The following is a 64,806-nucleotide window of genomic DNA, read 5'->3' on the forward strand; positions in this document are numbered from 1 at the left end:
CTCCCAGAGGCCTCATTTGTGGATATTTCCTGAGTTAGGAAGTTGGAGAGAGAAAAGTAAGATTTTGGAAAAGGTTATATGGGATATTTTACAGTGATAATTCTAACCCAGCTGGCATATAAATGCATATTCTCTCAAAGGTTTTATCATATATGTGAGGAAGGTGTCTCATCAAATAGAGAGACATGGCAGGGGATGGAGATGGAACATTCATTTTTTGATCTTAAGCTATATTATATATGCACTAACATAGTTTTTATTTGGTGGGTCCTTTCCTTCTCTAGACCTTACATATACCCTAATTTTGCCTATGGGATTCTTGTGTGGTAGTAAAATGAAGGACCTGATTTTCCTTTTTTTCTATTCTTTTCTTTTTTAAAAAGATTTATTTATTTATTTATACAAGCACTGGGTACAGTCAGAAGCGCGGGAGGGTGAGAGAATTCACCAGAGCCAGAGCGGGGAGCAGAACAGGCAGACACATGAAGTACACTGCAGAGGGGAGTGGGAGTGGCAGGAGAAGTCTGAGAGCCATGTGGGACTCTCCCTGGCGGCTGGGGATCGAACCAGTGCTGCAGAGGCTGTGGGAAGCTTCCCAGCCTAGCGCTCAACCACTGCGCCACTGGGGAGGCCCTCTTTTCTTTTTTTAAAGAATTATTTATTTATGCATACAAGAACAGGGGTATAGGCCAGAGATGTGGGGTTGAGAAGATTCACCAGAGACAGAGAGGGGAACACAACAGGCAGATGGGCTGAAATACACTGCTGAAGGGGAGCCAGGAGAGGTCTGCTGTTCCATGTGGGTTGCTCCCTGGCTGGCCAGGGATCAAATTCATGCTGCAGTAGCTGGTGATAGCTTCATAGCGCTGTCGTTAACCTCTGCACCACGAGGGAGGCCCAAGGATCTGATTTTCTTACAGGTGAAGGGTCAACATAAGAATGGGCTTGTGATTTTAAACAGCTTTCTGCACTCTGGTCTACTGGAATCTCACAACCCCACCAGAAAAAATCTTTAGTGTTTAACCAAACATAACCGTTTCTTACAAGCATTGTTTTGCGGAACTAGTGGATTTCCAAGGCTTCAACTCATCCAGAAAGTGAGCACAGCCAAACGCAAGCAAAAACTTTCCCAGAGAACTTGCATGGCAAACTAATTTCACATCCCCTGTCTTATCCGTTTTTCTCTATAGTGCTTATCACTACATGATATACTGTATATGGTACTTATTTATTTCATTTATTGTGTCTCCATTTGAACTTAAGTTGCATAAGTGCAGAATCTTGTCCATTTTGTTCACAAGTGCCCTAAAAAGCACCTGAATATAGAAACAATTCAATAGCTATCAATAAAAAGGAACAGAATCCATAGGGTTTCTTTGCAGAACAAACACATCACGCAAAACTTCAGGAATCAGGCTAATGCCTTCATGGGAAATGTTTCTCAACCCAGAAAAGGCAAAAAGGAGGGACCCGGTTACCCGGCAGGCCGCCGCCCCACAAATACCCGCAACAGGGCACCTTGAACATCTGGATTTCTAAGGCTGTAGATAAATGGGTTCAGCATAGGGTTGATAACTGTGTTGAAAACTCCAACCCCTTTATCCTTGTCCGAAGCCTCTTCTGAACCCAGACGCATGTAGTTGAAGATACCGGTCCCATAGAAGAGGCAAACCACAGTGAGGTGGGAGCCACATGTGGAGAAGGCCTTCTTCCGGCCCTCTGCTGAGCGGATTCGTAGAACCGCAGCTGCCACATGGGCATAGGAGGTGATGATGAGAACCACAGGTGAGCCTGCCATTATGAAACCCAGACCAAAGAGCAGCAGCTCATTGAGTTGGGTGCTGGAGCAGGACAGCGGGAAGAGCTGTGGGAGGTCACAGTAGAAGTGGTTGGATTCATTGGGACCACAGAAGTCAAGGGTAGTTAAGGCAATAGTGTGGGTCAGCGCATTGGAGAGGGCACAAGCCCAGGATGCAGCCACCAGTATCCTCTGAATTGTCAGGCTCATGTGGGTGCTGTAGGTGAGGGGCCGGCAGATAGCCAGGAATCGGTCATAGGCCATGGCTGTCAACAAGAAGCAGTCTACCCCAGCCAGAAGGTGGAAGAAGAAAAGTTGGGAGAGGCAGGCTCCATAGGAAATTGTACGTTTGTGGGACAGGAGACGACTCAACATTGCAGGAACAGTGACAGTGATGCATCCAATATCCAGAGCTGACAGGTTCCCCAGGAAGAAGTACATGGGGGTGTGGAGTTTGGGCTCTACCACAATGGCTGCTAGGATGCTGAGGTTGCCTCCAACTGTGACCAGATAAGCAAAAAGGAAGATGACAAACACCACAGACTGAAGCTTTTCTGTTTCCACAAGGCCCAGAAGAACAAATTCAGTCACAGTTGTCCTGTTGGTCTCAATGTCTGGATCCATGAGTTCTTGTAAGGAAATGTCCTAAAAGGGGGAGGTGTCAGTCCACTTAATTTATTTATTCAGCATAAATGTCTTAAAACACCCATGTTTAAGCCCCGTAGAAAGTTTCCCAGCTGTCAGGTGATGAGTTTTCCATTACCCAGGTCACACTTGATCACCAGCCCCCTCCATCATTGCAGCGCCTTTGCTCTCCTCTCTGTTGAGTTGCACAAAGCTATCAGCACTATATCCCTCCCATCCTATGCTAGCTTAAAAGGTCAGGATAGTTGGGAAAATAAATCAAGATAAGAGCAGACGTCCTTTCTAAATGTAATAAGGTCAAGCAGGCATGTCCCTATTTTACTTGAAGAATCAGCCCAAATAATGAACATATTTCAAAATATAAAAATCAATGACATTTCCAGAGAAACTAGAAATCATTTGAAAATATAACCTAAATTTTGAAGCTTCTAAAAATAATGAATTTCAAGCGAAGATATGTCAAGAATCAGGGAGAAGATACCCATGATAGGGTTATGAGATACTCCTGCCAGGTACATTTCTACAAGATGAGAGACATACTCTGAACTATAAGTTCCAAACCCATTGGTCAAAAAGTTGATAGTTTTCATGTTGCTAATTGAACCATTATGCTATACTTTGAACAACAGTTTAATTTAAAGTTATTTTTTCAATTTATAGTGTCTGATACCAACCTCTGAAAACAAAATGTAAGCATGACCCGAGGATTGGTTGCTGGTAGGAGCAGTTAGTTTAATGCATTGGCAGTCACTGGTCTTCCACTTGCCCTAGACTCAGTCATGATAGATTGACCAATGGTTCTGAGGAGATGTCCTCAAAGGAAGCAGGCAAATACATGACCAGATTGAGCTAAGTCTCTTGGATCGTATAATTAACTCCTGATCAAAAAATTATAAATGCCTCTGTACTGCCCATGTAAAAGCAGAGCTAGAACTCCACTAAAAGTAGGATTATTCTCAAGCATAGAATACTCTGAGTCAAGGCTGGGAAGTAGTCAGAGTCTGATAACTCTGAAAAAAAGTGTCAAGTGTGATGAGGACCTGACCAGGTATGGTGAGATTTAGGGCAAGAATGGTTAAGAACACCCCAGAAATCAGAGATACTATAACAGTGTAACTGATAGGATGACTGTCTAGGAACGTAGTCACTAAAAAAGGACTAAATCCTTTGTTCATAAAAGTGGAACTTGAGTGCATGATTGATGAAAGGATTATCTGGTCTCAGTGTGATCCAAGAAGACAAAATAGCTGAATGAGACGTAGCCCAGGTAAGCTAGAAAACACAATTTTAAAACTCTACATTAACAACAACAAAAAAAAACCCTTAAAAAAATAAACACAGGTAAATTCTTGTGGCATGAGGTTAAACAAGGGAAAGAGAAGATTAAGCTCTATTTTCTAAAAGTTGATCTCCATGTAATGACATACACTACCAAGATGTTATACTGGTTCTCATAGAGTCATAGTAATATAGAGGGTTTCTTTTTTTTCCTTGTGGTTTTTAAATTTACAAATTACTATATTATTTTATGTAATTAATATGGTGCTTATGAGTGGCTGAACTATTACCACTCTCTTCAGGACTATTTGTAAATCTCAGTGCTTCTTGCTATTGGGTGGGTCCTGGGTATTGTCAGACCTGCCCCAATCACTTTTATTTTCAACCATACTCCATTTCTTGTGACTAGCTGTCCTTTAACTAGGCAGCAAGAGCCCTTCTTCTGATAATCTGAGGTGATGTGGTCTTTTCTCCAGTCACCGAGGATATGGCCTAGCTCTAGTGAGCCTCTGATCCCACCGCTGCCTCGAAATAGCAACGAATGATTTTAAGGGTCTTAGTCATTAAAAACCCTGAAGTCATTTCTCAGACATGACCTTCCTTTTCTCTCCAACTGCTAAGAAATGACCCAGACAGTCATCCCTCTCTGGTGCTGTGTTACAATGTGTGACAGTTAAATCTCAATGCTGGCTTTATTTTAGAATGATGTAGAAGTTTCTGATATCCAGAGTCCAACCCAGGCCAATTAAGTCAGAATTCCTAGGGTGGGACCCGGATGACAATATATTTTTATTTTATTTTATATATGTTTTACATCATCTTCCTTTTTGTACAATACATGCTTTCTCTTTTCAGGTATAGTCCTGGCAAAATTCCCATCACCAATTCTCCCGTGCACCATCACTATTTAGCGCTCCCACATCATCACCTCTGTTTTTGAAAACCACTGAAGGAGCACTTCCAACTACCAGCTTATTCCTAGAGTTTTAACACATAGTCTTTTCTCATTTTACTTTTATTCATAATTCCAAAGGGAGAAGTGGCAATTTTGAAGAGACAGATTATAGGGGAGGGAAGAGCACAAGGGACTATGGTGATGGTTCACGGGTGACTTGGTGGTGGGAATTTTACCGGGACTACACCTGAGAGGAGAAAGCAAACATTGTACAAAAATGAACAATGATGTAAAATATAAATTAATTAATTAATAAAAGAGACAGATTAGAAGGTAATACACACAAAAGGCGGGGGGACACAAAATTTCAGCTAATCTCTTGTTTAGACTAGATTTTTGGAATCATTTGGGAATCTTTAGCAGACAGTGATCATGCCTGGGCCTTTCACCAAGAATTCTGATTCAGTTGGTTTAATGAGCGGTGTCTGGCTATGGCGTGCTATTGAAATTTCCTAGGGTGTTCCAATATCCAGACAGCAGAGGAACCTCTAATGTGAGAGGTTGGATAATGACTCATTGCTCTCTTCCTCATTGCTTTTATCCTTACACCAGGTCTTCCAGCTTCATAGACCCCCTTCTTCCACAAGACACCTCCACTCAGGCTTGTGGGCAAGGCAGTAACTACAGACTTACACACAATTTCAAGTGAGTAACATGCCTTTCAGTGGAGACTGTAGTATAGCAAGATGTTTCCAATTTTGAGTAATCTCAATGACCAGCCTCCCAAATAAGGTCTCTACTGTGTGTGTTCAGGTCATTGGTAAGGAGCAGAGAGATACTGTAGGAATGAAGTTAGACTTGGTGATTTCCAAATATCCTTAAAATTCTGAAATCTCATCAATAGTAATGTGTCTGGAGACTATAATCATCATATTTGATTGTCATTGATAAAGTTGATGATAAATGCTTTGCCAATTGGATGGATAACAACTTTTTAACCTATATTAACAAACAATTACATTTTCCCTTTTGGTTACATTTTAACAAGTATTAGATTGTGACCCTGCAGTTTTCTACCTCCTTGCTCATGCTATTTTCTCTACCTTAAAAAAATTTCTTTCCAAGAAAAGGGCATTCCTTATGCCCAAGTATTTCAAGATTTGACTCATATGCTGGCTGCTAAATTAATGCTTCCTAGAAACTTCCCTATCTCTAAAGGCACTTGGGCATTCCTTCTATCTCTCTCCCCACTTCTGCCGCCCCCCCATCCCTCTAAAGTCCCACTACTTATTTCATGGACCTCATAACTGCTTAGTTTCTAGCTAAATCATTTGTCTACAGAGAGTATCTACCCTGCTTTTCTATAAGCTACTTGAGAACAAATACAAACGATTCAGTTTTCCAATAGGAATAATTCTCCTAATACTTTTCACACTCTGGGCACTTGTTATTTCTTAAATAAATAACTGGTTCAAATTTCCATAATATTTTAGAAAAAAGAGAGCATAAGTATGATCTAGAGTCATCACAGAAGCCTTTCTGGACTATTAGAATTTAGGCCCAGCTTTTATGGATAGTATGATTTAGGGGAGTTGTAGGGGCAAGTGCAGGGTGCAAGGGAATATTACTACTTTCCTTAGTTTTGATGGAACGAGTGAGTGGGAATATAACAATTCACATACTGACATATTTCTGTTCATGTAAACCACATCAAAGAATACGGTAGTGAGGAGGGTAATCACTTACAGACAAATAAGTTATAGCCCAAGATAGAAGCACAACAAAACAACTTTGCCAAAGCTCAGATGGCCAGATATGCAGCTTGCTTGAGATAAGGGAACTCTGGGATGACCTCTGATAGTGCAGAGACACACAAGTGTCTCGCAGGGTCACTGTGACAACTGTCACTGAAGAACACACCTGCATTAACACTCTTGGAGCTTTGAAATAAGCCCCAGGTTCTCTATACAGCATTATTACAGCTCCCTCCTCTGGACGCAAACCAATCCCTCCATGGTCCCAACATGAAAAGGTTCAACAAGGTCTCCAACTGGACTGAAGTTTCTAAGTTGCCTGAGGTGGGTCCTGGACAGTGAACTGGACTCAGTGAATCCCCTCATACTCACTCTTAAGAGACACAGAGCCCAGACTTCATCCAAGAAAGACAGAATAGGCAAAGAGACCCAGAAAAAGAGCCAGGACCTCTGAAATCTTCTCCCAGATCTTCCCTTTTCAGGGACCTTGGCTGCACCCTGTTAAAGTGACGTTTGAGCTGATGACAATGGAAGGGCCGTCTGTTCTGTAAGAGCAGGAGGAGGACCACGCCAGTACTCAACCAGGCATGGGCACAAAGTCTGTGAGGCTTCTTCAGGCAAGAGAGTGCAGAGCCACACAGACCCAGTTATCCACTCAGAAAGCTAGTAAGGGGATATATAGGAAAACAAGCCAATAGCTTCTCTATCATAGAGCTGTCTTCATGATGGTGATATCTCCTGGAGGCCTCAGAAATTAGGAGGTCTAATTTCAGAAAATCTCCTCCCAGGAAGGAGGCAAGGATGAGCAGAGAAGTAAGTTGTTTTGTAACAACTCAAACCCTTCATAAGAATAGCAAATAGTATCTCATACCTCTTGGTATTTCCACTTTCTTCAAAAAAATAACACAAAAGGCTATTTCAAGCTCTGGTTTTATGGCAGGCAGTTACGGCAGTTGGTATAAATTTCCAGATAATGGTGGGGCCCCTGCGGCCTGCAGGACTTGTCCATATCCTAGAAGTCTCCCAGGAAGCTAGAGGTGTAATTGAGACTAGATACAGGTTTCCTAAGGAAACCAAGTAGGGCCTTCTGACAGAGAGCTAATTTCCAGACTTGCCTTGGACCTGAGGATGAGGCAAGGGGCAGAAGCTTTCTTCAAACCCTGTCTGCTATCAATGTACCCTCTGGAACACTGCGCTCTCCCTCGGGGCTTTGTTAGCAGGGTGAGACTCTGTCTTGGGGATACTGTAATGATTCCCAACATGGTGACAGAAGAGGCCTCCGGTGCTGGAGGGACCCCTGGGAAGCTCCTACCAACACGCTTGTGTGGACCAGGTGCTTAGACAGTTTTGTGGATTTGTTTCTGGACCTTTATTCTGTTCCTTCAGAGGCCTGGAGGAGCATGTTTCCCTCCAGGTCCCTTCATGGACAGGGCCACTCTTGGACTGAGACTGAGAGACTAGATTTTGCTTAGTATTAGAGCCTCATTAAGGCCCACAATCAGACCAAGTCTGGCAGCCCTATCTCTGAGAGTGTGTCTTTGTCCAGGTCCCCAGGTAGAAGAAAGGTTCTCAGCCTACCAATTCAAGGAGCAGGAGCTGGCTTGGGGCACCTTCAAGATCTGTGTCAGACTGAGGTCAACAGACCTGCCTGAGGGGGAACAGAAAAAGGTATCTATGTGGCCCCTGGACAGGTAGGAGTGTTTCTGGCCCATAACTACAAGGTGCTGAAGTCAAGATATAAGGCTGTTTCAGCATCTACGCTATGGTTGAGGTTGAATTCGTGTTTCAAGGTCATGGATGGTCTGTGTCTTGCCTCATCCCTGGGTGGGCAGGATTGGCAACAAAGAGCAGCTGGAGTTGGGTCACCAGTCACTTTCGCATCCACAGCCAAGACCAGGGTTGGCAAGCCTGCTAACAGGGTCTCAGCTAGGCATGATAGCTGCTGGGCCCCTTGGCAGTTGTTCCTGATGCCAGGAACAAGACCAATGGGGCTATCACCCAGTCCAAAAAGGGACAGGGATATGTCCAGGTCTCTTTCTGGGACTTCTGTCAGTGAGCCTGCAAAGGTACAGGCCAACCTTCTCAAAATAGCCCCCCTCAGGCTTGGGCTCCACCAGCATCTCACAACCTCTACTTACATCCCAAAGCTCCCAAAAGGCACTGATGTCTGAGGAAGGCTGCCAAAATATTGTTGCTGAAGGGGGGATATAAGTGGAGGAAACTCCTCTTCTGCCTACTTGCTGACAATTATTACATCGTGTGTGTGTGTGTGTGTGCGTTGGTGTGTGTAATATACTGTATGTATCACATATACTGTATATGTGATCAAACTGATCAAATTTGGAACATTTTATGACATTGTGGAAAGTTTTATCAACTGGTGCAAAAGTTACAACATACACAAAAATAAATTTTTTGTATATTAAATATTTGACTTAAAAAGAAATGAAAAGGCATTAAAAAATCATTGTTGACAAATATTTATACAGCATTTAGATGTAAAAGTCATTTCTATGCATGATACAAAACAAAGAAAATAAAATTCATAAAAATCTTAAACTTAATTTGGACAAGACACCCAAAAACAAAGCCAAAAACAACTGGGAAATTGAGGAGATATTTTCAGCATATATAATAGAGATAATATCCTAAAACATGAAGTGTTTCCACCAATCATTAAGATAAACTACCCTCAAAGGAACAAAAGCATGAGCAGACAATTTTGAAAGTAAATATAAATAACAAATAAATATGTTAAAAATCTATGACCTATACTCATAAACAAAGATGATCAAATTTTAAAATAATCTAAAATTTTATCTAATTATCAAAGACAAAATATTCAATTTATAGTACCCAGTGATGTCAACAAGTGAGGTAACAGGTCTTCTCATAAACTGTCCATGTAAAAGAGTATTCGTTTTTGGACGGAGAGAAAAGCAGATATTTATGAATTTTTATTCTTGCATTTCCTTAGTATGGTAGTGCACACACACACCCACATTATGTTCATGAATTTGACCTGTGGAAATAATTTGAATGTGTGGAAAGATAGATAAATAAGAATATTCATCCCAGTGTTATTAGAAATTTAAAAAAGAAAAAAATGAGTTGTATCAACAGAGGGATAGTCAAATAGATTATATTTTGTACATAAAATGAAATGTCGAGGTGCATTAAAATGAATAAAATAGATTGGAAAGCTGACACATGAAGAACTCTACTATGTAATGTGGCCAGGGAAAAGGCAGATTGCAAAGTAGTGAGTTTCCAAGAAATGTGTGCTCACACAACGGAACAGCTAAACACCAGCTGTTATAATATTTACTTTGAAAGAATGGGATTATTGTGGGGATGCTTTGAAAAGCTGTTGATGACATTCTGCATTGTTTCAACTTTTATAACATGATATATTACATACACGAAAGAATTTTAAAGTAGCAATGATTTCCACTTGGGAACAAAAAACAGGGGACAAATTCCAAATAAAGGGGAACTTCCAGATTGTTAAAGGAGCTCAATGATTCTGGTTGGGGGACAGAATACTGAGGATCAATGTCCTTGATCATTCTTTGTGAAACTGAACCAATCGGTCCCTCCAACCCCAGGGAGGATGCCACACAACATCCTCCCTTTATGTTTTAGATGAGTGTTCACGGGGCAGGTTAGGGTCACAGAAGTATTTGGAAGGAGACAATAAACTCTGTTTTGCAACAGTGTTAAATGCCAGTGGGTAGAGGTGATGGTAGAAGATGTGGTAACTCTCAGGGTAGACAGAGTGAGACAGTCTCTGTGTTCACTCAGACTAGTAGAAGCAGAACATCAGCGATGGAGAAACCTTGATGATTATCTTCTGCCTCTGCCAAGTACAAGCCCAGAGGAGGTACAGAAATCCATTCAAGAACACTGTGGACAAGGGTGACCCTGGTGGCATGAGGGGTTAAGACGCAGCCTATGAAGCTGTCCGCAGCCACTGCAGCACGAGTTCCATCCCCAGCCAGGGAGCCACCCACATGTCACAGCTGCAGACTTGCCCCCTGCTCCCCTCAGCAGTGTATTTCAGTATATTCAGTTTTTTTAAGATTTATTTATTTATGCATACAAGAACTGGGGTACAGACCAGGGGTGTGGGGGTTGAGAGGATCCACCAGAGACAGAGTGGGGAACAGAACAGGAAGATGGACTGAAATACACTGCTGAGGGGAGCAGCAGGCGAGTCAGGAGAGGTCTGCTGTGCCATATGGGTTGCTCCCTGGCGGGCCAGGGATCAAACTCTGCTGCAGGGCCTCCCCGGTGGCGCAGCGGTTGAGCTCTGGGTTGCGAAGCTGCCCTCGGCCTCTGCGGCGCCGGTTAGATCCCCGGCTGCTCCCCGGCCACAGGAGGAGGGTCCCACATGGCGCACAGACCTCTCCTGCTGCCCACTGCTCCCCTCAGCAGTGTACTTCGGTCCTTCTGCCTGCTCTGCTCCCCGCTCTAGCTCTGGTGAATTCTCTCACCCTCCTGCGCTTCTGACTGTACCCAGTGCATGTGTAAACAAAACAAACAAATAAATAAATAAATAAAAACATGCCTCTATTTAAAAAAAAAAAAAAACTCTGCTGCAGTGGCTTGTGACAGTTTGATAGTGCTGTCTTTAACCCCTACACCACAGGGAGGCCCAAGGACCTGATTTTCTTACAGGTGAAGGGTCAACATAAGAATGGGCTTGTGATTTTAAACAGCTTTCTGCACTCTGGTCTACTGGAATCTCACAACCCCACCAGAAAAAATCTTTAGTGTTTAACCAAACATAACCCTTTCTTACAAGCATTGTTTTGCGGAACTAGTGGATTTCCAAGGCTTCAACTCATCCAGAAAGTGAGCACAGCCAAACGCAAGCAAAACTTTCCCAGAGAACTTGCATGGCAAACTCTAATTTCACATCCCCTGTCTTATCCGTTTTTCTCTATAGTGCTTATCACTACATGATATACTGTATATGGTACTTATTTATTTCATTTATTGTGTCTCCATTTGAACTTAAGTTGCATAAGTGCAGAATCTTGTCCATTTTGTTCACAAGTGCCCTAAAAAGCACCTGAATATAGAAACAATTCAATAGCTATCAATAAAAAGGAACAGAATCCATAGGGTTTCTTTGCAGAACAAACACATCACGCAAAACTTCAGGAATCAGGCTAATGCCTTCATGGGAAATGTTTCTCAACCCAGAAAAGGCAAAAAGGAGGGACCCGGTTACCCGGCAGGCCGCCGCCCCACAAATACCCGCAACAGGGCACCTTGAACATCTGGATTTCTAAGGCTGTAGATAAATGGGTTCAGCATAGGGTTGATAACTGTGTTGAAAACTCCAACCCCTTTATCCTTGTCCGAAGCCTCTTCTGAACCCAGACGCATGTAGTTGAAGATACCGGTCCCATAGAAGAGGCAAACCACAGTGAGGTGGGAGCCACATGTGGAGAAGGCCTTCTTCCGGCCCTCTGCTGAGCGGATTCGTAGAACCGCAGCTGCCACATGGGCATAGGAGGTGATGATGAGAACCACAGGTGAGCCTGCCATTATGAAACCCAGACCAAAGAGCAGCAGCTCATTGAGTTGGGTGCTGGAGCAGGACAGCGGGAAGAGCTGTGGGAGGTCACAGTAGAAGTGGTTGGATTCATTGGGACCACAGAAGTCAAGGGTAGTTAAGGCAATAGTGTGGGTCAGCGCATTGGAGAGGGCACAAGCCCAGGATGCAGCCACCAGTATCCTCTGAATTGTCAGGCTCATGTGGGTGCTGTAGGTGAGGGGCCGGCAGATGGCCAGGAATCGGTCATAGGCCATGGCTGTCAATAGGAAGCAGTCCACCCCAACCAGAAGGTGGAAGAAGAAAAGTTGAGAGAGGCAGGCTCCATAGGAAATTGTACGTTTGTGGGACAGGAGACGACTCAACATTGCAGGAACAGTGACAGTGATGCATCCAATATCCAGAGCTGACAGGTTCCCCAGGAAGAAGTACATGGGGGTGTGGAGTTTGGGCTCTACCACAATGGCTGCTAGGATGCTGAGGTTGCCTCCAACTGTGACCAGATAAGCAAAAAGGAAGATGACAAACACCACAGACTGAAGCTTTTCTGTTTCCACAAGGCCCAGAAGAATAAATTCAGTCACAGTTGTCCTGTTGGTCTCAATGTCTGGATCCATGAGTCCTTGTAAGGAAATGTCCAAAAAGGGGAAGTGTCAGTCCACTTACTTAATTTATTCAACATAATGTCTTAAAACACCCACGTTCTAAGCCCCATAGAAAGTTTCCCAGCTGTCAGTTGATGAGTTTTCCACTACCCGGGTCACACTTGATCACCAGCCTCCTCCATCATTGCAGCGCCTTTGCTCTCCTCTCTGTTGAGTTGCACAAAGCTATCACCACTTTATCCCTCCCATCTTATGCTAGCTTAAAAGGGTCACAATAGTTGGGAAAATAAATCAAGATAAGAGCAGACGTCCTTTCTAAATGTAATGAGGTCAAGCAGGCATGTCCCTATTTTACTTGAAGAATCAGCCCAAATAATGAACATATTTCAAAATAGAAAAATTAATGTCATTTCCAGAGAAACTAGAAATTATTTGAAAATATAACCTACATTTTGAAGCTTCTAAAAATAATGAATTTCAAGCGAAGATATGTCAAGAATCAGGGAGAAGATACCCATGATAGGGTTATGAGATAGTCCAGTTAGGTACATTTCTGCAAGATGAGAGACATACTGTAAACTCTAAGTTCAAAACCCATTGGTCAAAAAGTTGACAGTTTTCATGTTGCTAAAATTGAACCCTTATGCTGGACTTTGAATAACAGCTTAATTTAAAGTTATTTTTTCAATTTACAGTGTCTGATACCAACCTCTGAAAACAAAATGTAAGCATGACCCGAGGATTGGTTGCTGGTAGGAGCAGTTAGTTTAGTGCACTGACAGTCACTGGTCTTCCAGTTGCCCTTGACTCAGTCATGATAGATTGACCAATGGTTCTGAGGAGATGTCCTCAAAGGAAGCAGGCAAATACATGACCAGATTGAGCTAAGTCTCTTGGATCGTATAATTAACTCCTGATCAAAAAATTATAAATGCCTCTGTACTGCCCATGTAAAAGCAGAGCTAGAACTCTACAAAAGGTAGGGTTATTCTCTTGCATAGAATACTCTGAGTCAAGGCTGGGAAGTAGTCAGTCTGATAACTCTGAAAAAAAGTGTCAAGTGTGATGAGGACCTGACCAGGTATGGTGAGATTTAGGGCAAGAGTGGTTAAGAACACCCCAGAAATCAGAGATACTATAACAGTGTAACTGATAGGATGACTGTCTAGGAATGTAGTCACTAAAAAAGGACTAAATCCTTTGTTCATAAAAGTGGAACTTGAGTGCATAGATTGATGAAAGGATTATCTGGTCTCAGTGTGATCCAAGCAGACAAAATAGCTGAATGAGACGTAGCCCAGGTAAGCTAGAAAACACAATTTAAAACTCTACATTAACAACAACAACAAAAAAACCTTAAAAAAATAAACACAGGTAAATTCTTGTGGCATGAGGTTAAACAAGGGAAAGAGAATAAACTCTACTTTCTAAAAGTTGATCTCCATATAATAACATACACTACCGATGTTATACTGGTTCTCATAGAGTCATAGTAATATAGAGGGTTTCTTTTTTTTCCCTTGTGGTTTTTAAATTTACAAATTACTATATTATTTTATGATAATTAATATGCTGCTTATGAATGGCTGAACTATTACCACTCTCTCCAGGACTATGTCTTTGTAAATCTCAGAGCCACTTGCCATTGGGTGGGTCCTGGGTGTTGTCAGACCTGCCCCAATCACTTTTATTTTCAACCATACTCCATTTCTTGTGACTAGCTGTCCTTTAACTAAGCAGCAAGAGCCTTTCTTCTGATAATCTGAGGTGATGTGTTCTTTTCTCCAGTCACCGAGGATATGGCCTCGCTCTAGTGAGCCTCTGATCCCACCACTGCCACGACTTTATGGGTCTTAAAATGATTTTATGGGTCTTAGTCATTAAAAACCATGAAGTCATTTCTCAGACATGACCTTCCTTTTCTCTCCAACCACTAAGAAATGACCCAGACAGTCATGCCACTCTGGTGCTGTGTTACAATGTGTGACAGTTAAATCTCAATGCTGGCTGTATATTAGAATGATGTAGAAGTTTCTGATATCCAGACTCCAACCCAGACCAATTAAGTCACAATTCCTAGGGTGGGACCGGATGACCATATATTTTTATTTTATTTTATTTTATTTTATATATATTTTACATCATTCTTCCTTTTTGTACAATACATGCTTTCTCTTTTCAGGTATAGTCCTGGCAAAATTCCCATCACCAATTCTCCCGTGCACCATCACTATTTAGCACTCACACATCATCACCTCTGTTTTTGAAAACCCCTGAAGGAGCACTTCCAACTACCAGCTTATTCCTTCAGATTTAACACATAGTCTTTTCTCATTTTACTTTTATTCATAATTCCAAAGGGAGAAGTGGGAATTTTGAAGAGACAGATTACAGGGGAGAGACGAGCACAAGGGACTATGGTGATGGTTCACGGGTGACTTGGTGGTGGAAATTTTACCGGGACTACACCTGAGAGGAGAAAGCAAACATTGTACAAAAATGAACAATGATGTAAAATATAAAATAATTAATATTAATTTATTAATATTATAATATTAATACATACAAAAGTGGGGGGGAACAGAAAATTTAAGATGTCTTACCAAGGTTTGGTGGTTCAAATTTTCAGCTAATCCCTTGTTTGGACTAGATTATTGGAATCACCTGGGAAGCTTTAGCAGACAGTGATCATGCCTGGGCCTTTCACCAAGATTCTGATTCAGTTGGTTTAATGGGCGGTGTCTGGCTATGGCGTGCTATTGAAATTTCCCAGGTTGTTCCAATATCCAGCCAGCAGAGGAACCTCTAATGTGAGAGGTTGGATAATGGCTCATTGCTCTCTTCCTCATTGCTTTTATCCTTCACCAGGTCTTCCAGCTTCATAGACCCCCTTCTTCCACAAGACACCTCCACTCAGGCTTGTGGGCAAGGCAGTAACTACAGACTGACCCACAATTTCAAGTGAGTAACATGCCTTTCAGTGGAGACTGTAGTACAGCAAGATGTTTCCAATTTGAGTGATCTCAATGACCAACCTCCCAAATAAGGTCTCCATTGTGTGTTCAGGTCATTGGTAAGGAGCAGAGGAGATACTGCAGGAATGAAAATTTAGACTTGGTGATTTCCAAATATCCTTAAAATAATGAAATCGTATCAATAGTAATGTGTCTGGAGACTGTAATCATCAGATTTGATTGTCATTGATAAAGTTGATGATAAACGCTTTGCCAATTGGATGGATAACAACTTTTTAACCTATATTATCAAACAATTACATTTTCCCTTTTGGGTACATTTTAACACAAGTATTAGATTGTGACCCTGTGATTTTCTACCTCCTTGCTCATGCTATTTTCTCTACCTGTAACAGTTTATTTCCAAAAAATGGGCATTCCTTATGCCCAAGTATTTCAAGACTTGACTCATATGCGGGTTGCTAAATTAATGCTTCCTAGAAACTTCCCTATCTCTAAAGTCAATTGCACATTCCTTCGCTCTATCTCCCCACTTCTGCCACCCCCCAACCCTCTAAAGTCCCACTACTTATTATTTCATGGACCTCATTACTGCTTAGTTTCTAGCTAAATCCTTTGTCTATAGAGCGTATCTACCCTGCTTTTCTATAAGCAGCTTGAGGACAAATACAAATGATTCAGTTTTCCAATAGGAATACTTCTCCTAATACTTTTCACACTCTGGGCACTTGTTATTTCTTAAACAAATAACTGGTTCAAATTTCCATAATATTTTAGAAAACAGAGAGCAAAAGTATGATCTAGAGTCATCACAGAAGCCTTTTTGGACTATTAGAATTTAGGCCCAGCTTTTATGGATGAATATGATTTAGGGGAGTTGTAGGGGCAAGTGCAGGGTGCAAGGGAATATTACTACTTTCCTTAGTTTTGATGGAACGAGTGAGTGGGAATATAACAATTCACATAGTGACAAGTTTCTGTTCATGTAAACCACATCAAAGATTACGGTACTGAGGAGGGTAATCACTTACAGACAAATAAGATATAGCCCAAGATAGAAGCACCACAAAACAAACTTTGCCAAAGCTCAGATGGCCAGATATGCAGCTTGCTTGAGATAAGGGAACTCTGGGATGACCTCTGATAGTGCAGAGACACACAAGTGTCTCCCAGGGTCACTGTGACAACTGTCACTGAAGAACACACCTGCATTAACACTCTTGGAGCTTTGAAGTAAGCCCCAGGTTCTCCTTACTGCACTATTACAGCTCCCTCCTCTGGACGCAAACCAATCCCTCCATGGTCCCAACATGAAAAAGCTCAACAAGGTCTCCAACTGGACTGACAGTTCTAAGTTGCCTGAGGTGGGTCCTGGACAGTGAACTGGACTCAGTGAATCCCCTCATACTCACTCTTAAGAGGCACAGAGCCCAGACTTCATCCGAGAAAGACAGAATAGGCAAAGAGACCCAGAAAAGGAGCCAGGACCTCTGAAATCTTCTCCCAGATCTCCCCTTTTCAGGGACCTTGGCTGCACCCTGTTAAAGTGACGTTTGAACTGATGACAGTGGAAGGACCGTCTGTGGAAGGGTCGCGAGGGAGGAGGACCCACGCGAGTACTCAACCTGGCGTGGGCACAATGTCGGTGAGGCTTCTTCAGGCAAGAGAGTGCGGAGCCACACAGACCCAGTTATCCACTCAGAAAGCTAGTAAGGGGATATATAGGAAAACAAGCAATAGCTTCTCTATCATAGAGCTGTCTTCATGATGGTGTTATGTCCTGGAGGCCTCAGAAATTAGGAGGTCTAATTTCAGAAAATCTCCTCCCAGGAAGGAGGCAAGGATGAGCAGAGAAGTAAGTTGTTTTGTAACAACTCAAACCCTTCATAAGAATAGCAATAGTATCTCATACCTCTTGGTATTTCCACTTTCTTCAAAAAAAAAAAAATAAAGGCTATTTCAAGTTCTGGTTTTATGGAAGGCAGTTATGGCAGTTGGTATAAATTTCCAGATAATGGTGGGGCCCCTGCGGCCTGCAGGACTTGTCCATATCCTAGAAGTCTCCCAGGAAGCTAGAGGTGTATTTGAGACTAGATACAGGTTTCCTAAGGAAACCAAGTAGGGCCTTCTGACAGAGAGCTAATTTCCAGACTTGCCTTGGACCTGAGGATGAGACAAGGGGCAGAAGCTTTCTTCAAACCCTGTCTGCTATCAATGTACCCTCTGGAACACTACGCTCTCCCTCGGGGCTTTGTTAGCAGGGTGAGACTCTGTCTTGGGGATACTGTAATGATTCTCAACATGGTGACGAAAGAGGCCTCCTGTGCTGGAAGGACCCCTGGGAAGCTGCCTACCAACACGCCTGTGTGGACCAGGTGCTTAGACAGTTTTGTGGATTTGTTTCTGGACCTTTATTCTGTTCCTTCGGAGGCCTGGAGGAGCATGTTTCCCTCCAGGTCCCTGCATGGACAGGGCCACTCTTGGACTGAGACTGAGAGACTAGATTTTGCTTAATATTAGAGCCTCATTAAGGCCCACAATCAGACCAAGTCTGGCAGCCCTATCTGTGAGAGTACGTCTTTGTCCAGGTCCCCAGGTAGAAGAAGGGTTCTCAGCCCACCAATTAAAAGAGCAGGAGCTAGCTTGGGGCACCTTCAAGATCTGTGTCTGTCTGAGGTCGACAGACCTGCCTGAGGGGGAACAGAAAAAGATGTCTATGAGGCCCCTGGACAGGTAGGAGTGATTCTGGCCCACAACTACAAGGTGCTGAAGTCAAGATATAAGGCTGTTTCAGCATCTACGCTATGATCGAGGTTGAATTCGTGTTTCAGGGTCATGGATGTGTCCGTCTCTTGCCTCATCCCTGGGTGGGCAGGATTGGCAACAAAGAGCAGCTGGAGTTGGGTCACCAGTCACTTTAGCATCCACAGCCAAGACCAAGGTTGGCAAGCCTGCCAACAGGGTCTCAGCTAGGCATGATAGCTGCTGGGCCCCTTTCCAGTTGTTGCTGATGCCGGGAACAAGGCCAATGGGGCTATCACCCAGTCCAAAAAGGGACAGGGTTATGTCCAGGTCTGTTTCTGGGACTTCTGTCAGTGAGCCTGCAAAGGTACAGGCCAAGCTTCTCAAAACAGCCCTCCTCAGGCTTGGGCTCCACCAGCGTCTCACAACCTCTACTTACATCCCAAAGCTCCCAAAAAGGCACTGATGTCTGAGGAAGGCTGCCAAAATATTGTTGCTGAAGGGGGGATATAAGTGGAGGAAACTCGTCTTCTGCCTTCTTGCTGACAATTATTACATCGCGTGTGTGTGTGTGTATGTGTGTGTAATATACTGTATGTATCACATATATCGTACATGTGATCAAACTGATCAAATTTGGAACATTTTATGACATTGTGGAAATTTTTATCAACTGGTGCAAAAGTTACAACATGCACAAAAATAAATTTTTTGTATATTAAATATTTGACTTAAAAGGAAATGAAAAAGCACTAAAAAATCATTGTTGACAAATATTTATACAGCATTTAGATGTAAAAGTCATTTCTATGCATGATACAAAACAAAGAAAATAAAATTCATAAAAATCTTAAACTTAATTTGGACAAGACACCCAAAAACAAAGCCAAAAACAATTTCCTGGGAAATTGCAGGAGATATTTTCAGCATATATAATAGAGATAATATCCTAAAACATGAAGTGTTTCCACCAATCATTAAGATAAACTACCCTCAAAGGAACAAAAGCATGAGCAGACAATTTTGAAAGAATAAAAATAAATAACAAATAAATATGTTAAAAATCTATGACCCATACTCATAAACAAAGATGATCAAAATTAAAATAATCTAAAATTTTATCTAATTATCAAAGGCAAAAGATTCTATTTATAGTACCCAGTGATGTCAACAAGTGAGGTAACAGGTCTTCTCATAAACTGTCCATGCAAAATAGTATTCGTTTTTGGACAAAGAGAAAAGCAGATATTTATGAATTTTTATTCTTGCATTTCCTTAGTATGGTAGTGCGTGCACACACACACATTATGTTTATGAATTTGACCTGTGGAAATAATTTGAATGTGTGGAAAGATAGATAAATAAGAATATTCAGCCCAATGTTATTAGATTTTTTAAAAAGAAAAAAATGAATTGTATCAACAGAGGGATAGTCAAATCGATTATATTTTGTACATAAAATGAAATGTCGAGGTGCATTAAAATGAATGAAATAGGTTGGAAAGCTGACACATGAAGAACTCTACTATGTAATGTGGCCAGGGAAAAGGCGGATTACAAAGTAGTAAGGAGTTTCCAAGAAATGTGTGTTCACACAAAGGAACAGCTAAACACCAGCTGTTACAATATTTACTTTGAAAGAATGGGATTATTGTGGGGATGCTTTGAAAAGCTGTCGATGACATTCTGCATTGTTTCAACTTTTATAACATGATGTATTACATGCACGAAAGAATTTTAAAGTAGCAAAGATTTCCACTTGGGAACAAAAAACAGGGGACAGATTCCAAATAAAGGGGAACTTCCAGATTGTTAAAGGAGCTCAATGATTCTGGAGGGTGGACAGAATACTGGGGATCAGTGTCCTTGATCATTCTTTGTGAAACTGAACCAATCGGTCCCTCCAACCCCAGGGAGGATGCCACACAACATCCTCCCTTGAGGTTTTAGATGAGTGTTCACGTGGCAGGTCAGGGTCACAGAAGTATTTGGAAGGAGGCAATAAGCTCTGTTTTGCAACAGTGTTAAATGCCAGTGGGTAGAGGTGATGGTAGAAGATGTGGTAACTCTCAGGGTAGACAGAGTGAGACAGTCACTGTGTTCACTCAGACTAGTAGAAGCAGAACATCAGCGATGGAGAAACCTTGATGATTATCTTCTGCCTCTGCCAAGTACAAGCCCAGAGGAGGTACAGAAATCCATTCAAGAACACTGTGGACAAGGGCTTCCCTGGTGGCACTAGGGGTTAAGATGCAGCCTATGAAGCTGTCCGCAGCCACTGCAGCACTAGTTCCATCCCCAGCCAGGGAGCCACCCACATGGCACAGCTGCAGACTTGCCCGCTGCTCCCCTCAGCAGTGTATTTCATTCAATCCACCTGTTCTATTCCACACTCTGTCTCTGGTGGAGCCTCTCAACCCCCACACCCCTCATCTGTACCCCAGTTCTTGTATGCATAAATAAATCAATCTTAAAAAAAAAAAAGAACATTGTGGACAAGGAGTGACGCGGTGAGAACCCTATCACATAGGTCTTCTGTGGCAGTTGTCTTGGCACTTAGAGGAAGCATGCGCTCAGTGTCCCTGAGGTGTGTCTGGTTACTGAAAAGGAAAGAGCCCTCATTTCCCCATGTCTTTTCATAGTGTTGGCAAGAAATGCACCAAAGGCAGTGAGTTAACTGTTAAGCTGAGCAATCAGAAACTTTGATGACATTTGAAAGATGTAGATAGACAAACGCCCAGCTCACCTTTTCTGCTCTTTTCCCTTTTGAGACGCCTTCCCCATAACATTCTAGGAGAAGCTTCTGTTCAAAGATTCAGTGAATGAGTTCCCTGTACACTGTTTATCACTTTCTGTAAAACTTAAACATTATTTTCTTCTTGGTAGAAATAATTGACTACAATGACGGCATTAGAACTGCCAACGAGCTGTCAGTGGGAGACTATACAGCGGAAGCCATCTCTCATCCCTGACCCACGAATGTTGTTATCCCTCCTTGTTCCTCTAACCTTTTAACAGTCTCGAGGCACCCTATTCAATTTCTCCATTCAAATTCATCTTCCACTCGAACTCTGAGCCCTGTTTGGTCCTGTCTAATACCTCCACCCTTCTTTATCAATCTTCTTGGCTTGCAATTCTATCTTGTTTATCCCTATTCCTCATCATTCATTTTCACTTTTCCACAGATTGTCCACCTACAGTTTTGTCTTATTTCCTACCTCCATGTCCTTTCTCTTCACCCCACTCTTATCCCAACCTTCAAATCCCTTCACCCACATAAAAATATCATGGAGAAACCAAGCGACACTGCAGATCAAAAGCAAGTTTTGGGGAAATTAATCAGGAGACATCAGTGACCCAGTATAGACACATAAATGGTCAATTAATGCTAAAAAGGAGACTAGAAGGGAAATACTACCAAATAATGACTGGGCTAAAGTCTGGTAGCTCATCTTCAAACAACATGACAGAGTGCTTTAGGTTAGAGACATATTTCCATAATGATAATGGAAATTTTGGGTGGAGCTTCACCATGGGACTTGTATTTAAGCCATGTATTGTCTTAGCGAGGGGGTTTGGATATGTAGAGTGAGAATTTAGAGAGAAATTTAATAATGAATATTCTGGGTTTTTTTTTTAAGATTTACTTATTTATGCATACAAGAACTGGGGTACAGGCCAGAGGTGTGGGGGTTGAGAGGACTCACCAGAGACAGAGTGGGGAACAGAACAGGCAGATTGACCAAAACACACTGCTGAGGGGAGCAGCAGGCGAGTCAGGAGAGGTCTGCTGCGTCATGTGTATCTCTTGCCCGGGGATCGAACTCATGCTGCAGTAGCTGCGGACAGCCTCATAGGTTGCATCTCAACCCCTTGGGACACCAGGGAGGCCCTGAATAGTCTAGGTTTTTTAAATGACAAAATAGTATTTAGACTATAAGTGGGTGTCCTTTCAAAAGAGGAAATATGGAGGAGGAAAATTCATTTGTATCATAAGGTGTATCAAATATATTAATGGAGTTTTAAAATTTAAAAACAGGTCTGTGAACTGCACATAGGGACCATGCCCTCCAGCATTATAAAATTCATTCATCTTCCTATCTGTCTTCCATATTCTTTGGTGTCCATGGAAGGGGAAATGAGTGGCTTTTATTTATTGAAGACTGATGGGACAAACTAAACAACTGTGATCTCTAGACGTGTATTTTATAAACAGACCAACCATACCTGAACTTGAGGGAATCTTATGAGCCCACTGATTGGGGGAGGAGGCAGAGGGTTTGCTGAGAAATTCCCAGCAATGGGGGAACACAAACTATAACCAACCAGAGTCTTTACCTGTGGGCATGAACCTATGAGCATTCAAGACTTCCTAAGTTTCGCTTCTGTCCAGAAAGGAGCACACAGTGACCCTTGTGATTTGTCAAGGGTGCTGGCCTAAGCACCCTTTGCCTATAATAGGGTGGGACTTCTCTGGGAAACAATAACTATTATCCCCTACCAAAAAAAAAATACTCATTCTCATGAAAATACAAATAGTTATGAACCAATTATATGAATTACTGGTCCCAGAGGATTTCTCTTTAGACCAAAAAGAGCAAAGGAGGAAGTGACACTCCAAATCTCAAGCCAGTGACCACCTATCCATTAGCACCCACTGGAGTGCACCCTGCACATTGGGGTTCTGAAGTCAGTAGATGATTGGATTGAGCATGGGGTTGAAGACAGTGCTAAAAATTCCAATAGCTTTATCCCTAGCTGAAAGCTTCACTGAAACTACTCACATGTAGTTTAAAATACCTGAGCCATAGAATAGGGCAACCACAGTGAGGTGGAAGCCACATGTGGAGAAGGCCTTCTTCCTGACCTCTGCTGAGCAGATTCATAAAACTGCAGCTGCCACATGGGCATAGGAGGTAACAATGAGAACCACTGGGGAACCTGCCATTATGAAAAAAATGGCAAAACCCAGCAGCTCTTTGAGTTGGGCACCAGAGCAGAACAGCTGCAAGTGCTGCGGGAGGTCACAGTAGACATGGTTGATCACATTGGGGCCACAGAAGTTGAGTGCGGGTCAGAACATGTGGAAAGGGCACAAGGCCAGGACACAGACATCAGATCCTCTGAACCAAGTGGCTCATGAGGTGCTGAAGGTGAGGCACCGGCAGGTGGCCAGGATTCAGTCATAGGCCATGGCTGTTAATAGAGTACAGTCCATAACAACCAGAGGAGGAAGCATAGAAGGAGAATTTTGTGAGGCAGATTCCATATGTCAGGTGGGCAATGTGCAATAATGGATTCTATTTGGACTCTAGCAGTTCCCTTCTATGAGCAGCTGTCAGCAGAGAGTCCAATTCATCCCAGTACCCCTTGGTCTATGATCACCTTGAGCCACTCTGGGGTTCTTTGGATGATCCTGCAAGGAGCTTCTCCCTGTGGGAAACCTTTACTAATTAACAATTGTTAAAGATTATATTTGAGGCCAAAGACTTCCTTCAGGAGTTAGCAAAAGTAGAATGGTCAGAATATTCAAAATCTTTACCTTTTTTATGGTGTTGGAGAGTATAAAGCTAGAAAACATTTAGGGACGGGGCACAATAAGGCCTGGATTATACTGTGGAAGCAGAGGGGAGACAGGACATTTGCTTGAGACCAGAGGACAAGTCAGGCTTAAGGATGGTTAGAGTGAGCTGTGATGGGAGATATGAGGTGGCTCTGGAAGCTGATGGAGGAGACAGGGCCCAAGAGCACTAGAAGCACCAAATACTGCCGCTGGCTCCACGCTTCTCTCAGTTCTGAGCTTCAGGCATGGTCAGGAATTTACAAGTCACTGCTCCTGCCTTTCCAAGATAATAGCCAGACTAAACCAGAAACCCTAAATTCCAACTCATCAACACTTGTGTAAACTTCTCTGCTCTTTAAAAAGTTCTGAAACTCCTTTTAAATCCATGAGAGGCTAAAAAGAGTACCAGTTCATAATAAAGGTTGAGAAACTTTTTTTTTTAATAAATGAATAGATGTTGCCACATCCATGAAGGTCATATTTGGAAATATTTTGAGAAAGTCCAAAGCATCATTATTTCTGTTGCAAAGGCAGGTGTTTATCTGGCCCTGGCTCCCCCTGGAAAAGTCTAATTTGTGAAACCCCAGGGGTAACAATGGGGCCAAGAAAAATCCCAGTGTGAAAATAACATCAACCAAGTTGTTTGTCTCTGTCTCTCTGTCTCTTATAAGCTGTCCTCTCCACAGGGGCCTCTCGGCTGGTGTGACTGCCCCTTCTCTTTGCCCCGGAAGTCATTGCTGGGTGAGTATCATCCCAAGACCCCTCACTGCTCTCTCACTACTTGGTTTCCTTACAAGTGAAGTTCATCTTCTAGGCTCCAGGGTGGCATCTACCTTTCCCCCAAAATACTGGATGCTTGAATGTGAGGGGCTGAAGAGAAGGAAGAGTCAGTGACGGCAAGGGCTTCAAGTCTCTCTGACCTAGAGCATACAAGGCTGTTACCCAAATAGTTAGGAGCATATTTAAAATGACAATGGTCATTTCAGATTTGGAGAGACTGAGGTGGTGGTCAGAGCAACAGCTCCATGCAGGAAAAAAATTGGCCATCAGCTGATAATTGACCCATTGTGGACCTGGGGACATTATTCTCAATATTAATCATCAGCAGATGTTTTCCTTGGTCATCCCTTTTGCCCCTTGGAGATCTCCAACTCCAGCATTTTCCTAATCAGGGTAGACGCCATGTGAGTGATTTAAATACCCATCCATTGGCCAGAGGTTGAGGTGGATCACCATGTATTTTATTTTGTAACGATTTCTGGGCTATGGGAAGGAAAGCATTGCCTAAGTGATCATATATGTGGGCAGGTCATGGCTCTGTAAAAGCCTGGCCTGCACGGCTCATCGGGTTCATGAGAGTTTGTGTGTTGGGACATGTGCAGCTAGAGCCAGGAGACAGAAGAGCATGGGATCAAGTGATGGTGGAATTGGAAGCAGAAGAGAATTCAGGGTCTGGGAGATCTGCATATCCAGCTGTGTACGAGAGCTCAGCAGAATATCCACTGAACCCATCTAGGACGTGAAGCCTGAAATTCTCACTTTGCTTAAAACCTCTTTTTATATTTTTCTTATTCACTAAAAAGCCAGTACTTTGGATCCCAATCTCCCAGGTTCTATGTCAGGAAGGAAATAATATATAACTTTACTATTTAGAAACTCTGAAAGTCCCCAGCCAGAGACAGCCTCAGTGATATCTCCTCATTAGTTAATAAGGGTTTTTTAGGGTTTTGTTTGTTTGTTTATTTTTTACACTTTAAAAGGACAAGTTTATTAGGGAAAGAAAAAGAGAGGCACCTGGATAGTCACAGGCCTAGTTTACCATTTTTGTTTTACTTCATTTTTTCCCCCTGAAAGGTCCAGACCAAATCCCATGGCTTCCCATGTTAATCTTAATGGTCTGGGTAACGGCACAGCGCACTGCTGCCATCACATATGACAACGTGCATATGTGGAGATTTCAAGGACATGGGTTTTGGGAAAACTTCATCCCCCTAGGAACTTGGTACCCAGGTTGTGACCATGCCACCAGTTGTAGGCTTGGCGTTTTCTTAAGGAAAATAATCTCAGGAAAATAATCATTCCTTTAGTTTTCAAGCATTAAATTTGTTTCTCTTTCGCTGTTAATTCATCCATCTCTGTTTGCATCTGTCAGTTGCCACTTTTCTTACCCATTAAGAATCAGATTTATCAAGTCTTATGTCTCCAACTTTAATTTTCTTTACATTTTGTGTCTTTGCCCCTGACCTTCTCTCAGTCATTGCTACGTTTAATGGTTGCTATCATTATCTCTGTTGGCACCTTCTACCTTTGCTCAGCTCTACTACTTGTAGAAGAGAACCATGGATCTGGGAGCCCCAGAAAACGATTCAGTTGTCACTGAGTTTATTCTGCTGGGTCTAGCAGAGACTCCAACCTTAAAATCCATCCTCTTTGTCGTCTTCCTTCTTGCTTATGTAGCTACTGTGGGTGGCAATTTCAGCATCCTAGCTGCCATCATCACTGAACCCAAACTCCACACCCCCATGTACTTCTTCCTGGGGAACCTGTCCCTGCTGGACGTTGGGTGCATCACGGTCACTGTCCCTGCCATGCTGAGGCATTTCATGTCCAATAACAGAAGTGTTCCCTATGGAGCCTGCCTCTCTCAGCTCTTCTTCTTCCACCTCCTGGCCGGGGTGGACTGCTTCCTGCTGACTGTCATGGCCTATGACCGTTACCTGGCCATCTGCCAGCCTCTCACCTACAGCACCCGCATGAGTTGGGGAATCCAGCGAGGCTTGGCGGTCATGTCATGTGTCTTTTCCTTCACCAATGCATTGACCCAAACTGTTGCCGTATCCACCCTTAAATTCTGTGGGCCCAATGTGATCAACCACTTCTACTGTGACCTCCCACAGCTCTTCCAGCTGTCCTGCTCCAGCATCCAGCTCAATGAGCAGTTGCTCTTTGCAGCAGCAGCCTTCATGGGTGTGGCCCCCTTGGTCCTCATCTCTGTGTCCTATGCCCACGTGGTAGTTGCAGTCCTGCGAATCCGCTCCGCTGAGGGCAGGAAGAAAGCCTTCTCCACATGTGGCTCCCACCTCACCGTGGTGGGCATCTTCTATGGGACAGGTGTCTTCAGCTACATGAGGCTGGGCTCAGTGGAGGCTTCAGACAAGGACAAGGGCATTGGCATCCTCAACACCGTCATCAGCCCCCTGCTGAACCCGCTCATCTACAGCCTCCGGAATCCTGATGTGCAGGGTGCCCTGCAGCGGGTGTTCACAGGGAGACGGCCCCCCAAGTGAGATAACACCCTCTGGCCTTAATGAATGTCATGGTTCCACTTCTTGTGAGAGGTATAGTGATACATGCAAGTGGGATGAGGGTGTGTAAAATGGGACCAGAGGCTGTCTTAGGAAGGAAAATACAATAAAAGTAATAATAATGATCACTCATTTCTGATTACTTACAAGGCACTGTTGGCAGTTACTAACACCTATCCACTCACTTAATTCCTATGAGGTAGATACAGATTTACAAGTTACAGATGAAGAAACTGAACCTCTCATAATTTGCCCAAAGTCATACAGCTAAAGAATGTCAGAAAAAATAAAGAATGTCAGAGCTGGGATTTGAATCTTGCATGTTATATCTTCACTGCCTCTCAAAATAAATCATTTCAAGGAGACAGATTGTTTGCAAAGTGGAGTGGAGCAATGGGCAAAGTGGGAAAAAGGGAAGATCGGTGTCCTGGGGGAAGTATTTAATAAAAAGAAAATATGAATTGTTTTTGTTCCTTTAAAAAATGTAGGGCTTCTTTCATAGCTGCTAGTAGAGTTGGGAGAGGCCAGAATTGCTGGAGGTCAATTTCAACAACAAAAAGAAAAAGAAAACACTAACCCAGAAATAGGTTTAAAAAAAATCATACAGTTCCCAAAGTCTTCCCCTGGGCAGGGGGCTGGGGGCATGAATAACCCCACAGTCTTAGGAAGAAGCTCCAGCTGGAGGCTGCTTGGGGAGGACCCAGGTTTCCAAGGCAGCTGCTGAGTTGCAAAGGTACTACATTCAGAAAGCCCACAGCTGTGCCCTGCTGGTCGGTGCCCCAGCCAGAAGCAGCCCCTTCCGGAGCCCAGATCCTGTGCTTTGCTCTAAGGAATGCAGGGCAGAAGTTAGGAAGGAATTCTTTGAAGAGCAGTCATGAAGGGCTGCCTCCCAGTTTCTCTGGCCAAATAACTTTTAGATATTTCAGACCTTTCCTGGGACCTGGTCCTATAACCAAAATTCTCCACAAATTGGTGCGTTTCTACTCAAATAAGTTAGCTGGATGAAACAGTAGACTTTTAAATAATAACTACCTGGGATTCAGTCTGTTTTGTTGTTGTTGTTCTTTTTTTTTTACACTTAAATACCTTATCACCAAATATACCAAAATATGCCTCTTTCATAAGTGAAATATACCTGGTGTAGCATGTATGCTTTATTTATTGGATGTCTACATTTTGGGAAATAGCATCTTTTCTTATATTAAAAAATTGAATATCTGTAATTTGTTGTTCCTAAGATGTTTATAGCATAACAATGTGTTCTTTCCTCATGAATTTTCTATTTTTAAATGAAAAGAAGCAAATATAAAATTGGGGGGAGAATAAGCATTATCAAATACATCTTGATTTTTCCAAATGAGAAGACTGTATTATATGTTGCACTAAATATGGGACCTCGTTCTTACCAACTCATTTGGAAAGATTCAGATGATGTATAAATCTGATCCTGTGTATAAAGCAGATTTGATCTTTATCTTTTTTAGGCCCTCTGTTTTATTTGTTGTGGCTGTACTTTAAAAGCAATACTCTTATTTCGTGTCTTTAATGTGTGGTCTAAAGAACACTGCAAATGGTTAAAAACAATAATGTGAAAATATTACAACCTAAATGCATTCTTAATGTCACAAAGTTTTTACTTTGGCAATGTGATACACCTTTGGTTTCATTTGAGACACTTATTTATTTATTTAAACTAACTTAATATTTTTAATTGAGGTAATATTAGAATACCCCCATCAAATATTGCCACCATAGTACACCACCAATTCACCCATATTCTACCACCATAGGCCATTGTGCTTCCTTCCCTATTTGTTCACACCTTTTCCCCACTGCTCCCCCCTCAGGATCCTTCATTTCTATAGTCATCTTTCAAGGGTTGGATTTTAAGCTCGCCTTTACCTGATCCTTAGTTTGGTTTCTCTATATACCACACATTAGTGACACCATCCCGTAATTATCTTTCTCCTTCTGACTTATTTCACTTAGCATGATCCTTTCTGGCTTCATCCAGGTTTCCACAAATGGCATGAGTTTATCTTTTTGATTGCTGAGTAATATTCCATTATGTACATGTATCACATCTTTTTGCTCCACTCACATGTTGTTTCCATAATATGGTTATTATAAATAGTGCTACAAGAAACACAAAAGTGCAAGTTTCCTTTTGAATTTAGTGATTTTTGAATTTTTCAAGTAGATGCCTAGGAGCTGAGTTGCTGGATCATATGGTAGATCCATTTGTAATGTTTTGAGGCACCTCCAAACTGCTTGCCATAAGAGCTGGACCAGTTAGCATTCCCACCCTTTTCTCCACATCCTTGCCAGCACTTGTTTCTGGTATTTTCGATATGGTCCATCCTCACAGGTGTGAAGTACCTTGGACACTTTTAAAAGGATGCTTTATTTGTGTTTATAATAATCTTTGAAGAGCTTGGGGAAAAAAAACTCTGCTTAATTCATCAAAAAGAGAAAGAAAGTTCCTAAAGCTGAAATTGATTACTTTTCATATCAAAACAACAATAACAAAAATACATGTAATAAAATTAATTAAAGAAAAAGGTTCAGCTCATTTGGAAAAGTCTTGCCTGAATGGAGATCTTCACTGTCTCTGACATAAACCTGAAACCATCAGCATTGCTATAAGGAGGCTGACACTTCATCTATTCAATTTGTAGCTTTAAACAACTCAACTTTTTTCAAATTGTAATAAAGAAGCATGCTTATTTTTAAAAATTGAAAAGTTTATAAAGGCAAAATTACCTCATAAGTTCATCATTCAGGGACAATAATAATGGCGCTTAAGCATATAATTGTTAAAAAATAATTCATACCTATTATCTATTTCCAAAAATGTAATCATTACATACCTAAAGCTCTGCATTCTGCTTTTTTTTACTTAGTGATGTAGACGGACATCTTTCCATCTACTGTGGGGATCCTTGTGCTTATCTGTGCATACTCCTGTAATTATTTTCTGATGACACACTCCCATATATGGAGCTCCTGAGTCAGAGCATATGAACTTATCAAGACACTTGGAAACATATTACCAAATTGCCATTCTGAAAGACTGAGCAAGTTCACTCTTTAATAATTACTTCTATCTTTGTCAACATGATAGGTCAAATGTTAGAACTCAGTGCTCCTTTTATTCTAAATCACTAAAATCTGTGTGTGTGCACACTAAGGCAAGTTCTTACAAATATTATATAAAACTAACAGAAAGATATACATCTAAGATGTTTGTCTTTTATAAATTTGGAGGTGCTCTTAACTTATTAGTGATATTAATTCTTTGCCTCGTAAATATTACAAATGCAGTGCTCTCTTTTGCCATATAGAAGTTTTAAATTTATATATGGTGAAATTCCTCAATCTTTCTTCATAAGGTTTTATTATCTGGCTTTGGTTTCATGCCTGCAAATAACCTTATTTATTTTTTAATGGATAGATTCATTGACTTTCCCCACTGATGTGAAATGAAGACTTTGCCATCTGCTAAATATCCTGATAGTTTTGAGTCTGCTGTTGGCCTCTCTTTTCCAGTGCTACACAATTTTGTTAAAATATTTTTAAAAGTTTTTTAAAAATTTTATTTATTTATGCATACAAGAGCTGGGGTATAGGCCAGAGATGTGGGGGCGGGGGGGGCGGGGGTGAAAGTATTCACCAGAGACAGAGTGGGGAACAGAACACGCAGATGGACTGAAATACACTGCTGAGAGGAGCAGTGGGCAAGACAGGAGAGGTCTGCTGCGCCATATGTGGGTCAGCTCCTTGGCCGGATATCGAACTCATGCTGCAGTAGCTGCGCATAGCTTCATAGGTTGTGACCTTCATAGGTTGTCCCCTTGTGCCATCAGGGAGGCCCCTTTTTTGTAATATTTTAATGTAAATTATTAATATGTAGCTATAAAGGGCTCTTTTGTTACTCTTCTTCTCCTAGCATTGGCTGCCCCACTTTCATCCATTCCTCCAGCTGCTTAGTCTCAGACAATCACCCATTTAGATTAATTTTTAAAATCCATTTGTAAAATTCTACTAATATAGTATCAATGTATAAATTTAAAAAGACTAGATATCTCTGAATATTGATTGTTCCCATTCTAGAACAGGTGTAGCTCTTCGATTACCAAAGTCTCCTTTTATAGTATAAAAGCTTGGGAAAAAAACAAAACACATTAAGATACTGTGAACCAGGAAGTTGAATTTCTTTTGCCAGGAGGCAGGTAAGAGTTATCCAGAGTGATTCAGGAGGCCAAGTAGGCAAGTTACCCAAGTGAGGGTAGAAAGTGTTTGCTCATTCTACAGCAGCTAACTCTGAAACACCAACATCCTATTTGGAACTCTAGGGAAGAGTCCATGTGAACTTACTCTTCCGATCATTAGGAATATTTGCACTTTGAAAAGCAATGGATTGCTGTCTCTTTTGCTGTCCAGAAATCTTTAATTTGATGTAGTCCCAGCTGTTTAGCTTTGCCTCCACTATCACTGCTTTGAGTGATGTGTCTTTAAAGATTTTACTGAGGTGTATGTCATGTAGTGTTTCACCTATGTTTCCTTCTATATATTTTATGGTTTCAGGGCTTAGGTTTAGTTCTTTAATCATGATCCAGCAATTCCACTCCTAGGTATTTACCCAAAGGACACAGAATCATTAATTCAAAAGGGCACCTGCACCCCTATGTTTATAGCAGCTCTATTTACAATAGCTAAGCTATGGAAACAACGCAAATGCCCAAAATAGATGATTGGATCAAGAAGATGTGGTACATATATACAATGGGATATTGCTCAGCAATCAAAAAAGATAAACTCATGCAATTTGCAGCAACATGGTTGAAGCTGGAAGGGATCACACTCAGTGAAATAAGCCAGAAAAAAAGAAAAATACCAGATGGTCTCACTCATAGCAGGAATTTAAAAAACCTAAATAAGGGACCAGGAAAAAGACTAATTATAATAAAGTAAAAATCAAAATCAATAAGAAACTATAAACCAGAGACATACTACAGGGGGATGAGGAGGAAGTAGGATCAAAACAAGGGGGGGTGGGAATTGTATGGGGACTATAACCAAGATGAAAATGCATACATTGTGCAAAAATGAAAAATGAGGTAAAAAATACATAAAATTTAAAAATAATAAAAAAAATCAATGGGAATCTTAAACTCTATGTATAATTAACACTTAAAACAAAATAAAAGAAAAACAATGGAAAGAAATCATTTTTGTGTGTCTTACAGAGTTTACCAGTTAATAGATTCTAGTCATATCCAGAGCATGGCAGTGTAGTGTACACTACTTAAATACAGAAATCATCAGATTTCCCGTGGTTTCCAGTTATTATCATAAAATTAATTCTGTCAGCAGTAAACCCACATTCTCATTCATTACCAGTCATATAGAACTAAGCTCCCATGGCCCAGTTTGCAAAGTCTTCCCCTGATCACATCATCAGCCTGGCTCTTGTAGGCATTTGAATTTGTCATCCCTGATCTAGATATTTGATTTTCTTGTCTTTGGGACATTTGAAACTTGAGAAAAAGATTTTATCTGTAATGTATGTTTATTTCCTATAATTTTCTCATTCTACATGAACCCTTAACTTGCAATACATGTAACTTGTAGCTATACATAAAATGTGTCATGTAATACTAATGGCATGAATCTTTGTCTTGCTTAAAGGAAAATCACCTCAATAGTTAAGCATTATTTAGTGAGAAAAAGGAAATTCAGACTTGGACCTGTTACTTACTGGACCTTACATATTTCCACAAAAATACAACTCTATTAAATTATTAATTCATTCAAAAGTCATTCATGGAGCACCTGAAATGTAGCAGGAATAATAGTAAGCACTGAAAGAAGAGTAACAAAATTAACTCTGGCCTCAGGATAGTCTCTTCTATTGAAAAAGCCAAACTGGCCAAGTTGCAGAAGTGCAGAGATTCTGTCTGTAACACAGCTACATGCATAGTGAGGATAAAGAGACACATCCTTTCATTTTGGCAGGGAAATGAAGGTATTGAGAAAAACAATCCTAAAAGAGATGGAGATTGAACCACATGTTAAAAGTGAGCATTTGCCAAGATGACTGGGGAGGAATCAATCCAGGCAGAGTGTAACCTCTTCCAGGGCTCTGGGGAGGAGTTGGGGGAGGAGGGGGCTCACAGAGTGAATGAGACATCAGGAAATGAAGACCACAGTTGACAACCACCCTTTGGAGAAGTTCTGCTGTGAGTGGATAAGAGAAGTCCTGGAGTAGGCAATGGAAACTTAGAAGATTATGGGACATTTGGATTTTGTTTTAGTTTTGTCTAAATGTAAGAGGAGTTGGGCCTTCCCGGTGGCGCAGCGGTTGAGCACTGGGCTGGGAAGCTGCCCACAGCCTTTGCAGCGCTGGTTTCATCCCTGGCCGCCCGCGAGGGTCCCACATGCCCCACAGACCTCTCCTGCCGTGCCCCCTGCTTCCCTCAGGAGTGCTTCATCAGTCTGCCTGCTCTGCTCCCCACTCTGGCTCTGGTAAATTCTCTCACCCTCCCGTGCTTCTGACTGTACCCAGTGCTTGTGTAAATAAATAAATAAATCTTAAAAAAAATTTTTTTTATTTAAAAAAAATAAATAAATAAATATAAGAGGAGTTGCATGTCTTTCCCTGATCACACCAACAAAAATGAATATGATTAAGATGCCCAAGAAAAAGGAGATAGGTGATGGAGTGGTCACAAAAGGATGTGAGAAAATGAATCAGTAATAAAAGAACTGATTGATTTTCCACATATGCATATATTCATTGATTAAGAAAAAGTACTCACCGAAATATTGATTGAAGAAGCTACAGTAAAATATAATAATTAAATACTGAGTTCTGAGTAATTTTTATCTCCCAGCCATTTCTTTGGCTAACAATTTTTTTGTTTCTGAAAAGCAATTATTTATTTTTTATAAATTAATCAATGGAAAGGGGATGACTTGAAAAAGGAAGAGTCAAACTCTCTTTTCAAGTATTCTAATTTTCATTTTAAAGTTAAATCATAATGTTTTAACATTTTGAGATGCTTATTGAACAATATCACACTTTAAATGCTGTCTTCAAACAGGATAAGACATCTATATCTACACCATAATATCATTTATGTCTTTGTAATCAGCAGTGACTCTTCATAAATACTAACTAGAAATAACTTTCTCACTGCCTCTCTGTTAGCCTCCCCTTGTTCTTTTTTCTACTGTTTGCTTCTTTCTCGGGGCCACAAATATGCTCGCATTTATGGTGGACTCAAAGTATGTTTGCTGAACTTATTTGAACATCAACTGTTAAAATATATTTTCAGCAACTTTCAGGGGTTTTCTTCTATTCAAATTTATTGCCCTTTTTTTTTTTTTTTTTTACTGGGTAGCATTGTTTTACACCAGCATGATTTAAGGGAGTAGGTTCATATCACTTCCATTATACCCATCACCAAAGCACCTACACTCTTTCAACATAGTCCATTGGGACCCGTATCTCCTTTATCCCACACTCCACATCCTCACCCACTAGCAGTTTCAATTCTGTAGTCATATTTCTGGTTTAGCTTTAGATGAAGGAATATATAGATTCAGTGTACTCCCTAGCAAAGTATCCATGGAATTTTCAAAGAAATAGAGAAAAAATTACTGGGATTTATATGGAACCACAAAAGACCCTGAGTAGCCAAAACAATCTTGACAAAAAAGAAGAAGAATAAAGGTATCACCTACCATCTTCAAACTGTGCTACTAGGCTCTGGTAATAAAAACAGTTTGGCGTTGGAATAAAAACAGATGCATAAACCAATGAAATAAACTTAAGAGCTCAGAAATAAATCCATACTTATATGGACACTTAATCTATCACAAAAGAGCCAGGAGTATATAATGGAGAAAGAAAAGTCTTTTTTTAATGACAATTCTTTTTTTTTTAATTTTTTTTTAATAGAGGCATGCTTTTATTTTTTTTATTTGTTTGTTTGTTTGTTTGTTTGTTTGTTTTGTTTATACATGCACTGGGTACAGTCAGAAGCACGGGAGGGTGGGAGAATTCACCAGAGCCAGAGCGGGGAGCAGAGCAGGCAGAAGGACCGAAGTACACTGCTGAGGGGAGCAGCGGGCGGCAGGAGAGGTCTGCGCGTCATGTGGGACCCTCCTCCGGTGGCCGGGGAGCAGCCGGGGATCTTCGAACCGGCGCCGCAGAGGCCGCAGGCAGCTTCGCAACCCAGCGCTCAACCGCTGCGCCACCGGGGAGGCCCTTAATGACAATTCTTAACTTTAATTACAATTCTTTAATTACAATTCTTACAATTCTTCCAACACATTTGTAAAATACCATTGAAAAAGATTTTTAAACATTTGAGATCCTTCCTTTACAGTCATGTGTAAAAAGACACATGTGCCTGTCTTGTGTGAAAAGACAGGCATGAAGATGTGTTATTCCTGCACAGGAAAGGAAAGTTTTTTTAACAAGTGTTGTTGAGAAAACTTGACAGCCACATGCAGAAAAATGAAAGTAGACCATTATGGATTAAAGAATTGGATGTAAGACCTGGGGCCCTAAAATACATAGGCAAAACACTCCAAGATTCTTGGCTTAAGTGATGTCTTTGGGGACTCGACTCATGGCAAGGAAAATAAAAGCAAAAATAAACAAATGGGACTACATCAAACTAAAAAGCTTCTGTACAGCAAAAGAAATGCAGAGGCATAGAGAGGCTAAGAGATTTTCTGGAGATCACACAATTAGTAACTAGGGCAGCCTCCAAGTGCTGACTCCTAGTCCAGTATCTTTGCCTCCCTCCTGCCTGTCTCTAGTAAATCACCAAAGAATTCAAAAGTAAAGCGTGATACTGACTCCAAGTGCAAATGTTTCCAGGGAAACCACTGAGTGAGGGAAACTTAGGACTTCTAGAAACCTGGATTCTAATCCAGCCTCTTCTACTTTTTAGGCTACATGAACTTTGCAAGCATCAATTCCTTTATCTATAAAATTGGTCCTTTCCAGGTAGGATGGGCAATTTTCACTGACCTACTACATAATAAATAACCAGACCCACATAGGATGCCAAAAACTGGGGGGTGGGAGGTGGAGGGAGTGACTGTGGGCAACTAAATGGACAGAAATAAGGTTGAGAACAGTGTAAAGTCAGGAACCATTTGTGCTTAGTGGAGCTCTGATGGGTAGAAGTTAGTTCTTAGACTTCCACAAGTAGAGAAATTCCCAGATTAGAGATGATAACAATGTGCCAGGCAGGCAGAGATATGACAGTCTGAGAGGTAGTAATAATTGAAATAGCAAGAAATGAAAAGAATCTTGGAACATCATCCAGAAAATATTTAACCTTTTTTTCAGATTTTATGTAGGATCTGGGGAGATAATGTTATCAGGGCCCTATAGGCTTCAGACCTTCATTTGGTATTTGCAGGCTGTTGTCCAGGCCCAGCAAAAGGAAAAGCAAATAGAAAACAAGCATCCTCTGTGTCAGGCAGCAAACTGAGAAGCCCATGTTTCCTGCTGTGTTCGCCTAGCTGTGGTCAGCTGAAGACAGTACTGGGCTGAGGCACTGGGAGACCTGCCACTGGGGTGAACACTGACTTGCTAAGGGATGGTGGGTGGGTCAATTCTTCCCTGTGGGCCCCAGATTTCTCACCTATGAAATGGAAATCATAACAAGCACGTCAAATGATTATTCTGAGGATTAAATGAACTTAAGTACAGAACTACTGAGTTGACAGGCATTGTGTAAAAGGAGATGTCAAATTCCACTAGGTTTGGAATAAGAGTGATCATATTTCTAGAATTTGTGTCCTTTCTCTAATAAGGACCAGATCAGGGATTTACACCCCAAACACTCCAGACTTCCTGGCCAGAGTATGCCCTTTTCACCACACTGGCCATTTTCTCTTGAATAAAGTCATGATACAGAGGGAACATGATTCATTTCTTGGGTGCCGGAACACTTCAGTGTCTTTTGGACTGTTAAATGAGAGGCAATTAATTGATAAACTTTGCTAACTTCCCCAGCTCAGAAGGGCCTCCGGAGGTATAAACTTCAGGCAACTGTTGTGACAAAGGCTCCGACAACGACAACAGGGCCAAAGTTGGAGAAAGGAGGCCTTGCGAGTTCCACAAACAGAATCTCTAATGAGCTCCCAAATGAGACTTCAAGATAATGTGGCTGAGGGACGCTGGGATTTGCTGATTGTCTTCCACATATCTGCTAATAAGGCCAGAGGGATGGGATGTCCTGAAAAGATTTGCTTTCCTTTTGTGCCTTTAGTCAGAAAGAAACTAGACCTTAGAGAGTAGACTGGAGGCCAATTAGTGAGGCTGTCTCAGTAGCACTTGGGTAGCAAGACTCATTAGCCAAGTTCTGAGTAGAGGAAAGATGTGTTCAAAACAGGAATGTCTGAGCTTGTGTCTCAGCCTCCCTGCAGACACTTGTCTGCCACGTCTTCACTTTGGAGCCTGTTTTTGGTGTTGTGTTCTTCCTGCCCCTGTTGACTCCTCAGAACTCTTCTGCTCCCCCACACCTCCTCCCATCAGTGGCATTGAGTTTTTTTCAATGCCAAGTTAAACAAATGCACTTGTTTCATTGTCTATGTAATGACTATGTGCTGCTATAACTGCACCATGATTTCCTTAACAACCCCTTAGGTTGTTTCCAGTTCTTACTATTAAAGGTAAAATGTTGATAAGTCTTTGCAGTTATTTCCTTAAACGGACCATAGACAGGTACACATTTTCAACATTTTTATGAATATTAACAAATTATCAACTAGATTGTACTATTTGACTTTTCTAGCAATTCAGTGTAACAGGCCCACTTTCCTAACCCTAACCAACCCTAGGTATTATCAATTAAAAAAATCTTTACACTGTGGTAAGTGACTCACTATTTCCCATTCCTGTTTTATTTTGTGTTTCTTTGCATATGTACTGCCGAACAGAACACAAGTTTGCATTTCTTTGATTGTGAAGGAGGATGAGCTTTTTTCTTATATTAATGCGCATATTCATATATGCTACAAATATTTTCCTTATTTATATTTGTCTCTCATTATTGCTATTTGTCTCTCATTAATGCTAATGGTCTTTTTGACATACAGCCTTTAATTTTCTATAGTTAAATATAGAAACATTTATGACTTCTTTCTTTGTTCTCACATGTAAAATTATTATCTCCATTTATGTAAATATTGATTGGTATTTTCTACCATTTATTTTTTACATTTTTATGTCTTATACTTTCAATGGCTGAATTTCATTTTAGCATATATGTAATGTAAGGGTATGACTTGATTTTTTAATTTCTGCAGCTCATGTCCCCAGACCAGTCCCAATAGTTTGACATAAACTCTGTAGGTCAAATATGAGCAAGTGTATTTTAAACACTTGTGTCTGCTTTTCAACTTTATATTCTGTGATACTATTCTGTGTTTGTGGCATAGTTTTTAAAACACTGTATCTTTATAATACCTATTCACAGCTCATTCTGAAAACCTCATATTCATATCCCATTCTCATTACTCTTTCCTCCCAAATGTACTTGATTAGTCTCACGTTTTCTCTTCACTGTAACTGTAAACTCGTTTCTTCCTTTCTGATTGATTTCATCTACCATTGAGGGGAATGAAATATATTCAACTCAAGTTGTTAAATTTATAGAAAACTTTTATGATATTGAAATATCCAGACAAGGACATGGGATGGTCTATCCATTTATTCATATGCAATTTCTAAAGAGTTTTGAATACATAAAAATTAGAGTTTTGGGGGCCTCCCTGGTGGCTTGGGGTTAAGTTTCGCCACTTTCACTGCTACGTCTGAGTTAGATCCCTAGCCAGGAAGGTGACCCACATGGCACAGCAGACCTCTCCTCTCTGGCCTGCTGCACGCTCAGCAGTGTATTTCAGTAAATACACTTGTTCTGCTCCCCACTCTATCTCTGGTGAATGCTTTTACCCCCCCATACCTCTGGCCTACACTCCAGTTCTACATAAAAATATTAGAGTTTTCCAGCTGGGACTACATCAAATTAAAGAGCTTCTGCACAGCAAAAGAGACAATAACAAAAACAAAGAGAAACCCCACCAACTGGGAGAACATTTTTGCACCCAACGCTAATGATAAAGGACTGATCACAAAAATCTACAAAGAGCTGATGAGACTCAACAAAAACAAAGAAAATAATCCAGTCAAAAAATGGGCAGAAGAGCTAAAAAGAAACTTCTCTGAAGAGGAAATGCAAATGGCCAACAGGCATATGAAAAAATGTTCAACATCACTTGTCATCAGGGAAATGCAAATCAAAACTACCATGAGATACCATCTCACATCAGTGAGAATGGCACATATTAAAAAAACTAGCAACAACAAATGTTGGCGAGGATGTGGAGAAAAAGGAACTCTTCTGCACTGCTGGTGGGAGTGCAAACTGGTCCAACCACTATGGAGAGCTGTGTGGAGATTTCTTGACCTACTAAACATAGAGCTTCCATATGATCCAGCAATTCCACTCCTAGGGATTTTCCCAAAGGACACAGAAACATCAATTCCAAAGAGCACCTGCACACCTATGTTTATAGCAGCACTATTTACAATAGCTAAGCTTTGGAAACAGCCCAAATGCCCAAAAATAGATGACTGGATCAAGAAGATGTGGTACATATACACCATGGAATATTACTCAGCATTCAAAAAAGATAAACACATGCAATTTGCAGCAACATGGATGGCACTGGAAGGGATCATGCTCAGCGAAATAAGCCAAAAAGAAAAAGAAAAATACCGGATGGTCTCACTCATAGCAGGAATCTAGAAAACTTAAATAAGGGACCAGGAAAATGAATATAAGAAAGCGAAAATCAAAATCAACAAAAAACTATGAACCAGAGACACTTTTTGGGGGGTGGGGGGCGGGAGGGGAAGGATTGGGGTCAGAATGGGGCGTTTGCAATTGTATGGGGGAATATAAAAATAAAATTTATTATTTAAAAAAAAAATATTAGAGTTTTCCACCTATTCTGTTTATATCTAAAAATGATAATTGCTTTTTGTTTTACTATTGTGACATGAGTATTTTAAGGTGAGATATGAGTGTTTTAGAACTCAATACATGTTGCTAAACTGTTTACCAACAGGAAGATGACAACTTAGTCTTTATTTATTTATTTATTTATTTATTTATTTATTTTTTGGTGGGACCCTCGCTGGTGGCCAGGTATCGAAATGGTGCCGCAGCCTCACAACCCAGCGCTCAACCGCTGCGCCACCAGGGGAGGCCCAGCCTTTATTTAAAAATGAGCCATGTCCATTTCACCATATCATCACAAATATTATTTTTAATCATTTCTTAATTTGGAATGAAAAAAATATGTAATTACTTTACTTTTACTGCATACCAGAGACACTGAGCATTTTCTCCTGTTGACCATGTTTGCATTTTTCTCCTTTATAAATTGTCTTTTATGTTCTTGGTTTATTCACCCAATGAGGTGTGAATGTTTCCACATCACTTTCTTCTTTTTTTTTTTTTTTTAGTTTATCTTGTATATTGTTCTTTTCTATCTTTACAGGATAAATATGTTAGCTTTTTCATGTCTTCTGAAAATATTTCTCCAGGTTTGTTTTTTGCCTTTTAATTTGGATACATTTTTCCACAAGTTTTTAAAAACTGCTTTTCAACTGGCAAAACGCAAACTCACTGCCTGTCCCTGCCTAAATGCACAGAGCCAATGGAAGTGTTTAAAGCACGCCTTTAACAATGTTGACCTGCCTTTTACAGCAAGTGAAGCAAGCTAAGATTATAAGACTGAACAACTCAGAACACAGTGATTTCTAGTGAGAATAAGTGACAAGTTTCTGTTGTCTAACTTTAAAAACACTTTCATCTGCATTTTTTAAAATTATCTGGTTTGGAGACATTGAAAAATAGCAGGTTTTCACAAAAGATAACTGAAGAGAAAATCCAGAAAGTGTTTTGCTGATGTGAATGCCAGGAAAAGAATAAATGTAATGCAGCTTAAAATAATGCTTACTATTTCACACCACATCTGAGGGTCAAAAGTCTGGGAGTATGTTCATTGAGTCACTGATATCAGACAGGGCTGCAGCCTCTCAAGAAGTGATTGGGACTAGGCCTCTCCACAGGGATGCTTAGACATAACTTCCACCGGCTAGTGATGAGAGACAGGGAGAGCAGCCAAAATGGAGTCATAGGTCTATTCCTGGAAGAGACAGCCCATCACTTCTGCATTTATCCTGGTTATTTGAAGTGAGTCATTAATTTCAGCCCACACTGAAGGGAAGAGGAATTTAATTCTACCTTTAAGGGAAAGAGGAATATCAAAAAAAAATGTGGACATATCAGAAAAGAATAATTTTGAAAAAATTTAAACTATATTTATATAAACTTCTTCCATCCTTAAGGAAAACAACTAATGTTGCCCTACAAATAATGAGGGAAATTATGAAATAAAAGAGTTTTATTAGGTCAACATAACATGTTCAATATAAATAGTAAAGTCATTAATGGTACCCATGGGATTGAGATAGACAACTTTTACTAATTGAAAATCCAGTTTATACACCCAACAAAATTTGAATACATTCATAAATATCGATTTAAATACGTATATGATTATTAGACTACCTGGGGAGCCCAGATAACTCAGTTTGGTTGTGCTCAGACTTGAGATTTCCTTTTAATGCTTTTTTAAAAAAAAGATTTTTTTATTTATGCATATAAGAACTGGGGTGTAAGACAGAGGTGGGGGGAATGAGAGGATTCACCAGAGACAGTGGGGAGTAGAACAGGCAGATTGACTGAAATACACTGCTGACGGGAGCAGTGGGCGAGACAGGAGAGGTCTGCTGCACCATGTGGGTAGCTCCCTGGCCAGGGATCCAACTCGTGCTGCAGTGGTTGCTGATAGCTTGATAGCACTGTCTTTAACCCTGGCGCCACCAGGGAGGCCCCTCCTTGTAATCCTTCCTCCTTCTAGATAGACAGAGTTCTCCGCAGGATCAAGATTCATGCATTATTTCTTGAAACTTTCCCAGAACTTGACATCCACTGTCACCATCCGTAAGTATTTTCTGAATGAACAGATTTTGCAAGACTCCGCACTCTTATTCTAAACTCCAATTCAACATGTCCTCCAGGAGGCCAGTTAGTTACCCCACCTCTTGATTGTATTCTACATTCTATGTGAAGATAAGTATACAAACAAGAAAGATTGGCCCTGGAGTAAACCATATACATGGGTTCTGATAAGTATCTATTTTATCTTTCCATCTCCAAACCCTGCCTGGACATTTAGGCCCAGAAACCACCTTCCTTATATGAAAAGGTGGTGCAAAGGAGATAAGAATTTGACTTGCTGATCAAAACAGGCTGAGTATAGCCTGACCAATACTAAGATTTTAATATTCTTCTTCTTGCTCTCATTTACTGTCATGAATTATAAGAATTAGATTAAAAGAAAATTTTAAAACAAGATTCCACTCTGTTTTCCAAGAATGACCCGAGGAGAACTAAGGAACACACTCAATAATTTAACTTCTAGGTGAGGAAGATGGGATAGACTCTGGAGATACTGTTTCCAGGAGTTAGCTGCTGCAGTGAGTTGGCTATAATGTTCACTGGTCAAAGCTTGCTCTGGAGATACTGTTTCCAGGAGTTAGCTGCTGCAGTGAGTTGGCTATAATGTTCACTGGTCAAAGCTTGCTCGTATCTGTATTGCCCATCTCCCTTTGCTAGCAGCAGTCTGATTTTCTTCATGTCTCACAATGCAGCCCATGTGCTTTGGCAGATGATGAGCCCTTCCCCACCTCTGCCCCCTTGCCTCATAATTGGGCTGGGTAACCTAGACCCAAGCCAATCTGCACTTGAAATGCTCTCCCATTGCTATGGCAACCTATATAATCAAAGGAGCTGCTGCCCCTCAGAGCTCTCTAACCTAGAGACTCCTGACATCATGCTAAGTGACATTACCTGGACACAAAGGCACCTCTCCTAGTCTTCTGTCCCCTGGGAGTTTCCTTGCCCTACTCTCTTCTGAGTAACCTCACTCCCACCCCTTTATCCCCCTCCATCCCCTGCCCTGGTGTGTTAACCTCTGTCCAGTTCCCAAGTGTGAGGGCTGCCCCTGCACGAGTGTGTTACTGCCACCTTGTGGTTATATATTTTACAGTGATCACGCCCCAAATCCTTTAAATTGCTGTTAACACTCTGATTTCTAGTGAATTTTCCACTGATTTTCATCCCATGAGTCCAGTCTAGCTCCAGATGGAGTAAAGCAGCATCCTTATCCTCCAAGATCACAGGCTTAGGGAAAGGCATGAACCCAAGTTGGTCCAACTAGGGTGAATCCTGGACCTCATTCTCAAGTCATATGGAGCAAAAGTTCCTTGTCTCCCAGGAGATGATATGGGCAGACTTGCTGCAGCGTCCATGTTGCCACCATGAGGATAGAGCATCTCAGTGATCCAGGGAATCAAAGTCTCCAGGACTCAATTTCTGTCTCTCAGGACTGTCTTCCTCTTTTTGGTTGCATCTTCAGTGGACTGAAGTAAAAGGGCAGAACAGGAGTGAAATGTCTCTAAAAGGCAAACAAGAAAGTATGGAATACAGAAAACAAGTGGAGGGTTGGATCTTGCAAGGACAAAAGGAAAGAAGGAGGCCACGGTGCTGATGTAGCTAGGATGATAAATTCCATGGAAAGGTGTAAGCATAGGTAAGTCAGTACGGTATTTCTAACTTAAGAAACTGGCAAGGATAACTATAAAAGGAAAACACTCTTATACCAATAGTTAGAGATTGTCTGATTAAATACCTTAGTCATATCTATAATTCCACATGAATCATCCTCTTTCAATCATTAAAGACCTCTCTCTTAGGTAATGAGAATGGCCAAAATCGTAAGGGAGAGAGAGGAAGCTCAAGACCAAAAGTTGGGTGTGGAGCGGGGAGAGCACAAAAAAGCAACAAGAAGAAACATAGGGGGCAAAAGAAAAAAATTTTAATAAGGGTCCTCCCTGGTGGCACAGGCAGATGAGTGCTGCTCTGTGAAGCTGTCTGCAGCTCTGCAGTGAGGGTTTGATCCCAGCCAGCAGGGGAGATACACACATGCACAGCAGACCTCTCCTGTCTTGTCTGTTGCTCCCCTCAGCAGTGTATTTCAGCCAGTCTGCCTGTTCTGTTCCCCACTCTGTCTCTGGTGAATCCTCTCATCTGGCCTGTACCCCGGTTCTTGTATAAATAAATAAAATCTTTTAAAAAGATTATAATAAGCATCCTTAGGAAATAAAAGAGATTCTGAACTCTTGAAACATAAACAAGAGGCCATGAATGGAACAGTCCAATACCAAAAAATGAAAAATATCATAGAGATTCATTTAAATCAATAGGATTAGAAAATTAAAGTTGGGAAATTCTCTCAGAGAATAAAGGAAAAATAAAAATAAAATTGATGAATAAAAGAAGATACATTTTAACAGAACCAAAAGTTTCAATGCCCAAATAATAAAATTTCCCTAGAGAAAAAAATAAAACTTGGGAGGAAAGAACTCATCAAGGTAACTGTTTTATTTTAACTTCCATAATTGAGGAAACACCCAAATTTTAAGCATAGCAAATGAAAATAGATCCACCCCAAGGCAATTATTGTCTTAGATCAATGAATTGACTAAGTGAGGGGAAGGATAGGACCAGCTCCCATGCCAAGGGCAAGTCTCAGGATGGCTTCCACTTCTTATAATGGTAGACTGGGTACTTTTGGACTAAGTTTTCCCCTGAAAAAAAAAATAATAATAAAAGCTGGACAACATATTTTAAAATATATTCCTGATCTAATGAAAAATTGAACAACTGCCAAGCCAGGACTATTATATGTACTGCTGTTGTAATGATCCTGACAGATTGAGAGATGGGAGCAATTGAAGTGGAATTGTAACAGGGTGGTCCCCGAAAGGGGGAGGTTCCAGATTTCCTGTCCCACCCAAATGGAAGGGTGTTGCTGAGCAGGGAGAGAAGAAGCTGCAGAGGAGACTGAGGAAGGGAGGAAGCAGGATGGAGAGCCAGAAGGAGACCTGGAGGAGGCACATGGAGCAGAGAGACTCGTGAAGAAACTGTGCTTGCATTTTGGTCCTGGACTGGGTGACACAGATGTGGATGAGAGACCGGTGGGGAGATGACAATGGCAGTTTTTGTCTTGATTTGATTTTGCTCTTTTCCTCCCAGACTTGTCTGGTTGTTTCTGATCCTTTTCTGTGGGTCTCCACTGGAAGATGCTTTGGACTTGTGGCAGGCTTTCAGGACTTGCTCTGGGCCAATCCCATTTGGGTGGACTTTTATCCATGAGAGGACAGGAAACTTTGGGTGGCTGATTTAGAAACTATATCCTTTGCCTTTCCTGTATTGTTTACTAACTGTATTAAAGTTCCTTCCCACTAAAGTCTCATTTGTTTTGTGTTGATGTGGCAGATGGCCGAACATATTTAGAGCAGGCAGGTTTGGGGGGTCTAAGGTACCCCTCTCCCTGCCCTGTAACAGAATGACTTAAGTTAGTAAATAAGAAGCAACCACTTATTCATAAAGATATTGACACACAGGCAAGAGGTGAGGAAAGATTAAAGCTAACTTGTGCCAAGAAGCCAAATCCAAATTAAAATTAGCAGGTGATGCTGTTAACACTTTTCTAAAAGCAATCTAACTATAGAAGCCAAGTCAAGTCAATCTAATACTCTTTGGACTCTATGCCCCCATGAGGTCTCCAAAGCCTTCCCCAGACACAACACACAATTAAAAATGACCAGGTGCCTAAGGAAACAAGACAACAGAACAAAAACTAACAGAAGCAGCAAACAATAGAGATGGGTGATGTGGGGTTTCAAACACTCAAACATCAGATTCAGACTTTAAAATAACCTGCCTATTAATTTATAGGAGATGGGGGAGGTGGGGAATGAAGGTAGAGCACTAGAAAATATTTTTACAAAAGGACCAAATGAAAAATTTAGAATGATATAATGGCCAAAATTAATAATAGTATTTTTTCAAATAGCATGCAGAAGCATATTTTTAGTCATTTAGAGCCTGCCTGCCTGCCTGCCTTACCTCTGAGGTAAAACCTTACTCCAGTTTGTTAGCACTACAAACACAGCTGAAAAGATGAATTTGGGAAATGGAACATAAGCCCAAAGAAAATATCCAAAAGAAAAACAGAGTTAAAACAATGCAAAACACAAAAGGAGGATAATGTACAGAGACATCAGTAATCAGAGTCCCATAAGAGGAAAAGAAATTGAAACAGAAATAATATTTGAAAAATGCTAAAGAACTCACTCCACATGACCAAAGACATGAAGCCACAGATCCAGGAAGCTCAGCGTCAAGCTGCATAAATCAAAAGTAATGCCTACGTGGCAGTAAAACTGCTGAAATACAGAAACAAGGAACAAATCTTAAAAGCAGCCAAGGGGCAAGGAGAAACACATTGCATTGGGCCGAAACCTGCCTTCTCAGCAGACAAACAGAAAGCAAAAGACCAAGGAACAACCAAGGTGCTGAAATAGGGTGTAGTAGCAGGATAGGCACAGGGCAGGTTTTCTGATCCCGCAGACAGGTAAAGGAGCATCTTGGAGCCATCAGTGGGTTTCTCAGGCTTTTATTGAGCTGTTACATATAGAGCAGCAACCAGGTACACAGCAGGCAGGGGTGCCCTGGCATGTCTTCACTCTGGGCTTCTCTGCCCTCTTTTCCTTCTGCTGCTTTTTCCTCCCTCTCTCCTGCTTCTGCTCCTCTTGCTGACTATCTCAATACACCCCCCATGGCCCAGGGAAGTAAATAAGATAGTTTGCAACAATGTAACAACTGCAGGTGCCCCATCAGGCAGGGCAATCCTAATGGTGTGAGGGCAGAAAAGCCTGAAAAACCATTTACCCTCCATAGGGCCTCCCCTGGTGGCACAGTCAGTTGAGCGCAGCCCAGGCAATTGAGCGCAGCACTGTGAAGCTGTCTGCACCCTCTGCATCGTGGGTTCGATTCCCTGCTGGCCAGGGAGATTCCCACATGGCCCAGCAGACATCTCCTGTCTCACCCGCTGTTCCCCTCAGCAGTGTTTTCAGTAAGTCTGTCTGTTCTGTTCCCCGCTCTGTCTCTGGTGAATCATCCTCCCGTGCGTCTGGCCTGTACCCTGGTTCTTTGTATGCATGGATAAATAAATCTTTTTTTAAAAAGTTGCTGAAATAAAGTAACTGCCATCCTAAATTCAGTGAAAATAAGATTCAAGGATGAAGGTGAAATTACAGTGTTATCCAACAAACAAAAACTGAGAAAAATGCCACAGCAACAGACCTGCATTAAAAGAAATAGTAAATTATGTTCCTCCAGTAAAATGAAAATAATCCCAGATCGATGATCAGGCATTCAGGAAGAAATGAAGAGTAATGAAAATAGTAAATATGTGAGTAATATGAATGTGAGAAAAGTTGACATCTGTGAATCCATCTTCAAAAACGGAGCCCAGAGTCAGTTCAGAGAAATTGCCTAACTTGTCTCATTTGAACTGGGCTGAAAGACTTTTGTGCCAGGGCAAAAATCAATTGTCTTAAGAAATCATCAAGCAAACAATTGTTTGAGAAGTCACAGAAATAGTGAGGACTGATGATTAGGAACTTTTAGTCTCAGAATAGGGTCAGACCTACTTTCATCCTTTTTCGAAAAACAGTAACCAATTATGTGTAGCAAAGAATAGTCAAGGCTGTTACCAGTAATCAACTGTTTTCTTTAGCCACTTATTATATAATCTTCCTCTTTTCTTTCCATAATATTTGTTTGTTTTTTCTGTAACCCTGCCTACAATTTAGAACCTCACTATTCAAAATGTGGTTTGTAAACCAGCAACATCTACTTATGTGAAAACTTGTTAGAAATTCAGAATCGCAAGCCCCCCCTAGACCTAATTAGCCAAAATCAAAACCTGCATGTAATCAAGATCCTCGTGTAACCTGTATACATGGTGAGGTTGGGAAGTTCTAGAAGCTGATTGTAGAGTCTTCACTCAATTTCTACAGGGATAAGTCTAGCATCTATTTTAAAAATTGAGGAGGGGGATTTTCCTAGAACTCTTTATTGTGGAGCTCTAGCCTTACAAACTCCCTTTGCTTTAACAAGACAGTTCCTCAGTTTCTCAATGAGAACTTACCTGAGAAATCCTAAGCACTCTCTTTTGTCCTTCATTAAATCTGGTCCCTATGGGCTGTCTACTAACTTTCCTTCATTGTCAAGCCTTGTCTGTAGGAGTCCAAATGTATGCATTGTGAGCTTCTGTGTAGGTCCAGCTTCAGGATGTCCTAATGGGAATAGAGTGGTGGTGAGATGATTAGATGGCAGAATAAGGGACACCCCAGGCCCCCAAACCCGTATGCTCAAGATGGGTTCTGCCATTTGGCACATCAAGACAACCCACACTTTAGTGCATACATTTAATGGAAAAGTACCTTTATTACAACTGTGTGTGAGAGAGAGAAGAGAAAGAATATAATTTAAAAGTTTTGAATTAATCACCCCAAATTACCCATCCCCTCATGGGTAAATGCCCAGCCAAACAGGGTTGACCCAAAGCAGGGCTACTGAGTTCAGAAAGCATACCACAAGTCTAAGGTGTCTTCTGTTGGGGACCCATAGAAAAGGGGCAGAAGGCGCCAGGCAGGCTTGGAAGGAAGAGAGCAACATCAAAATCCAAGTCAAGATAAAGTCTGCCATTGTCAGCCTCACCACATTTCTCTCACCCACATCTCTGTCTCTTCTCTTTCTTAAGATTTATTTTTATTTATTTATGCATACAAGAACTGAGGTATAGGCCAGAGGTGTTGGGGGTGAGAGCATTCACTAGAGACAGAGTGGGAAGTAGAATGGCGGAGCCACTGAAATACACTGCTGAGGGGAGCAGTGGGCGAGACAGGAGAGGTCTGCTGCGCCAAGTGGGTTAGCTCCCTGGCCAGGGACCGAACTCCTGCTGCAGTGGCTGGCGATAGCTTGACAGCACTGAGACTTAACCCCTGTTCCACCAGGAAAGCCCTCTCTCTCTTTCAAGTATCTCTTTTCATGACCACCCCCCAAGTTTCTGGTACAGTCTGAGACCAAGAAGCAAGCATGGCCTCTTTGAATGCCATTCTGCTCCACGTACCTCCTCCAGTCTTCTCCTTTCTCCATCTTTCTCCACCCCTTCCTCCCTCTGCCAAGCTTCTCTCTGTTCAGCTCTGCGCTTCATTGGGTGGAGCAGAGAACCTGGAACTTCCCCTTTCTATGGAGATCACACTGTTACAAGATGTAAGCAATAAACAAGAAAACCTGTAATGAGCAATATGGGGAAATGCCTCTGTGTTCTCAAGATTATCCTTAACTCAAAATCTCAGCTCCAGCCTGCGGGTTTTGCATGACCCAAAGGAGGGGAGCACTGCACTCCGGGAGGTCTGAGGACAGAAGCCCCTTCCCTGTGTTAGCTTCTCCACCTGACACTTGCAAGCTTTTACCCCTACTTTACACCTCTTTTAATCTGAACAAAACCCCTATGATGTGGAATCACTTTTTTTTTAAGAGTTCCCTAATTTGTCCTGTCCCAGAAATGTAAACCTTTCACCTTGAATGTTCCAAAGACTTTATAAGTGGGATCTCATGGACGTGGTACAAGCCTCTTGTGGGCAAATGGTGAGTCCATCTTCTACATGGGGCCATGAGTCCTCTAGTCCTGTTTAAATTCCCATTAGTGAATTTTGTCAAACTCTAATTAAATCTTTTATTGGCTCCACCAATATCAATCAGTAACAGGAACATGTCAACATACAGTGTTCCAAAGTTTCTATCACAATATTGTCAAGATCATGGGGCCTCCCTGGTGGCACAAGGGGTTAAGCATCACACTATGAAGCAATCTGCAGCCTCTGCAGCACAAGTTCGATCCCCAGCCAGCCAGCCAGCGAGCAACCCACATGGCGAAGCAGACCTCTCCTGTCTCGCCCGCTGCTCCCCTCAGCAGTGTATTTTAGTCAGTCTGCCTGTTCTGCTTCCCACTCTGTCTCTGGTGAATCCCCTCACCCCCCACATCTCTGGCCTGTATGCATAAATAAATAAATCTCTTATATGTATAAATAAATAAATCTTTTTTAAAAAAACAATATTGTTAACATTCAGTAGATTATTTTTTAAGGAATAATGTAAGTATGTCATTTATTCATAATTTGATGAAAATCTGTGTTTAAAAAAAAAAAACACAAAATACTCCCATTCCTTATATCCCCTTAATCTTTTCTCCTACCCACCCCCCCAACCTTTGGTAACCTCAGTTCAGGTATCAATGTCCACTGGTTTATTCTTCTTTCTTTGTCAGCTTATCTGCTTTCTTTCCTTCTATTACCCATACATGTGAAATTGCTACAGAGACCAAGCTCTCAGCTACTTGTCACTCATAAAACAAACACGAGAGACAGGAGCTGGGTAAGCAAGGTTTTGTTTAGAAAGTCAGTATTTCTGGGAGATGATGGACTCTTGTCCTTGAAAATATATCGCATCCCTTGGGACTCAGCACAGGGGTTTTATTAAAAAAAAAAATCAGTCAACAACTGAGTTTCGGCAAGTTCCCCCTTAAGTCTTGCTGAGACTCACTGGCACCAAGGGTGATCTGGTTCTTGTCATATGTAACAGAGGAACCCTGGAGGTCACTCCAGGCCTTTCATTGGAGTTGGTATTTTAATAGCCTCAGAGGATGGTATTTTAATAGCCTCTAAAGGTTACTGGTAACAGCTAACTGATGGGGGGGGGGGGGAAAGCTCCCTGTTGGTAAATTATTTATTTATTTTTGCCCTTTCAAAATCATCCAATATTTGCCTTTATCTTTCTGTCTAACTTCACTTTACATAACCCCTGAAGTTCCTTTCATTCTGCTGCAAATGGAAAAATTTCACCTTTCCTTAAGCTGAATTGTAGTCCATTGTGAGTACCACATGTACTTTATCCAGTCCTCTCTCAGTGGGGACTTAGGTTGTTGCTTCCATATTTCAGACTTAGTAAGTAATGCTACAATAAGAATTGTGATGCATATAATGTCTCAAATTGTGGTTTTGTATTCTTCAGAAAGACATCCAGAAGTAGGAATGCTAGAGCGGGTGATATTTCTCTATTTAGCTATTTAAGGAAGATGCAGATTGCTTTCCAAAGTGGCTGCAACAATTTATATACCCACCCACAGTGTGTAAAGTTTCCTCTTTTGCTACGTACTTCATTCTCTACGAATCACGTTGTGTCATTGGTTTTACCTGCATTTCCTGTTATCAGTGATTATGAGCACTTTTCATACGTCTGTTGGTCATCTATAGAGCCTCTTGGGAAAGGAGTCTATTCAGATCTGCACATTTCTTAATTGGGTAGCTTGGGTTTTGTTGTTCAGTCAGATGAATTCTTTATATGCCTTGGATATTAACCTCTTGTTGGTTGTATGATATATAAATATCTTTTATGGCTTTTTCATCTGTTAATTATTTCTTTTGCTGTGTAAAGGATTTCTATTTGATATGGTTCAATTGTTTATTTTTGCTTTTATTTCCCTTGCCATAAGGATTGAGTCCTCAAAGATGTCTCCATCATTGATGTCATGGAATATATCACCTATACTTTCTTTTATGCCTAGTCCATTTTGAATTTATTTTTGTGTTTGGAGTTAGAGTGACCCAGGTGCATTGTTTAACATGTCGCGATCCAGTGTTCCCAATATCATTTGTTGAAGGGACTGTCCTTTCTCAATTGCATAGCCTTGGTTCCTTTGTCATAAATTAGGTATCACTATGCAAGTGGATTTATTTCTGAACTTTCCATTCTGTTCCACTGATCCATGTGTCGATTTTTATTCTAATGCCATATTGTTTTACTTGTTACTTTATAAGATAGTTTAAAATCAGGTAACAAGATGCCTCCACTTTTATTATTTTTTTCTCAGCTATTCAGAGATTTTAATGGTTCTATATAAATTTTAATATTTTTGCTTTATTTCCTTGAAGAATATCATTGGACTTTAATGGGGAGTACATTAAATCTATATATAATTTTTGGAAAAATTGTCATTTTGCTCTATTGCCCTTTATCGCTCTAGCTAAAACTTCTTATGTTAAGCTAAACAGAAGTGGTGAATATAGACATCCTTGACTTGTTCTTGATCTTAGAGGAAAAGCATTCAGTTTTTTAGCATTAAATATGATATTGGCTTTGTGTTTGTAGTATATAGGTTCTATTATGTATCAGGTTTTTACCAGTTTTTAAATAATTGTCTTTAGCTTTATAGAATTATGATCAGAAAAAAATACTTGGTATGATGTCCATCTTTATAAGCTCATTGACATATGATTTATGTCCCAACACATGGCTTATCCTTGAGTGTTCTATGTGCACTTGAGAAAAATGTAAATTATTTGGGTAGAATGTTCTGTAGATGTCTATCTGGTCTAGTATATCATATAAGACTATTGTTTCCTTATTTATTCATCTTGTTGATCTGTTCATAGTCCTTAGTGCAGTGTTAAAATCCCCTATTAGGGAAGAAATTTGCAAGACATATATCAAACAAGGGGTTGATATCAAAATGTATAAACAACTCATACAAGCCAACAAAAAGCATACAATCCAATTAAAAAAATGGGCAGAGGATCTAAACAGGGATTTCACCACAGAAGACATACTGATGTCCAATGGACACATGAAAAGATGTTCTATATCATCTATCATTAGGGAACTATAAATCAAAACCACAATGAGATATAACCTCTCTCTGGTTAGAATAGCTATTATCAAAAAGTTGAGATGTAAGTGTCAGTGAAGATGGAGAGAAAATTATCCCACTCTTGGGTATTTGCCCAAAGAACCTGAAAACACTAATTTGAAAAGATATATGCACACCTATGTTCATTGCAGCACTATTTACAATAATCAAGATTTGGAAACAACCTAAGTGACTTACTGATGTGTGGGTTAAAAAGATGTGATATAGATACACACAGACTATAATTCAGCCGTAAAAAGATGAAATCTTGCCATTTTGACAACATGGATGACCTTGAGGGAATTATGTTAAATGAAACAAGTCAAAAGGAGAAAGACAACTACTGTATGATTTCACTCATTTGTAGACCATAAAGAAAAGCAAAACAATCAAACATAATGAAAACAAACCCTTCTCTCCTCTCCTCCCTTCTCTCCTTTCTTTCTGGAACCCCTATGATGTGAATATTATTTCTCTTTATATTGTCCCAAATAGTTCTCATACTCTTTTCATTCTTTTTTTCTCTTTGCTGGTCTGTTTATGTGTTTCTCATTACTGTGTGTTCAAGCTTGCTGACTCTTAGCAGCTACATCTGTTTGTCTACTATTGAGCCCTTCTATCATATCCTATCTTTTAGTTAAACTATGAAATTCTTTAAGTCTATTATTCCTGTTTGAAGCTATCATTTTCTCTATCTTTGTAATCCTGCTTTTGCTTAATAGTTGTTTTTATTTCAATAAATAAATATAGTTATGATTGTTGCTTTAAATTCTTCTGGTCACTTGTTTGAGCGACCAGAGCTGTTTCTGGAAAGGGGTAGGAGCTGGAATAATAGGGGACTAAAGATTGCTACTACCAAGAACCAAGATTTCACTCTTCCTGAGGCGCTTGTGGATGTCCAAGTTTGATATGGGAGGGCTCTACAACATGCTTCCTACCAGGCCAGTTCCTCAGTCAAAACTCCCCAAGAGCTTCAAGCTGACCCTAAGCCCTTAGCTGTGGCCCAACTCTGGCATGAAGGTTCTGCAATCAGTAGTTTTATTCCTCAGAGGTGCCAACAGTAGCAAAGTAATCTGAAAGCTGCAGGTCCACATTGCAGAGAGGCCACTATCCCACTTATGATCGCGGCTGGATGGGAGGCCACAGGTTTTCATGTGCCACCACAAAAGACTGTCTCCCCTGCAAACCTGTCTCAATCTTCTCTGAGGTTGTAGCACTGCGAGAGTCTATGGTTGGAATAAAGTCACAATAGGGATCTATTCCTTAGGACTTTCAGGTACAGAGTCTTGTCCTGAGGTGCTTATACTTGCTACCTGGGCCCAGATGTTCTACACTCCCATTAGAGGCACATGCTCAGTATATGAATGTTATCTCAGCTTTGTTCCTAGGCAGACGTTTTACATAACACAACAGTTGAATGTAGACAGGAGTCTTCCTTGTGTAGAAACTCACTTTAGAACTTTAGGAGCTCAGACTAGAGTTTCCCTAACCTAGCTTCCCCCCGCCACACACACTCAGCTCAGCCTCCAGCTTTCCCCTCCAGCTCAGGTTCCAGCTTTCCCCCCCCAGCTCAGGTTCCAGCTGTCCATGTCTTGAAGCCACATACTCTCAAGCCGACTATCACCACCTTAAACAAGCCCACCACCTACCATCATTAGGACTGTTAGCTGCCATTGAAACTCCTAATACGGTGTAGTAAGCATATGACAAGCTTTCTTTTACTCTACCAGCACACATACAGAAAGAAAAAATCTCTTGATTGATATCATTATTACACTCATTAAAACTTAGAACACACTAAGTGGTAGTGTCAGGATTCAGATCCAGGACTAGGAGTAAATTGCCTAAGCCCTCATCACACAACCCCTCTCTCACCTTAAAGACACACACACTACTGGATACTTCTGAACTTGTGGGTCCTGGGCTGCTCTTGAGTGAAAGGTGGAAAAATGTCTGAGCTGAGGTCAGTCTTGCATTGGGAGCTGGGGTTGGGGAGAGACTTTAATTGGGTGTGAGTCAGAAGCCCTGATCTAGATTTGCATTCTCTGGTATGGTGGCCACTAGCCACATGAGGCTGTTGAGCATTTGAAATGTGGACTTACAGTGGAGGAATTAAATTGTTAATTTAATTTTTAAAGTTAATTAAGGTTAAATTAATTAAGGTTAATATAACCTTTTATATTTAAAGTATATAAATATAAAAGCATTTAAAATCTAATGCTTGATTCAGTTTTTATAAAACCTCTAAGTATGTTTGGAACAGCTTAGATACGTGAATCTACTCTTTCAATTATAAATTTCATGAAATCCTAATACAGGTCAAGTTATTTCTGATAAAAATTCAGTGCCCAAACTGTGGTGTGTTCTAAGTATAAAGCACACGATGAAACTTAAGTTTTGAAAACTTAACACAAAAAATAATGTAAATATGTCATTAAAACTTTTATATTGATCACATATTGAAGTGATATTTTAGATACATTGGGTGAGACAAAACATTTTTAAATTAATTACACCTGTCTAATTTTTGCTTTTTAAAATATGGCTACTAGATAATGTTAAATTACATACGTGGCTCACATTTGTACTTGACAGCACTGACGTAAATTAGGCTTGTTAATTCCCAAAACAAGACTAATATCTGAAAGTAACCCAAAAGCTCTGGGATCTGCCCCAGATCTCACTTGGGGCAAGGAGGAGAGAAAAATTAAGGTTTTTCTTCATAATACCCAGATCAAACTGTTTATTTATAGTTATATTTGTTCTATAAAATATAAATGTAATTATTAGTGTAATAATTTATATAATTTTAGTGTAATAAATTATAATACAGAGTAAGAGGGTTCCTTTTTCTCCACATCCTTGCCAGCAACAATGTAAGGAAATATAATTTAAACAATAAAAAATAAATAAAAATGTATTTTTATTAAATAAATTTAATAAAATAAGTAAATAAAAACATTTTATTAAATTTATTTTATTTTAAAATATTAAAAATTAATTTAATTTTAAAAATAATATATGACACAAAGAAGATATTAAACACCAGAATTCTGACATGAATTTCCAGTTTCTTCCACCCTAACAAACTGGTAACACCTCTTAGCCATCTGTGGCTGACAGAACAGTCCCCACTCTCCCAGCATGGACTTCTCATCTGCTGTGTTCTCCCAGCTCAGCTTATCTGATTTTGTTCTAGTGCTACAGAGGCCTCACGAGGATGTGCCTTACTCACATCATAGTTCCTCTGCTCCTCTGCTTGCTCACATACTAACTCAGATTTCTTCATATTCCAGTTCCTTACCATTTGTTTTGCTGTAGAGATTTATTTCTCAAAATATGAGAGGTCCTTACAAAGAATCCACACTGACAAATTCAACAACCAGATTCCCTGACTCCTGGAGGTGGTGACCCTCACATACTTCTCAAATAGGAAACAAATATCCAGTTGTGTAGAAAGTGTTGACCTCGCATCTGAGATTCTTCCCGTAGAGCCTGCATTTACACTTTTTCTAAATGCAAACAAGTCCATTTGGATCTTTGATCCTTGATTATTCATAAATACAATTTTCTATTAAGCATCTTTATATTTACCTAAATAAGAGTTACTGCAAACCAATGTGATTTCCTTTTTACACAACAATAACAATGCTAATTATTATGTATTAGAGTGCCAATTTCTCACTTTGGTACTTTAGAAGAAAATATGAACATCACAATTATTCAAATTTTTAGATTTATTACACTGCCATTCAATGATACATAGAGATATAAAATATAGATATAAATGATAAAGATATGGAAACATATATAGACATGAATTTTTTGTGTGTGTTTATGTGGTATTGTTTATCTTTGGAAATTATTCCACAAGTCAGCTCAAGCTGAAATTGTGAAACCTGATATTTATCATGTGTTTATTCATTTGTCTGAGAATTATAGCTATGCTAAGAAGACTAATAGAAGTAATTTTAAATGATCTTCACTAAAGAAAAGTGCAAAATTAACTATCTTGTTTTATAGCTTATTACTATTCAGGTACAAGGCCCAATATAGGCCAAGACCCAGGTAAGTAAGTTGGTAGGTGGGTAGGTAGGTAGATGCAAGTCTGTGTGAGCTGGGAGAAAGGTGTTGAACCCAGCTGTCAACACTAATCACTTAGCTGTCAATACTGATCAGCTGTCAACACTGATCACTAATCAGTATCCCCAATTCTTTTTGGAACAGCTCCTAGTAACATGCCTGCTTACTGTTCACCAACAGTCATTTCATGTTTATCAGGAGAATGCAGAGATTCAAAGTGGTTTCTTCTTTAAAAAAAAATCCAGGTCAAGTGAATGAAACATAGAACAAACCCTAAAACACCTAGCACACAGTAGAAACAAACAATCAAGGACTGATAATAGTTAACAGCCAGCATGTAACTGGTGGGTGCTATGTGCTAGGAATTGTTCTAAGGGCTTTCACTAACCCATCTGGTCCTGATAAAATTCTTATTTTCCCATTTTACAGGTGAGACAGAGGTACAGAATATATCAGTAACTTCCCCAAGCTCTCACAACTAGTAAAGGTAAGATGATACCAGAGTCCCAGGGAAGTGGACACAGGGACCTTCTCCCCTGCAGGAAACTTGGGTCCCCGCTGCCTTTCATTTCTTGTGTATTTCCTTAATCCCCTCTATATAATCTGTGCTCCCCAGATACCTTGCCTTTGCCCACACTGTCCTCCCACACACCATGTTCTCCCATCCTTCTGTTCTGTGTAAACCCCACTTCCTCCCAGAGGTGCTCCCTGAATACCCAAGCCACAGGCACAGCTTCTATTCCAAACCCCTAGGGCACTTGCTGCCCAAACTTGTGACCGCCTATGCCCAAGTGCCTCAACACGCACGTTCACTATTGAGGGCACCTACTCAGAATGTTCCACCTTCCAACATGAAGGACTCATCAGCCTCTGTCAGTTAACCTTTCTCAGTGGATCAGCAAGGGACCTGAGACCCGGAGGGGAAAATGGCTAGTCTAGGTTCCCACAGCTAGTTGGAGCTTGAATACGTCACACATTCCCAGACTTCTCTGACACCTTCAGAGCCAGTACCCCACAGACACTGCCTTAGCAACATTCTCAAATGAATGAATAGTCAAGCTGGAGATGTTCATCCCCCAAGATGTGGCTACCAGACCCACAAACAGTAAAAGACATGCCAGGTAGGAGGCAGATGAGCAAGAGAGACTACCCTCAGGAGAGATCACTCCAGCCTGGGAATTAGGTCAGCCCCTCTAGATCGAGGATGGTTGCTTTACAAGGCCAGTAAGGACAGGACAGTCAAAAGACTTCAGAAAACTAAGAGCAGAAACCCCTGCTGGGCTGGGATCCTGACATTTCTACCCTGAGCTCTGGGGCAACAAAAGGCAGCAACCCGGAAGTCCACTAACAGCAGCTGCACACATGCCCCCAATCCTTCTGTCTGGGGTGAATCCGCCAGCAACTCCAGCCCCTCTCCTTTCCTTGATTCTGAGTCAGGTGAGCCCGGGCTCATGGAAACACCTCTGGGGTCCATGCTGGTGAAGTGGGGATCTACAGCCCCAGTTCTACTTCACTGTTCTCACTGCAGGATCAGATGAAAGGGCTCGTCGAGAGCAAAGGAGTCCCCCAGGGAGGTCACAGCATTAGGGGTGACACAGCAGCTCAGCAAAGGGAAAGCCAGGGAGAAGAGACCAGGTCTCCCAGCTTTAACTAGCCCTTCCCACTTTGCTATCATTGCCCCCTAGAAGGTGGCAGAGGAAGAACAGTGTCCTCTGAATATTGTGGGTCATCACCAGGAGTCACCACACTGAGGGGGTCCATCCTAATTCTGGTCCCCAGACCCTTTGTTTCTTCTCTCCCACTCAGTCTGTCTCACAGAGTCAGAGGGAAGCCAGGCAGACTAAAGCCCAAGGGGTCCTCATGGGGCCAGCAGTGCAGAAGCTACCAAAGTTCCCCAAGGAGTTTTCTGGTTAATTAATTAGTGAGTGACCTCCTTTCCTGCCACTTTTGTCTGCTGAGGTACATCTTCCTCTTGGGGGATACCTGCCTTAACTACCCCATGCTGGAAGCAGCTCAGCTTCTGGGTATGTGATGTGGAAGACAGAGCCTAGCTCAGAGGTAAGTTGTCAGGCAGAGCAGAATAATCAATGGAGAATAGGCAAGATGGGGAAATCAAGCATCTGAGGGAGAAAGATAAATGAGAAATAGCCAGTGAGCATTGGCAGACAGCACAGGGAAGTGGACGGAACCATGGGTAGAATCCAAGTCCTGCATGCAAACCCAGGCTCTCTCCCCAGATCTCCGCATGACTGCTGGCATGGTGTTCCCTGGCCCTGGCTTCCCTTTTGTGACTTTGGCCTTGGGTGAATAAATCTTAGAATCATTTCCAGTTGACCAATGCCAGGATAGGATGGTGGGCCATTTGACTGTGCCTTATGCAGCTCTGGGTGCCCTCCTCACCTGGGGCTCAAGTACCTGCTGGGCACAGAGTAGATGCAACAGGTAAGGTTGCTGAGTAAGCTGCTGAAATGATTGAGAGGTTGGCAGAGGAAAGCAGGAAAGGGGAGGAAGCCACTTAGTATGCCTTTGAGAGAAGACTCTGAGCTGCCAGCAAGAGACTGGGCTGGAAGAATTAGCTAGACGCTCTCAGGACTGAGAGCGTTGAGGATCAGGAATGGTTTTCCCTATTGTCCACTGCCCTCTGCTCACTCTGTCAAGGCAGACAGAAACCCGAAATGAGAGCAGGAAGAAGGAGAAAGTAGTGCCTGGGTTTGTATGCAGGCTCCTGCAAGAGCCTCAGGGTGCCTGGGAAATAATGGAGGCCACGCTATGTCACTGCATGTGTGTGGAGGGGTCTGTGCCTGGGGCTTCAAGCCCATGTGGCATGTACGTCTACATTTTCTCTACGAGTGGTTCTGTGCATGTGTCTGTGACTGTGTATCAATGACTGGGAGTGTGTGCTCGTGTGTGCCCATATGTGTATTTTCCCATCCTAGAGGGCATATGTCTCTGGCATGTCCATGCATCTGGATGCATCAGGATGTGTCTTGATGACATCTGAGAGTTTGCTACAAAGGTGAACATTTGGTTTAGGGCAGCAAGGTGCCTGGGAGGTAGGGTTTCTGGGTCTAGATCCTAAGTATCCCTGCCTCATTTTATGACCTTAAATAGATTCTTCCTATCCATTTCAAAGCAAACACTTGCCATACCGGGACTTCAGCAAAGGAATCTGAATCAACGGTAGCACCTCAACCTCCAGGGGACCCAGTCCTCTGCCAGGCACCTAGGGGGAGTCATATCTCTCATCTCTGACTGTTTCGAGTGTTTCAAGTGTTTGGGGGAGGAAATTGGCATTGCTTTGACATTTGCTATTTGTTTTACATATTAAAAAGTTCTCTTTCTTTTTTTAATTTATTTTTAATCTCTTTTTTTTAAGGTTTATTTATTTATTTGTTTATGCAAGCACTAGGTACAGTCAGAAGTGCGGGAGGGTGAGAGAATTCACAAGAGACAGAGCAGGGAACAGAACAGACAGACTGATGAAGAAATACACTGCTGAGGGGAGCAGCGGGCGTGGCAGGAGAGGTCTGTCGCACCATGTGGGACCCTCACCAGTGGCCAGGGTTCCAACTGGCACTGCAGAGGCTGCAGGCAGCTTTGCAGCCCAGAGCTCAACCGCTGTGCCACAAGGAGAGGCCACTGTTTTACATATTAATGGCATATAACCTCAAAGAGGTTAAGTAACTTTTCTGGGGTTTCTCATGTCACTTCCTCAGCGCATACTAGAATTCTTTCTAGAATTTCCTTCCACGCTTATCTGTGTAGTTCATGTCTTGTCCTTCAAACTGGTCCTGCTCAAATGCCACCTGCTCTGTGGAGCCTTCCCTGGCTGACAGGAGAGTTAATAATACGAAACCCTGTGCTGGCCTTGCAGCCAATGGGAAAAGACAACTAATATTTGTTCTGCCAAGTAGGGAAGGTGAGCATCAGAGTAGGGGGGTGAAAAATCACTTTAACAGCAGCCAGTGATGGTAAGTTCCAAATGAGTAACACAGTGAAGATAGTGGGGGAGGCATTTCTGTGGGCTGGAGAAATCTAGAAAGAAGATAGGCTTCCTGGAAATGGCAGAACTGGAGTTAAGTGTTGGGCTATGGTAGGAAGCAGTCAGGTAGTGAGCAGTGTGGGACAGGCATGTGAGAAAAGTGTAAACAAGAGACAGTGACCGGGCTGACCTGGTGGGGCGGGGTGAGGGGAAGCGTGGGGAAGTAATGGGGGCGAAGTCTGGAGAAGAATACGGGGAACCATGTTGGAAGCCTTGGAGGGCGACCTGGGTATCTTGTACTGTAGCCAGTGGGCAAAAAACAGCCTGACAGTGCGGCAGAGTGGAGGGCAAAGAACATGACTCGGAAATTCCTAGGACCCTTATTGCTTGGGCTTTCTCTCTCTCAAAAGGCCACTGTGACAACTCTCCGGAAATACACTGAAGTCTCTGGGCATTGATGGATGACAATGCATCTGCCCTCAAGCCTGGAGACCTCTGGCCAGGAGGGAGACCAGCCCTTAGACTCCGCAGACAGTGTTGAAGCCTAGCATGCTGCCGTTCAGGTGAGAGAACGTGCCACTCCTCTCCTGTCTTCTTGCCTTGAGTCCTAGCTTCCTCCCCACCCCACGTCCACTCGGCCTTACATTGGTAGGGGAGGAAAAGGCCATGTTTAGCTCTTCCCACTTCATAAAACATCTGCCTCTGCCTTTACATTCTCTCTGCGCCCTTACCACCCCCAGGGCTCTATCTATCTGGTCATTCCTACTCACTCTTCTAAACTCAGGTCACACTTTACCTCTCCTTTGGAATCTTCCCTGAATCAGCCAAGGAGAGGAAATCTACTTGAGTCAGACCATTAGAGTGGTAGTATTACATTGTGCATGTCTGGAGGTCAAGGACAGTAGTTGACCTACCTTTATAGGTCTATAGCCCAACACAATGCCAGCCTCAAAGTCAGCATTCAGTAAGCAGGTGTGAAGTGTACACCTCCACACAACTCCAACCTCAGTTCAACTCCCGTTAAGAACAACGTTCATAAACTAAAGGAAAATTGGGTCACTGAATCCGCTAAAAAAGAATAGTGCACCAAGGGTGTTTGGGGTTGAAGAAAAGAAGACTCAGTAGACCTAGAATAGATTCAACCACCCCTGTGTGAAAAGCTTTAGAGAATGCCGATTTGGCGTGCAGCCCCCAGTGGCCAAAACTGGCATCACCTGTAGTTACAAGGAAGCAGTTTCAGCTTAGATTAAGAAAAACTCAATACCATGAGATACCATCTTACACCAGTGAGAATGGCACATATTAAAAAAACTAGCAACAGCAAATGTTGGCGAGGTTGTGGAGAAAAAGGAACTCTCCTGCACTGTTGGTGGGAATGCAAACTGGTCCAACCACTATGGAGAGCTGTGTGGAGATTTCTGGACCTACTAAACATAGAGCTTCCATATGAGCCAGCAATGCCACTCCTAGGTATTTACCCAAAGGACACAGAAACATCAATTCCAAAGAGCACCTGCACCCCTATGTTTATAGCAGCACTATTTACAATAGCTAAGCTTTGGAAACAACCCAAATGCCCAAAAATAGATGACTGGATCAAGAAGATGTGGTACATATATACCATGGAATATTACTCAGCATTCAAAAAAGATAAACACATGCAATTTGCAGCAACATGGATGGCGCTGGAAGGGATCATGCTCAGCGAAATAAGCCAAAAAGAAAAAGAAAAATACCGGATGGTCTCACTCATAGCAGGAATCTAGAAAACTTAAATAAGGGATCAGGAAAATGAATAACTATAAGAAAGTGAAAATCAAAATCAACAAAAAACTATGAACCAGAGACACTTTTTGGGGGGTGGGGGCCGGGAGGGGAGGGATTGGGGTCAGAATGGGGCATGTGCAGTTGTATGGGGGAATATAAAAATAAAATTTATTATTTAATTAAAAAAAAAGAAACAAGAAAGAACTCAAAAAAAAAAAAATAAAGTATACTTTATAAAAAACTTTAAAAAAAAAAAAGAAAAACTCAATGCCAGGACTACAGCCCTCTATCAGTGGGCTGGATTGCTGCCGGTGGCAAGGAACAGGGAGAAACCACCAGCAGTTGACGGAAAGGGAACCAGTGTCAGCTGAGCATCCATCCTCTGTTATGTACCTCATTTAGTCTTGACATCAACCATGTAAGAGAGGAATAAGCAATATGCCCATTTTATAGATGCAGAGAATAAAGAGGAAATGAAGGCCATGTTTACACAGCCAGTCGGGACTAAAACCCAGGCAGCGCTGACTCCAAAGCCAGCATCCTTTCCTCTATGTCCCAAAGCTGTGCACAGGCAGGTGGGAAGGGAAGGGTTCTGCAGAGGAGACTCCTGCACCAGAAAAGAGGGTGGATTGGAGCATGCCAAAGTTTGGCTGTGCAGCACTGCAGCTCTCCACCAGACAGGGTAGGGTTGTCATAAGCAGATGATTTCCCTGGGACAGCCAGCCGGGAATGGCTACTGAAAAGCAGAAAACTGAAACAGGACATGTCTGGAGCTTCTCCTGTAAATGACAGGAGTGAACACTGCACTTTGCCCATCATCTCCTCTCTTCTCCCGCCCTTCACCTTTTTTCTGTTTTCACTCATTGCTCTTTAATAAGCAGCATTCAGCAAATATTTGCTGGGTAAATTCTGTATGCATCACACAAGATGGTGAGATGCAGCTCTTCCTATAAGAAGCATCCCTACTAAGAGTTGATTTAATCCAATCTCTGGGATCTCTGCAAAGTCTAGTCCTCTTTCCTGGGAAAGTGGAAACAGACTAGACTAGTAATAACATTTCTAGAAATTTTGGAGCAATAAGAGAAAAGAATGTGGTTTTTTGTTTGTTTGTTTGTTTGTTTGTTTTAAGATTGATTTATTTATTTATACAAGCACTGGGTACAGTCAGAAGTGCAGGAGGGTGAGAGAATTCACCAGAGCCAGAGCAGGGAACAGAACAGGCAGACTGACGAAATACACTGCTGAGGGGAGCAGCGGGCGCAGCAGGAGAGGTCTGTTGTGCCATGTGGGACCCTCGCTGGTGGCCGGGGATCAAACCGGCACTGCAGAGGCTGCGGGCAGCTTCACAGCCCAGTGCTCAACCGCTGTGCCACCAGGGGAGGCCCAGAAAAGAATGTGTTTTAAGGGAGAAATTGAGTTAGGAGCAAAATGAGTGCATTGTTTCTGATATCATTGAAGTCACTTGATTAACTGAGATACTGATGTTTTCTGTCAACTGAGGTAAGAGCTACATATGTCCCGTATCATATGTAGCTATTCTACCATCTTCATTTCATGCCTCCCCTACTCCCAACCCAAAATCTCTTCCAGCTATCTGGAATGCTCTCTCCCTCCCACATCATATCTTGCTGAGTGAAATCCTATTAGTTCTCCAAGACCTGGTTCAAAATCCCGTTCCTTTCAATTCTTTCCAAATTCCTGCTGGAGGAATAATTTACTTCTACTTGTTTCTTAAAATTAGCAAAGGACAAAACATTCTGCAAGGTGATTTAGGTCAAATTGTTTGTGGGCAGAAATTAAAACTCACTCACCCCCCTATTCCCCACAGTACCTAGCACCGGGGTCAGCAAACTATGTCACACAGGTCAAATCTGGTCCCCCACCTGTTTTATAAATAAAGTTTTATTGAAAAGAGCCATAGCCATTCATTTATATTGTTGATGGACGTTTCCACACTACAAAGACAGAGTGGTTGCAAGGGAGACTAAATGGTCTACAAACTTAAAATATTTACT

The 64,806-nt window shown here is 41.4% G+C and overlaps 3 protein-coding genes and 1 pseudogene across 5 annotated transcripts; 1 reads left to right on the top strand and 3 right to left on the bottom strand.

The window, feature by feature from the left end:
- Positions 1 to 1,293: 1,293 nt before the first annotated feature.
- On the bottom strand, positions 1,294 to 2,434 carry LOC119231836 (olfactory receptor 3A2). The gene has a single exon (XM_037493621.1). It carries the CDS (start codon positions 2,420 to 2,422, stop codon positions 1,475 to 1,477), a length of 948 nt encoding a protein of 315 aa, XP_037349518.1. The 5' UTR covers positions 2,423 to 2,434; the 3' UTR covers positions 1,294 to 1,474.
- Positions 2,435 to 11,424: 8,990 nt separating this feature from the next.
- Positions 11,425 to 48,433, bottom strand: LOC119230826 (olfactory receptor 3A2-like). Of its 3 annotated transcripts, none has more exons than XM_054689353.1 (2): positions 48,358 to 48,433; positions 11,425 to 12,558 (listed from the first exon to the last, which is right to left on the bottom strand). In XM_054689353.1, the coding sequence occupies exon 2, from the start codon at positions 12,551 to 12,553 to the stop codon at positions 11,606 to 11,608; it is 948 nt and encodes a 315-aa protein (XP_054545328.1). In that variant the 5' UTR covers positions 12,554 to 12,558; positions 48,358 to 48,433; the 3' UTR covers positions 11,425 to 11,605. The 3 variants fall into 3 exon arrangements, with proteins under 3 accessions (XP_054545328.1, XP_054545329.1, XP_037348241.1); XM_054689354.1 differs by lacking the exon at positions 48,358 to 48,433 and adding an exon at positions 17,429 to 17,447; XM_037492344.1 differs by lacking the exon at positions 48,358 to 48,433 and adding an exon at positions 16,929 to 16,966.
- On the bottom strand, positions 22,949 to 25,693 carry LOC119231478 (olfactory receptor 3A1-like; annotated as a pseudogene).
- LOC119230825 (putative olfactory receptor 3A4) lies at positions 26,161 to 27,214 on the top strand. Its single transcript, XM_037492343.1, has one exon. The coding sequence runs from the start codon at positions 26,161 to 26,163 to the stop codon at positions 27,106 to 27,108; it is 948 nt and encodes a 315-aa protein (XP_037348240.1). The 3' UTR covers positions 27,109 to 27,214.
- Positions 48,434 to 64,806: the final 16,373 nt, after the last annotated feature.

The sequence above is a fragment of the Talpa occidentalis genome, unplaced genomic scaffold (genome assembly GCF_014898055.3).
Source record: "Talpa occidentalis isolate TD23 unplaced genomic scaffold, MPIMG_talOcc4v2.1 talOcc4.7, whole genome shotgun sequence".
NCBI classification, from domain to species: domain Eukaryota; kingdom Metazoa; phylum Chordata; class Mammalia; order Eulipotyphla; family Talpidae; genus Talpa; species Talpa occidentalis.

Coding starts and splice junctions, on each gene's coding strand:
- LOC119230826 (XM_054689353.1), bottom strand. CDS start 12,553: ATGGATCCAGACATTGAGACCAACAGGACAACTGTGACTGAATTTATT.
- LOC119231836 (XM_037493621.1), bottom strand. CDS start 2,422: ATGGATCCAGACATTGAGACCAACAGGACAACTGTGACTGAATTTGTT.
- LOC119230825 (XM_037492343.1), top strand. CDS start 26,161: ATGGATCTGGGAGCCCCAGAAAACGATTCAGTTGTCACTGAGTTTATT.